The 59,676-nt window shown below is 44.2% G+C and overlaps 1 protein-coding gene and 1 long non-coding RNA gene across 2 annotated transcripts; one reads left to right on the top strand and one right to left on the bottom strand.

The window, feature by feature from the left end:
- The first annotated feature begins 21,918 nt into the window (after window positions 1-21,918).
- On the top strand, window positions 21,919-27,688 carry FZD5 (frizzled class receptor 5). The gene is made up of 3 exons (XM_066346557.1): window positions 21,919-22,145; window positions 22,388-22,704; window positions 22,979-27,688. The coding sequence occupies exon 3, from the start codon at window positions 23,231-23,233 to the stop codon at window positions 24,989-24,991; it is 1,761 nt and encodes a 586-aa protein (XP_066202654.1). The 5' UTR covers window positions 21,919-22,145; window positions 22,388-22,704; window positions 22,979-23,230; the 3' UTR covers window positions 24,992-27,688.
- On the bottom strand, window positions 27,280-29,403 carry LOC136379074 (uncharacterized). Its single transcript, XR_010746662.1, has 2 exons — window positions 27,802-29,403; window positions 27,280-27,700 (listed from the first exon to the last, which is right to left on the bottom strand). It is a non-coding gene; the product is annotated as an uncharacterized lncRNA (long non-coding RNA).
- Between the last annotated feature and the right edge of the window lie 30,273 nt (window positions 29,404-59,676).

Genomic DNA, 59,676 nt, shown 5'->3' with positions numbered 1-59,676 from the left:
AAATAAACTTTTAAGAACCACTTTTACGCTCTAGCCTTTGCTTTCGGGAAGTGGATTTACGTTCATGACTTTTCCGTGGGCACAGCAGACTGGGCACGCCTGAATGTGTTAGAAGCATGGTTCATTGGCCCTGGCCGGTTGGCTCAGTGGTAGAGCGTCGGCCTGGCGTGCAGAAGTCCCGGGTTCGATTCCCGGCCAGGGCACACAGGAGAGGCGCCCATCTGCCTCTCCACCCCTCCCCCTCTCCTTCCTCTCTGTCTCTCTCTTCCCCTCCCGCAGCCGAGGCTCCATTGGAGCAAAGATGGCCCAGGCACTGGGGATGGCTCCTTGGCCTCTGCCCCAGGCGCAACAGAGCAACGCCCTGGAGGGGCAGAGCATCACCCCCTGGTGGGCGTGCCGGGTGGATCTCGGTCGGGCACATGTAGGAGTCTGTCTGACTGTCTCTCCCGGTTTCTACCTTCAGAAAAATACAAAAAAAAAAAAAGAAGCATGGTTCACACCAGTTTTCGGTCTATAGCAGTCTGTGGACAAACAGCCACAGGTTTTGTCCTGTGGCTTTGTTTGTTTGTTTGAACGAGGTTGTCATTTTGGCCCTCATGTCCTTGCACAAATAGCAAGTTATACACCTGTAAAACCCAAGATAGTCATCAGTTGTCTGGACAATGTCAAAGTCGTGTCCAGGCAGGGTAGGCTGAGGAATAAAGTTTTAGTATCTCTCTTCTTCCACTTTTTCCAACCACGGACCTAGCTTGGGTGGGCCTCTTCGTCTCGTCCCCGAACTCTTATTAAAGTCTCCAGGAGTCTGCTAACCTCAGACCTCCTCTGCTACTAACCACCTGGCATAGGCTGACCAGATTACACTTCCCACATCATTGTTTTGTGCTTGTGGCCCCTGGTCAAATACGTAAACAAAATTCCAGATCTTTATCTCGGCGCCCTAGGCCCTCCTCAGTGTCATGCTCTGCTCTGGTTACTACTGAGCGTTCCCTAAGCTCGCCTCCCTGTCTCCAGGCAAAGGGGTTCTCTTTGCCCCGAAGTCACCTGGCTACTTCTAAATGCAGTCTCTGCTCTGAGAGTCCCTGCCTGGCAGGCCCCGCCTGGCTCCCACAATCCTTTTGTTCTATTTAAATCCTTCCCTAACTCAAGTGAAATTCTTCTGAAGACTTCTAAACCCCTCAAGCACAAACTTTTCCCTCATCCCAGCATCAGGTTGATTCCACATTCATTCTCTGATCATGTGATGGCTTTGATTGTCATCTTTATGTTATGTTATCTTTAAAGATTATGTACAATCTCAACTAGACTATAGTGGGTGAAAGACCTTCCCGCATATCATCTTATGCATTCTGTAAAGTGTAAAACATACCTGAGCACCTTCCGTATAGTACATAGTCAATAAGCATGGAAACAAAGTAAAAGGAAACTCACCACCTCTAATCTAGTAAGTTGTGGTGATCTCTTTCTGGACTCCCACATATTCTATCTGCCTTTCTTCCATGGGCATTCTCATACCATCTTCATTTAACAGGACAGCTTGGAAACGCTCCGTGTGAATACATAAAGAGCTACTTCTCCTCCTCCTTATTTTCCTCTTCTTTCTTTTTCTCTTCCTTCTTCATAGTTGCATGCTATTCCATCCAAAGGAGGTACCATAATTTATTTAACTGCTCCTTATTGGTGGTCATTTAAGTTATTTCCAATATCTTGCCAGGAAAAAAAAAAATCCTGCTCTGAATGATTTTTTACATCTCTGCATATTTCTGTAGGCTAAGTTCTTCGTGCTAAAATTGTTAGAACAAAAGGCATTTTCATTTATAGTTTTGAAACATATATTCAAATTGCCTTCCTGGAGGAGCTATAACAATTTATAGTCTTACCTGTCAAGTTTAATAGTCATTATATTTCATGTTTTCAAAGTATTCCATTGAGCAGAACCATACTTGATTAAAACATACCCTTATTTTTGTATATTTAAGCTCAGTCCTTATTCAAAAGAGAAACCTACCTCCAATATCCTAGAAACTAAGAACTAGACATTTGACTTACAAATTACACAGCTTCTCCACGGAGCAACAACAGAAGCTCAAGCACTTAACAGTACTTCACGTACAGGAATGTACTTCAAAGAAACAGTGTAAAAATAACATTTTTAAAATGAAATAAAACAACTAACAAGAAGATACAGCATGGTTCAGTAGAAACAAGACAGATTTTAGGGTCAAAAGGTATAATTTTTTATCTTTCTCTTATAAGCTGTGTGACTTTGGACAAACCACTTAACCTCCCTGAGCTATAATTTTCCTCTCTGAAGAAGAATCTAGTTGTATATGTTTTGACATGAATGATAATGTATGAAAAATCCATCTAGCTGAGTTGTTAGCCAGCTCAGGAGCCATGTCTGAATGGTTTCATCCCAATGTCCAAATAGTTCGTGGAATGTACCATGTAACCAACACATAATGGATACATGAACCATATTTTACCCACTTATCCACAGGATAGGTGACTTGTCCAAGGTCAAGTAGTACACAACCAAGAAAATTTAAAGGCAGATAAAAGAGCCTGACCTGTGGTGGCGCAGTGGATAAAGCGTCGACCTGGAATGCTGAGGTCGTTGGTTCAAAACCCTGGGCTTGCCTGGTCAAGGCACATATGGGAGTTGATGCTTCCTGCTCCTCTCCCCTTTCTCTCTCTCTCTCTCTAAAAATGAATAAATATTAAAAAACAAAACAACCTAAACTAAAAGAGAGCCAGACAGGTGCATTGAACTGCCAGCCTGGACTGTTGTATCTCCATCTGACCAAAGACTTCCTAATTGTCTCTAGCTTTGCCTCATTCCAAGTGAAGAGGTGTAGGAAGGTGTCTGTAAGCCATGTTCAAGGTTTCTCTCGTCCCTTATTCAGGTATCCCACACTTTCAGTTCTCTGAAGAAATGAGACTACATTTGGCCCCCAGTCTACCTCTCAGCCTTCAGCTCAGCCTAGATAGAACGTATCCTTCAAAAGCATCCAATTTCCCACTCCAGGTATCTGTCCCTTTTATGGGTATCACATTTTACTTCTACCCAAACAAAATATCCTCTGACCTCTTTCCCACCTTCCCCATTTCTTTCTTAACTCTCTACCAATGAGTTCCAGCATCCTCTCAAACGGTCATGGTTTTGAGTTTGCAAACCAGCTCTGCCATTTTTTTTGTCTTTTTATTTATTTATTCATTCATTTTAAAGAGGAGAGGGGGAGAGAGAGAGAGAGAGAGAGAGAGAGAGAGAGAGAGGAGAGACAGAGAGAGAGAAGGGGGGGAGGAGCAGGAAGCATCAACTCCCATATGTGCCTTGACCAGGCAAGCCCAGGGTTTCGAACCGGCGACCTCAGCATTTCCAGGTCGACGCTTTATCCCACTGCACCACCACAGGTCAGGCGAGCTCTGCCATTTTTATGGTAAGACCCAGAAATTTTAAGTTACTTGCCCAAGTTTATAAAGTAACTGGGGGCACAAGTGGATTTGAACTCAGGTCTTCAGGTTCCAGGTCCAGAGCTCATTCAAGGGCCCATGCTTTTATGCTTACTCCCCACAATTTGACATTTGCAAAGTGCTTTTGTTTCTAATTGCTCAAATAATCATCACAATAGTTTCAGAAGGCATGACCTCATCGCACTTGCTGGGGAGAAAACCACCTCAAAATTAAGAGCCTTAAAACAACAATCATTTCCTACTCTAGCTCCTGCATCTACGTTCATGTGAAGATTGGATAGACAGACCTGCTGATCTCAGCTGGGTTTGTTGGTGAATCTCTGTCTGGGTCAGCTGGATTGTTCTGTTCTGGGCCGGGCTGGACTGGGGCAGCTTCCTCGGGGCAGCTCTGCCCCACGTTATCTCTTATTCCCATCCTGGGTCCATGGGCTGGCCCAGGCATGCTCTTCTCATGGAAACAGTAAAGACGCAAGAGAAGAAGTACAGTGATACGAGCATGCTTCCCAGCCTCTGCTTGTATCGCATCTGCTAACGTCCAAAGCAGATGTCACAGTCAGAATCTGTGGATCATCTCTTGATAAAAAGAATTGCAAAGTCACGTAGCAGAGGGTAGTGATTCAGAGAAGGATGAAGACCAGGGGCACTTATGCCAATGACCTAGTGTTCAAATATCAATCCATCTTAAATGAAGCTAGTTTTGCTTCTGGCCTCCACGCCCGGGCCAGTGCTTTAAAGCGTAGGTACCCAGAGCACATGGCGAAGCGGGACTGAGCACGAACGTTCCTCCATCGCTTGCTGACTTCACACGGGGCTGCGCTTTGGCTGCCACTGCAGGGTAAACAGAGAACGAGGGTGACAAGCAGGCACTGGCTCAAACCTCCTGGCTCTGTAGCCAGCTGCCCCCACCCTAACAATGTCTTAGATGTGATTCAGCGCTCTAGGGAGAGAAAAGTAATTGAGGGTGTAATTTATATTGGGGAAAATTGCTCTGAAAAAAAAAAAAAATTAGAGGGCAACAGACCAAACACTGGCGCAAAAGGAGTTTCATACTAAAAGACCAGGGAAACTGAATGAAGTCAGGGAAGGGATGTGGGGCCCTGGAGGAGCAGAGACGCCAGCAATGGTGAGAGGCGGGGGCAGCATCTAAAAACAGGGGGACACGAACAATCCCAGAAACTCCAAAACAATCTCAGAGGAGAGAAAGAAAAAGCAGCAAGCCTCACATTTTCTGAGATTTGTTTTGCTCTCTGCAAGTGCTGAAGAAAATAAGACGGACACATGTAACACCAAGTTTTCAACGAAAACTTCTCCGAGACATTTCTCTCATGCTCTGCCCCTTCTGTTGCCAGAACAAATACGCAAGGAGGCTGATCTTATACGACATGAAATCCAAACAACTGAACAAGCTCGGGGAATCCCAAGAGGATCCAGTTTCCAACTCAGACAACTACGTGACCATCAGTTCTCTACATGGTTTAGATTAGAAGCATGCTGTACTGGAAGAGACTTTTCTAAATACACAAATGACAATATTCACATGTGAATATGCTATGAAGGTTAAATTAAATAATAATAGTACCATCACTGGCCACAAGTTGTATTAACAAAGGCCACAAACGTGTGCACCTGAGCTTTAGAGCGCATAGGTCAAAACCTCATCCTGCCCAGCGAAGACCTTACCCAACCTTTCCTCCCCCTGGGGTTTGGGCTTTCTCTAATTTTCTTCATTCAGCTTGTTAAGGCATCCAAAATTTTCTTTCTTGACCTGGCAAGGTAGCTGCGCTGGTTGAAGCATCTTCCCCATACACCAATGCTGCCGATTCGATCCCTGGTCGAGGAACATACAAGAGTCTGCCAATAAGTGCATAAATAAGTGCACAACAAACTGATGTTTCTGTCTCACCCTCTTCCTCTCTCTAAAATCAATCAATAAATTTAAATTCTTTTTTCAATTTTTTTTTTTTGGTCTGTTTCCTTTTCCATAAAAGAAGGAAAACTACATGATTATCAAGGTTCATTCCAGCACACGTAGGTAATTTTGTGACTTTTCTCTACTACCTTCCTAGCTCATTCCCCTGAGGAATGAAGAAAATCAGTGTGGCATTAATCTTTACCCAGATATTTAATAGCAGAGGTCAGCTGGGATAGGCATTTAAAGTACAAAGCATCATGGAGACACAGCAAGAAGACTCTCTCTCTCTCTCTCTCTCTCTCTCTCTCTCTCTCTGAACGTTAAGCTTTGCCAGGTATATATGGTGTGTCCTTGGGCAAGTTACTTTAGTTCTTCATGCCAAGGTTTCCTCATTTGTAAAATGGGGCAATAAGAGAACCCATATTTATTGAGTGCTTGCTGTGAGGATTGAATGAAAGAATGAGTGAAGCATTTGGAAAGGGACTTGGTACATAGAAAGTATCCCACAGATTTATTTATGATTATCTGCAAATGTGATTTTGGCAACTCTGAGGATGTCAGGTTTTCCTTTCTCTAAGTGGTGAATGTTGAGAAAAGTTGTTTGCAAATGAAAGATCTTGTTTAAAAAAATACAAACCTTTATTTAAATCTTTGTTGACTAGCTAATGTGACAGTGTAGCTTGGGGTTCTTATTTGCTTTCATATTGGTTTCCCTGGACCTGGCTTTGGTTTAGTTTGCCATACCTTCATCCACTAAGACAATTGTTGTCAATGGTCGCCGCACATTAGAATCAATTGGGGAGCTTTAAAAATCTTTATGCTCGAACTATCTATCTAAAAGTCTGGATAGTGGTGGGGGGGGTGGAGGTGAGGTAGGGAGGAGGAATGAGTAGAAGGGATCCTGATGCATGCTTCTGGGGTGCCTGTAATGGTCTGATTCTTGAGCTGGGTGGTGGTACCTTCAGTTTGTAAAAATTCATTGCCACGTATACTTACAGCATGAGCAGACTTCTACATGCATCATATACTTCACTAAAAAGTTAAACACAAATCTCTATGCTGAAGTTGCACTGAAAACCAATTGAAAACCAATTGAATCATTTACGGGTGGAACCTGTCAACATTTTTGAAAAGCTTCCCAGGTGATTTCAATGTGCAGTCAAGGTTGAAAGCAGCTGTAGAGGTTCTGTTGGCCACAGCAGGCCAGATCTTGGGACTGGCATTCATGCCAATCACAGAAAGCCCCTTGGAGGAGCCAGGAGTTGGTGGAATTGACCTAGGGTTTGTTTAGGCAGGTCCCAAGTCCAAAGGTCATTGGACAAGACGATGGGAGCAAGAGTCCTGGACCGAGAGTGAGAGTCTTGGCTAGTCATGTAGATCAGTGGTCCCCAACCCCGGGCCACGGACCAGTAGCGGTCCGTGGGCCATTTGGTACCAGTCCTCAGAGAAAGAATAAATAACTTCCATTATTTCCATTTTATTTATATTTAAATCTGAACGATGTTTTATTTTTAAAAAATGACCAGATTCCTTCTGTTACATCCATCTAAGACTCACTCTTGACGCTTGTCTCGGTCACGTGATACATTTATCCGTCCCACCCTAAAGGCCAGTCCATGAAAATATTTTCTGACATTGAACCGGTCCATGGCCCGTAAAAGGTTGGGGACCACTGATGTAGATAACCTTACTCATTTTTTTTCCTTCCTCATTTGTTCACGGTTCCTCCTCAGCCTGTCAGGTGATGTCCCTTCCCAAGGGCTTCATAAATGATCTATTATGATAAGCTGTTGCAAATTCTTTTTCTTCTTCTTTTTTTAAAATTTATTCATTTTAGAGAGGGAAGAGAGAGAGAGCGAGAGAGAGAGCGAGAGAGAGAGAGAGAGAGAGAGAGAGAGAGAAAGGGGGGAGGAGCAGGAAGCATCAACTCCCATATGTGCCTTGACCAGGCAAGCCCAGGGTTTCAAACTGGCGACCTCAGTGTTCCAGGTCAACGCTTTATCCACTGCGCCACCACAGGTCAGGCGCAAATTCTTAAGAGACCTCCCAACCCCCCAAAATGCATTTTGTCCTTGCCTCTGATTTCCAGCAGAAAGGCTAGGCAGCATTTTGACATTTTTCACTGCTATTGCTCCTTCCTACCACTCACTCTCTTGCATCTAGCAGATAAGGAAGAAAGAGGCATTGATTTGAGTTTTCTCTTGCAATCAACGACTTGCTCATTAGACATAAATTTGACCCAAGTGCTCGTGGATGGAAAACTGGCCACCATGTGTCTGCCCAGTCTTCAGCATCTGGGTGTTCGCTTTGGTGGGGATGAATTAAGTCAACCTAGCTTTGTATTCTTTGAGAGATGCAAAAAAGACCCATGGTTTCTTTTGTCCCTGCCTTCTGCTTACTAACTCCACCAAGATTCCAAGAATCCTAAAGTAAAAAAAAAAAAAATTCTTCTTTACATGCTTCCTGAATCTTGATTTTATTTCTCCAGCTGTACCTGCATTTTCTTCTTCTCTTAATCTTTGGGGACGTGAAGAACAACCCTGCCCAACGTAACTCCACACAGTTGAACATCTTTAATATGCTCTTTCTTTTTTCCTCCTTTGTCCTATTTTGAGCATTTTGGGAGTTTTGGGTGGTTTCCCTGGACCTTCTGCATTTCCTCATTTTTATTTTTTTATAAATATGACTCCTCAAAAGTATAGTTATCTTGAACACTCAGTAAGTAATATTATTAGATAAAGATTTAACAAATGAACTCAACAGTATTGAGTTCTTGCTTATTGAGGCTTGCTACATAGAAGGTTCTGGGCTAGGTAGTGAAAACCACTGATTCCTGCCTTAAAGGAGCCCACATTGAGGTAGATTTAAAAATAACATTAGCACAGGAGGGGCTGGCAGGTGTTCTGTAATACAGTTACATACAACCAGCATGGCAGTATGAGATCAAGAAGGTAAATCTTGTAAGTGACAATTACAAAAGTTGCTTGATATAAAAGAACAGGGTGTATAGTTGAACAAGGGTATTATACCCAGACCAGATAGCTTGAGTGGTTGGAGCGTCGTCCCAAAGCTCAGAGGTCCCTGGTCAGTCCCCAGTCAGAGCACATACAGAAACAGCTTAATGTTCCTGTCTCTCTTTATCTCCCTTCCCCTCTCTAAAATCAATAAAATAAACATTTATAACAGAAAAAAGAACGAGAGAACTTGGGAAATTGCCATCTTCTAAATGTCCACAAACAGTTATAACTTGTTTTTCTTTTATTCTTCCTTATAAATGTCATCGCCAATTTGAAGTTTCTTACATTAGAATCAAAGAATTTTTTAAAACATATATATATATATATAACTTAACCATCTTTTAAAAATAAACCAGAGTTGGTTACTTCTGCTTCTGTGTTAGAAAGACTGGATTGGTTGAATAACTTTGTTAGAAAGACTCCAATACTTTAGAAAATTCTTTTATTTAATAAATTCTCAAGGATTAAGGAGCAATAATACATCCAAAAACTAAATCTAAATCCTTCCTTCTCACAAAGGTCAAACTGGTGGAGCCCATGCTGGTGGATTCAAGCCAGGACACAGTCAGCACAGGGCACTGAGACAGAGGCGGGAAGGGTCTGCAGATATTTGGTGCTGGTGGTTTGGGCTGGCGCAGAGCTAGCAGTCACCTTCACACGCTAAAAGTACCACTCATGACATCTTTCCAGGCCTTTTCAAGCTTCTTTCAGGAGTCTATTAATCTCTTCAAGTTTTGTTTCCCAGACATTGAAACACCCTTTTAGACACAACGCAAAAAGCACAATACACGAAAGAAAAACTGGCAAGTTGGACTTCATTAAAATTAAAAATGTCTGCTCTGTGAAAGACAATGTAAGAGAATAAGAAAGCCATAAATTTGGAGAAAATATTTTTAAAACACATATCTGATAAAAGACATGTGCAAATATACAAAATACTCTTATAATTCAGCAATAAAAAATTCAATTGAAAAGTGGTCAAAAGATCTGAATAGACACCTCATCAAAGAAGATATATAGATGGCAAATAAGCATATGGAAAGGTGCTGTACCTCAGATGTCGTTAGGGAACTGGAAATTAAAACGATGAGATACCATATAGGCCTATTAGAATGGCCAAACTCCAAAAGCCTGACAACACCAAATATTGGCAAGCATGTGGAGCAACGGAAACTTTTATTCATTGCTGGTGGGAATGCAAAATAGCACAAGCTCTTTGGAAGAGTCTGACAGTTTCTTACAGAATTTAACACACTCTTTCCATACAACTGGGCAATCATACTTCGTGGTATTTACCCAAAGGAATGAAAACTTACATCCACACAAAAACCTGTACACGGATATTTATAACAGTTTTTAACACTGAATCTATTGGGATGACACTGGTTAACAAAATTATACAGGTTTCAGGTGCACGATTCTACAGTACATCATCTGTATACTGTATTGTGTGTTCAACACCCCAAATCAAGGTTCTGTTTATAGCAGGTTTAATTCACAATTGCCAAAACCTGAAAGCACCAAGATGTCCTTCAGTATGTGAGTGGATAAATAAAATATTTTACATCCAGACAATGGAATATAATTCAGGCTAAAAACAAATGGGCTATGAAGCCACAAAATGAGATGGAGGAACCATAAAATATGTATTATTATGTGAAAGAAGCCAATCTGAAAAGTCTACCTACTATATGATTCCAACTATATTACATTCTGGGAAAAGGCAAAACTATTGAGATAGTAAAAAAGGTCACGTTTGCCTGACTGGTGATGGAGCAGTGGATAGAGCATTGACTTGGGACACTGAGGTCCTAGATTCAAAACCCCAAGGTCGCCAGTTTGAGCACAGGATCATCCCATGATCACTGGCTTAAGCCCAACGGTGGCTGGCGTGAAGCCCAAGGTCGCTGGCGTGAGCAAGGCGTCACTGGCTCGGCTTTGACCTACCCATCCCCTCGAGGAACATATGAGAAGCAAGCAATAAACAACTAAAGTACACAACTATGAGTTGATGCTTCTCATCTCTCTCCCTTCCTGTCTTTCAGTAAAAATAAAAAGACCAGGGTTCCTGGAGGTTGGGGGAGGGAGAGATGAAGAGGGGGAGCACAGCGGGCTTTTAGGGCAGTAAAACTGTTCCGTATGATACATCTCCCTCTACATTTATCCAAACCCATAGAATATAGAACACCAAGAGTGAACTCTGACGTAAACTATGATCTTTGAGTGATAACAATGTGTCCATGTAGGTTCATCTATTGTAACAAATGTACCATTCTGGTGTGGGGTGTTGGTCATAGAAAAGGCTGTGCAAGTGGTGGCGGTGGGAGGGTACATGGGAAATCTGTATTTTCTGTTCATTTTGCTATAAACCTAAAATTGTACTAAAAAATAAATCTTTTTTTTTTTTAAATGTGGTATCAAGCCACAAAAGGACAAGAAGGAACCTTAATTGCATATTGCTAAGTGAAAGAAGCCAGTCTGAAAGGCCACATAGTTGTACGATTCCAACTATATATCATTCTGGAAAAGGCACAATTAGAGAAGAAAAAGATCGGTGATTGCCAGGGGTTGGGGTGAGGGGTGCGGAAGGGATGAGTAAGGGAAGCACAGGAGATTTTTAGGAAACTGAAGCTATTCTGTATAATATGATAATGGTGGATAATGATGGTACTTGTCAAAACCTATAGAACCGTACAACACAAAGAGTAAATGCTAATGTAAAATATGGACTTTTGTTAATGATAACATGGTCATCCATTACAAAAGTGTACCACACTAATGTAAGATGTTACTAATAGGGGAAACTGTGAGTGGGAGAAGGAAGGGGTAGTCTGTGCTATCTGCTCAACTTTCTACAAACCTAAAACTGCCCTATAAACAAAGCCTAGGAATAAAAAAAAAAGGTGAAACTCATTTTTTGACCAATGCATGATGTACTTAAACAGTAAACCACCTTTGCGGAGTGCCTTTGGACAGCAAGCCATGACGTAGCCTAGCCAATATGGGCAGAAGGGTTTTGAAGTCAACAAAAACACCCTCTAGCTCAGTGGTAGTCAACCTGGTCCCTACCGCCCACTAGTGGGCGTTTCAGCTTTCATGGTGGGCGGTAGCGGAGCAACCAAAGTATAAATAAAAAGATAGATTTAACTATAGTAAGTTGTTTTATAAAGATTTATTCTGCCAAACTTAGCAAAAATCCAGCATAAAGTACTTGGTAAGTAATTATTATATGCTTTAACTTGCTGTAACTCTGCTTTATAAATTTTATAAAGTAAAGTTACTTCCCTACTTTATAAATCACCATTACTGTGGAACTGGTGGGCGGTTAGAAAATTTTACTACTAACAGAGATACAAAAGTGGGCGGTAGGTATAAAAAGGTTGACTACCCCTGCCTAGCTAGAGTGTGAGTAGGAATGGCGGAAGGAGAACAGATACGGTGTTTACCACACTGGCTTTCCCTTTGTAGAGACAACCAAGGAATTGTTGAGCACGTGAGGGCAGCTTAGTGAGGGCAACACCACTCTGAGAAACAAACCACACTTGTGACTTGTTTTAACCAAATAGCCTAACTTGTGGTGATGCAGTGGATAAAACGTTGTCCTGGAACACTGAGGTCACAGGTTCAAAACCCAGGCTTGCCTGGTTAAGGCACATAAGGGAGTTGATGCTTCCTGTTCCTCCCTCCCTCCCTTCTCTCTCTCTCTCCCCTCTCTCTCTAAAAATGAATCAATGGAAAAATCTAAAAAGAAATAGGCTAAATAAAAAAAAGAATAACCAAATAATTTACCTGACATGACCTTCAGTTTTCCAATTGGTACAACTGAGTATATTATTTGTTATAAATGTTGCTGTGATGTTTTCAAGCTTAACAAAGACATCAAAACGTTCTTGTATATTATAATGATGAGGAGAAAGCAGAGGTGTGTGATCATATATGGCATGAGATATGGTATTAAGGAAGGTGAAATCGGGGTTTTCTTTCTTTTATTTTTCTTATTTTTTATTTTATTTATTTATTTAAATTTTTTTAGCAATAGAGAGAGAGATGGAGGGACAGACAGGAAGGGAGAGAGATGAGAAGCATCGTTTCTTTATTGTGGCACCTTAGCTGTTCATTAATTGCTTTTTTATATCTGCCTTGACTGGTGAGCTCCAGCTAAGCCAGTGACCCTGGGCTCAAGTTGGAGACCTTGGGCTTCAAGCCAGTACCTTTGGGCTCAAGCCAGCGACCACAGGGTCATGTTTATGATCCCACACTCAAGCTGGCAACCCTGTGCTCAAGCTGATGAGCCTTTGCTCAAGCCAGTGACCTCAGGGTTTTGAACCTGGGTCATCAGCATCCCAGGCCAATGCTGTATCTATCCACTGTGTCACTGCCTGGTTAGGTAAGGAGTTTTCTTGAGAATACTATATATTTTATTATACTATTTTATTAATTTCACTGCTGTTATTCTCCTACTTGTTGTCTGCCATTTCGTCTAAGGTTTTATACACTCCATGAATTATATGAACCTCAAGGCTTTTTTCTTTTTTTTTCTTTTTAACCTCGCAAACAAATTCTGTTGAACAGGGCCTTGTCATACTACTTATTGCTATTGATAGAGTTTGTCAGCCCCCCAGTGAGAAGCAGTCTGTCCTCCTAATACATGGTAGCCTTTCAACAGTGGTGATTCTGTCATGGATCTTAAAATCAGACATGAGAGGCAGATCTCCCACTTGGGATTAGAAAGTGAAAATTCAGCGAGAGAAAATAAGAGGCAGAGCTGAAGAAATGAGTTTGAGTCCACAAAGTTCGAAGAATCACAACTGTGGGAGAAATATTCGGCAGACCAGACATTAAGTGAAGTGAGTCCAGGCTGACAAGACTGCATGCAGCCCTAAGCCACACATGGTGACTGCTTTTTCCTTCTGCTGGGCGAAGAGGGGTGGGAAGACATTTCAGACTGAGATCCACCTGAATAGTTCCTCCTACTGCCTTACTCACTGGGACAATATTCTTTTTCTTCCCGAAGATGCCAATCACTGTCATCTCTCGGTGTGAAACTGTCCCAGCACCAGTGTTCAGCAATGCCGCTGTCAAACGACAGAAAGCAGGACGGAGGGAGCTCGAGGGATGCACCCCAAACAAAAACTCAGGTGCAAGAACTGTCACTTAACAGTGACAGCAGGGATATATTTTTGGTAATTAAAGCCTAATGTGGATTCTGTTTTTTGGAAAAAGATAACATTTGTTTTCTAAAAACTAGAGGATATTTTTTTAGGAGGAGGGTTTTCTCTCCAGCCCCACTCTAGAGCTAAAGGCACTCTTTAGAGCATCAACTATTTCTTCCCAGGAATTCATGTGGTAGGTGTTTCAAAATAACTACCAAAACCACAGAATTCATAGACTGTTACAAGCAAAAAGGTACCACAGGACTCTCCAGTTGAATCCCCTCATTCTATAATTGAGGAGAACGAAGCCCAGAGAGACTGTGTTGTGCCCAAGGGCACCCAGCTGGCTCATATGCTGAGACTTGAATCCAAGATTGTCCATGAACTAGTCAGTGTTCTTCCCACTATACTGTGTTCCACTGAGCAGATACTCATCGCCTCTTGTAGAATTTAGAGACTGTTTTTTTATAAACCTGGAACTAAACTTGTGACTAATTAGAATACTACTGTGCTCCTTCACCTGTAAGTCACCAGCTACAATCCACTGCTCCGTGTCCCAGGGCACCCAAGGCCTTCTGGGCGACCAGCTCAAAGATAGATTATGGTCTCAACTCAGTTCCCGGTGTTGAGGTACCCACAAAATGGAAACCGTTTTACTTGGGGAAGAACAAGAGGACAAGATGAGATGAAAAGGAACCATGTTTAAAATGGATAAAAGGAGATCCTTTTTTCTCCCACTACACACAATTGACCTGGGGAACTCTCTGCAGCAGGATATTAAGATCAATGGTGAAGATTTGTGTTTTAAAAGATGAGACCTTTCTCATGCATATCATCAACAGTGAGACTCAATAGGATGAAAGTGAGATGGATGAAAGTTCTCAAGCTTCAGTGCATAAGTTGATCACCAACTAGGTCAGGTAAAAAGAAAAAAAAAATTCTACTCGGTCCTCTAAAATTTCACAGGAAAGTAGATTTGGGGGTATTCCAGTCATTGCTCCTGTGTGACAAACCACCCCAAAGGCGTGGTGTAAACCACTAGGCATTTCCCGGGGATCATGGAGGCTGGGGATCAGCAGTCTGCAGAGGGCACAGCAGGGATGGCCTGTCTCGGCTTTCAGCTGGGAAGTCTTAAATATCTGGGGGTGACTTGGGGGTGAGGACTGGAATCACTGGCAAGCTTTTTTACTCATAGGTCAGACACCTGGCCTGGGATGAGCTCTCAGGTTCACTCAGCTGGGACTATCCTATCAACTGGTGTATCTGCGTGTGGGTTCCAAGAAGGAGTGTCACAGGAAGGAACAGGCCAAGAAAACATGTTGCTAGAGAACCAGATGCCCATAGCATCACTTCCAACAGATTTTATTGGTCAAAACCACCACAAGTTTACTGAGATTCAAGGGGAGGGGACTTCAGAGTTCCTACCTTCTCTCCCCCATGAGGTATGGCAAGGTTGCAGAACACGCAAGATGGGGGAAACTTTTGCAACTGTGTTTTGAAAATACGGTCTCCCAGGGCAGGGGTGGGAGGTGTGAGATTGCATGAATACACAATCTAGTAGGGAAAAACACCTGATAGATGAACAGAAAATCACATAACGATAAAATAAATTTTGAGGTAGTTATGTCTCCTGCTTTTAAATGCTTCTATAAGAATTCTTTTCTTCCCTTTGATGAGTCACCATATTTATATAAATATTTATATTTTTTCATTTATTTCCTGTCTTCCCACTAGACTGGAATCTCCACGTAGCTAGTTCCCTGTGCCTAAAACATTACTATGCCCATAATAGGTACTCAATACAGTAAATATTTTTTGAAAAAATGGATGAGCTAAATGCTATAACGGAAGAGCGATGGAAGGGCTGTTGGAGTGCAGGCAGTTGCACAAATAACTCAGCTTGACAGAAGGGACATTTAACTGGGTCTTGAATGATTTTGAAGAATTAATAACAATTTTCTGGTGAAAAAGGAAGGAATATGTTTTGTCTTAAATCTCCTCCAGAGATTTCCATTAGCTAAATTCAATTGGACATATCCTCCTCTGAAATGTACAGATTGCACGTAGGGTTACAAGGTTTTTGGTTGCAAGAGACAGAAAACACTGGCTGAGTTGGCTTGGAAACAAGCAGTGTATTGAATCACAGAACAAGAAGTCTTGAGCAGGCAGATCAGTCAGTCTCAACACTGTCCTTCCTCAGTGTCGGCTTTGGTCTTTCGCATTCGGAAGATGGCACGAGGTAAGCATCACATGCAGACAAAACAATACCCAGCGGGGAAGAACACTGATTTTCCTTCTGAGTAGAATCTTTCCCAGAAACCCCTGACACACGTGCCTCTCATTAGCCCACTCCCTATTGGCCAGAACTGTGTCCCATGCACACATGTAACCTACATACTATTAAGAAGGGGAGCAATATGATCATGTGGAGCAGTCACGTGTTACTTCTTGGGAGTTAGCCTGGAGCTCATGCCTCTTCTGAAGCAGACGGCTACGCAGAAAATGGTAGACTCCCGGCAAAACAAAACCCAAAAGTGGGGTTCTGTTAGGAAAGAGAAAGGGGAGATCACTCTTGGGTAGGCAATCAACCATATTTATGACATTAAGCTTGAAGAAGGTTAAGGTTCTGTTTTCTTGGTGGATGAATATCACCTGGCACTTTTGTCTGTTCTCTTTTGTGGTTTATTTTTGTTTTTGTTTTCTGCTCATTTCCTTTCTCCATCTGCACTAGCAGATTTATTAGTTGAATTAACCCAGTACTATAGCAATAAAAAAGTGCAATGTGTTGAGTGTATGTTTGAATCTAGTTAATTTAAAAAATACATTGATTAAACAGAGTGCACTTCCAGGCAAAAGCCTTGAGTCAGTGCTTCTGTTACTCCCCAATAGTCTAGTCATGCCCAGCTGCCCATTACTTGTACTATGCCCTTTCATGGCTGTGAGTCTTGTACTTTTGCTGATTCCTCTGTCTAGGAAATCCTTATTTTTTTCACATGTAGCAGACACGGAGCATTGTCTCTCCAGGCCTCAATTCTATCCTTCCAGTAATCTAGGTGGAGAGATTGAAAACCTTGAAACCACATTTCTCAGATTCCCTTGCAGCTAGGGTCTGGATCTGAAATATATAATATTTGGTCAACCAGGCGCACTTCTGTGAGATTCGGCAGGCAGATGCAAGGAGAAGGCACCATTCTGCTACTATTGCTTCAGGCAAGCCAGGTTTGAGAAGTAATGTTAAAAGGCGTCTAACACTTTAGGACTCAGTTTTCAGTTTCCTGTCTCTGTGTCTAGTCACCAGTTTCATAGGTGCGAGAAGGAGTCGCAGCAGCAGCCCGATCCTGGCTTCTGTAACAGAGCTCCTGTAGTGGGTCCAGAAGCGGCTCTGTGGCTTCGGCCCTCCAGCCTTTCCGACAGTTTGGTGAGCCCCTGCTTGCTTCCTAGTTTGGGATCTTTCCCTGCTTGCAGGACCTAGAGTGGGTTCTGTTTCCCGTACTACACCCTGACTGATAGATCACCTAACATGCACTGAGCCTTCCACGCACAGCCTGGGGCTTCCCCGTGTGCCCACTGTGCCCTCCTGGTCAGTCCATGCTTCATCATGTTTGCGTGCCTGGCACCACAGAGCTTGGCTCGCAGCGTGTACAGCTTCAATATTTACTGTACCGAAATGTCCTCTGCCAAGATACCAGCCTGGTCTGCAAAGCCCAAAGTACAAGTGCTCTAGACTTACACTGGATTCTAGAATAATCCCGAGCCATCAGATTTCCCACACTTTAGCCCCCACAAACACTAAAACTGAAGATTTGACGGGGCCCCCAGGAAAGGGATGTTAAGGAACAAGAAAAGTTGTTCATCTCGAGGTTTACTGTCGGGTGGTTCTCAGGACCCTCGCTGCTGGGATTATAACGTGCCCTGCAATCAGTAATAGCAGAGGTTTCGGAGTCAGGAAAGCCCAAGTTGGAAGGTATGTAACCTTGTGTAACAAGTTAACCTGTCTGAACCTCAGTTTCTTCATCTATAAAATAGGGATAATAACATCAATCTTGCAGGTTGGGGGGAAGAACAGATTCTGTATGTAGCATGCTCAGCACAGTGGACACACATCGGAAATGCTCCATACCTATCCGTTGCTGTCATTACGGTCATCGTTGTTGTTAACTGGACCATCACTGTACTACTGTTTTGTTGCTACATTATTTTTTCCTCAGCACATATTCCCGTGGATTAGATCAGAATGCACTTTCCTAATACTTGCTCCTGAGGTATTCCTCAGTATAGTATACACGGAGGTGACGAACCCTTTTTGCAGAGGATGCAGCCAGCCCAAAGTCTGGGGCTGTACTGAGGACACAACAAAACTGTCTGTGTCAGTGGATCTCAACACTAGATGACAATCAGAATCACCTGGAGAGTTAGAAACAAAACAGCACCAAAAACAAACAAACAAAACCAGAAAGCAATGTTTGGAGCCCTACACCACAGATTCTGATTTAATAGGTCCCAAGCACCAGTGTTTCTTCAAGTTCCCTAGGTGACTGTAATGTACAGCTGAGAGCCATCGCTCAATGTGGGAAAGATTAGCACTTCCATTACCTCTGGGAGAAAAGAAAGAAGCTTTTACTTTCTATAATCTCCACCACAGTGGGGGAAGGAAGAAGACTAAAGATTATAGTTGAATTATTCCACCTCTAATGTGAACAAGACATTCTCATTATGAACCTGGACAAATGACTCATCATGTTAATCCTCTGGTTAATGTGTTGGTTTCCTGTCTCGAGGTGTCTGATTTGAAGAGGACTAATCAGAAATGCTCTAGGACATGTAAGGAGCTAGTCTGAAAATGCCTGCGAGGGACTCATGTTAGCTCGCGGGTGTCTATCCTGTGCCAGCTCCCGGGCTGCTTGGGGATGTCAAGTGTGTGCACTTTGATCCAGGGCAAGTGAAATGATCCCTGCTTTGGCATCAAATGTAGCTGGTATCTAAATGCTAGAGATAGTGAATGATAGCTGGGAGTGTGCTTGGACACAAAATACATCTAAAAAGTGTAACTATGTTTTCATTATTAAACTAATATACAAAAGGAAATATACAAGATTGGAAAACAGAAAAATAGAATGAACCATAATAAAAGCTAATAGTAATAACTAAGACCTATAGCCAGGTGATGGCACAGTGGATACAGCATCAGTCTGGGATGCTGAGGACCCACGTTCAAAACCCTGAGATCCCACTGGCTTGAGCGTGGGATCATAAACATGATCCCATGATCACTGGCTTGAAGCCCAAGGTCACTGGCTTGAGCAAGGGGTTATTGGCTTGGCTGGAGGCCCCCAGTCAAGGCACATATGAGAAAGCAATCAATGAACAACTAAGAGACTGCAATGAAGAATTGATGCTTCTCATCTCTCTCCCTTCCTGTCTGTCTGTCCCTATCTATTCATCTCCCTGTCTCTGTCTCTCTCACTAAAGAACAAAACAAAAACTAAAACCTATAAAGACTTATCAGGTGCTAGACATGGTTCTAAGCCCTTTACCATATCAATTTATTTACCCCTCAATGCAACTCTATGAGGTAGACAACTATTTGTAACCCCATTCATAGACGAGGAAAGAGGACCTGCTGTTAGGTGACTTGCCCAACGCGGCACAACTAGTTAAGGAAGAGCCAAGGTTTGGACTAATGCTACATTTAACAAGGTATGACCAACCTTACAAACAGCTCATAAGGTAAGCTGTATGCCAGTTGCCAAAGTTTAAAAAGTTAATCTCAGTTATCATTCACTCATCCATTTGTTTCATAACTTTATTGAAGGCATCTAATCAAGACTGTTCCAGTGTCTCAACAGAATAATACATGTATAATCAACACAAGTCTAGTAAGAATAAAAATGCTGTCACTATTCCCTGAAGACAGAATCCAAAACCAATACATCAAAACTTTTGGAATGTCATGCACTTACTAAATGGGATAGCCAGTTAGCATCATCATCTGTATTTCATCAATATACCCTGGATAACAATTTAAATTAAATTTCATGAATTTGGCTTTGTAGAAACATGTTTAATATAGCAGTGGTGTCTTCAACTCAGAAATTGTTGTTTATTGGATGGATGGATGGAAAGCTATATGAATAAATTAGTAGACTAGAATGTTTGCCAATGTTCTGAGTGTTTAAAATGCATCTTAAAAATAATCTAGTGTTTTCTAGTTTGTTGGATAACAAATTATGACTCAGGAGAAAATTTTGATATCAATTCTTTTCAATGACTAAATAAGTAACTTCAAGCAAGTCATTACAGTGCCAGTTTTATCTGTTGTGAGAATTAAATGAACTAACATAAACAAATTATTTAACACAGTGCCTAATACCTGTTAAACAGTCGCCGTATTTTAAACTGTCTTTAAATATATGTAAAAAAAAAAAAAAAAAGCAAAACTTCAAATGATACAAAAAACTATACAATGCAAAATAAAAGTTTTGGCAAAGTTTTCTGCTGTTATTACTAATCAAGCAAAAATAACATTTTTCTCTCTTTGCAGAGAGAAGTTTACAAACCAGTAGATAATATTGTTTGAGTCAGAACCATGTGAAATAACACAAGTATTCTGCATAAATTCCAGCGGGAGTGATTAACATTCTCCAACTTCAAATAATTTTTATTATTAGCCAACACTTGTCCATCCCCAATAATACACGCGTTGCATAAAGGGTGCAGAATTAGACAGCCTTCCCCTGGCATGTTCACAGTCTGCACATACTTTCCACTGAGGGTTTCTCTTTCTTTTTGATTGCTACTTCATAGCTTTTTAACTCCCACTACCTTCAACCCTGGGAAGTTTGCCGACCCAAAGTGCCAAGTATTTCCAAAAAACCAAAAGAGGTAAAATATGGACACCTGTAGAATTCCAGGGAATAAAAGACTTAATGTACAGGTAAACCATACTTATTAGTAGTTTTGATTGTGACGCTATTGATATTTATTCCTTTTAACTATGAGGCTGGGGTTAATACACATATTCTTCATTATTTCTCACAATGTGTTGTTGGTAAGAGGGGAGGGAGAGGGTTAGCCTGCCATTTAGCCTTTCTCAATCTGTACAAAATGGAATCCAGGATACGAGAATAATAACCGCGGCCTATCTCGCCCCTTTAGTCCAGTCCTGAATCCTTCAAGTTCCCCCTCCAACCTTTTTTCACCTCCTTCCCAGAAGGAAGAGGTGGGGGAATGGGAAACAATTCAGACCTTCTTTGTAAGCCTGTGAATGAATTTCAAGTATGCTCAACACCTCAGTGTTCCAACCTAATTAGAACACGTAGAAAGAGGCGTTTTTAGGACATTTAAAACTGGCAACAGAAAAACCTATCTGAAGAGCGCCACTGTGTGTCCCCGCAGTCGGGGCGCTCAGCAGGTCTTCCGCAGGCGGTGGTTGCTCATTGTGCCCCCCGGCCCTCCGCGGCTGGCGGCTGTGCCGCTACGCAGCCCGCAGTCCCCAGGGGGCCCAGCGCCCTGCCCATTACAGAGCCCGGAGCCAGCGTTGCTTTTCTCTGCGGGGAACTGCCTAGGATTTTAAAGGATTAACATCTCTCGAGTCTTGCAAGGACAGAAAAAAAATCACTTGCCACAACCATAAGATTTTGTTAGGAAATGCAAAAACAAACAAACAAAACAACAACAACAAAAACGGTTAAAGCCTTGGGAGCGCGGTTAAAATTGTTGATGCTGCGTCCCAACTAACTGGGTTCGAAATCGGATTTGCCATTTGAGCGCCTACTATGTTTCAGGCGCTTGGAATACCGCAGGGAACGAGATAGTCTAGGCTAGGTTGAGGTTTTTTCTCGAGGATCTATCATTAGCTCGGATACCTCGGTTAAGTTCCTAAACCTCTGTTTCTTCTGTAAGGAATACCTGCCTCATAGAATTGTTGCAAGAATCTGAGATCTTACATTAAGATCTACACAATTAACCCGCTGTCCGGTATACAGTAGGGGATCAGTAAGCGTTTGCTGTTCTCTACCTGAGCTCAACTGGTATGAGGACAGCACAGAGAAGAGACAGGTACCACTGTTAAGAATGATTCCTTGAGCAGTTCTTTTAAATAAACGATGGACTCTGTAAGAACGTTTAGCTGCAGACAGGAGACCTGACGGGGACCCTGGGAGCAAAGATTCATAAGCTAGAACATTACAGAAAACTGAGCCCAGCGCCCGCAGGCGCCAGCAGAGAACTCCTTGGGACACGTAGGTAGGATTTCCCGCCCCGGGTCTCAAGGAGGCTGGGTTAAGCATTCGCCCTGCCCTCATGGCTTCCCAGCCCACGATTGGCCAGCGTTGCTCGGCTGCCCGCTCAGGGCGGGACCGGAGGGCGCCAGGAGGAGAGGCTAAGCTCTAGGGGCAGTGGGCGGGGACGCGCGGAGAGCCAGCGGGCTGCCCACCAACCGAGCCCCAGCTCGAGGGGGCGGGGCCTGGGCGGGGCCTCCCGGCGGGCATTAGAAGCAGGTGACCGGGCGGAGCTGGGGAGGCTAGTCCGCCTGCGGCCGTGACTCCTGCGCCGCTCTAGCCACCGCCGCGCGCTGTTCAGCGCCAGCCCGAGGTGGGCGAAAGGGTGCGAGTGCGCGGGGGAGGAGCCGAGCCAGGCGCGTCCCAGGAGCGCCGCCACCGCCCCCAGGAGTTGACTAGAGCAAGGAGCCCCCTGCAGGGGAGTAGGCGAGCGGCGGCCGGGACGCGGCGGCGGGCACGCACCATGCAGTCCCGGCGGGGCCAGCGCCGGCTGTGCGTGGGGCTGTGAGGCGGCGGAGTTTCCCGGTCACAACACACCGTCTTCCTCTCGCCTAGGTGCTGCGGGCGCGTTCGCCCTGCGTGCGGCTTCGGGAGCCCGGAGGAACGCACGGCCTGCCCCTGCCTTGCCCTGCCCGGATCATGCGGGGGGCCCTGGAGGAGGAGAGGGCGAGTGACCGGCCTGTGGCGATCGCGTTCAGACCCCCTCTCTGAGACGCCTCCACCTGCTGCCATGTGCCGCCTCCTCGGATACTCAGTCTATCGCCAAACTTTCCAGCTGCCAGCTTGGCTCTGAGTCGCGTTTCTGAGCGGAGTGTCCCAGGGACGGAGGACCCAGGCTAGCTGCAGAATATCTTCTCTCTGGATCCGCGGAGGTAGGAGCCCGCGCCTTCCCCTTCTCCCCGTTTCCCCTGCCCCACCGTCCTGTTCTGGAAGGGGCTGCTCTCTCTGACCCCGCGGTCCAGCCTGGAGGGCCCAGTGGAAAGGGAGGCGGGGTGGGGCGGGGTATCAGCAGTTTGGTTTCTGGAGGTGGAGGGGAGAGAAGAGTAGGGAGAGCTTAATCTAGAGGTTTGGAGACCGGTTGCGGGGACTGAGACATTGACTCCCCTCTAACTGGGAGAGGTTGTAATTTTTCTTCTTTTTTTAAAGAATACTTTCGCTGGAATCGGAGCCCTAACCGCCCCTCCCCAACCCTGTCCTGCGAAGAGCTCAGCGCGGAGGAAGGCAGCGCCTTCCTGAAACAGTTTATCTTGGGGCGGATTTCTTGAAGAGAAAAAGAACCAACAGGTTGCCAGCCCCAGCGCCACACACAAGTCCGCGCAGAGGGAAGCTCTGGCCCAGATTTCCCCTGTCTGCGTTGGCCCCGCGCGGGCTGTGCGAGGCGAGGGGAGGGAGGAGGCTATGGCTCGGCCTGACCCTTCTGCGCCTCCCTCGCTGCTGCTGCTGCTCCTGGCGCAGCTGGCAGGCCGGGCGGTGGCCGCCTCCAAGGCCCCAGTGTGCCAGGAAATCACGGTACCCATGTGCCGCGGCATAGGCTACAACCTGACGCACATGCCCAACCAGTTCAACCACGACACGCAGGACGAGGCGGGCCTGGAGGTGCACCAGTTCTGGCCTCTGGTGGAGATCCACTGCTCTCCGGACCTGCTCTTCTTCCTATGCTCCATGTACACGCCCATCTGCTTGCCCGACTATCACAAGCCCCTGCCACCCTGCCGCTCCGTATGCGAGCGCGCCAAGGCCGGCTGCTCGCCACTCATGCGGCAGTACGGCTTCGCTTGGCCGGAGCGCATGAGCTGCGACCGCCTCCCCGTGCTGGGGCGCGACGCTGAGGTCCTGTGCATGGATTACAACCGCAGCGAGACCACCACGGTGCCCCCTAGACTCTTCCCGCTCAAGCCCACCCTCCCAGGCCCTCCAGGGGCGCCGTCCTCCGGAGGCGAGTGCGCTGCCGGAGGGCCATCCGTGTGCAAGTGCCGTGAGCCATTCGTGCCCATCCTGAAGGAGTCGCACCCGCTCTACAACAAGGTGCGGACGGGCCAGGTCCCCAACTGCGCGGTGCCCTGCTACCAGCCCTCCTTCAGCCCGGATGAGCGCACGTTCGCCACCTTCTGGATCGGCCTGTGGTCAGTGCTATGCTTTATCTCCACCTCCACCACGGTGGCCACCTTCCTGATAGATATGGAACGCTTCCGCTACCCTGAGCGCCCCATCATCTTCCTGTCAGCTTGCTACTTGTGCGTGTCTTTGGGCTTCCTGGTGCGTTTGGTTGTGGGCCATGCCAGTGTTGCCTGCAGCCGTGAGCACAGCCACATTCACTATGAGACGACGGGCCCTGCGCTGTGCACTGTTGTCTTCCTGCTGGTTTACTTCTTCGGCATGGCCAGTTCCATCTGGTGGGTCATTCTGTCGATCACCTGGTTCTTGGCAGCTGGCATGAAGTGGGGCAATGAGGCCATCGCGGGCTATGCACAGTACTACCACCTAGCTGCGTGGCTCATCCCCAGCGTCAAGTCCATCACCGCACTGGCACTGAGCTCTGTGGACGGGGATCCAGTGGCTGGAATATGCTATGTGGGCAACCAGAACCTGAACTCGTTGCGCGGCTTCGTGCTGGGCCCTCTGGTTCTCTACCTGCTGGTGGGCACACTCTTCCTCCTGGCAGGCTTCGTGTCGCTCTTTCGCATCCGTAGCGTCATCAAGCAGGGTGGCACCAAGACGGACAAGCTGGAGAAGCTCATGATCCGAATTGGCATCTTCACGTTGCTCTACACAGTGCCAGCCAGCATTGTGGTGGCCTGCTACCTGTATGAGCAGCACTATCGCGAGAGCTGGGAGGCTGCGCTCACCTGCGCGTGCCCAGGTCCGGACTCGGGCCAGCCACGGGCCAAGCCGGAGTACTGGGTGCTCATGCTCAAGTACTTCATGTGCCTCGTGGTCGGTATCACGTCTGGCGTCTGGATTTGGTCCAGCAAGACTGTGGAGTCGTGGCGGAGGTTCACCAGCCGCTGTTGCTGTCGCCCGCGAAGAGGCCATAAAAACGGTGGCACCATGGCTGCCCGGGACTATGCCGAGGCAAGCGCAGCGCTCACAGGCAGGACTGGGCCAGCGGGCCCCGCCGCAGCTGCCTACCACAAGCAGGTGTCCCTGTCGCACGTGTAGCAGGCTGCAGCCCTGAGTGAGGGAGGAGGTTGTTTGTTTGGTAGCTTTGCCAAGGTTACTTCCGTTTACCTTTTCGGTGCTGATGACCTCTCCTGGGGCAAATTGGAGAGAGGGAGAAGGGCCCTTTCAAGGGAATAGCTGTCCCAGGACCTCTCAAAGGGGCTCAGCTCACGTGCATTCTATTTTGTGTTTCTGACTGCCTTCTTTAAGGGACCTGTTTTTAATTTATATGTATTTTCTTAATTTTTAACTTGGTTGCATTTTGGCAACAAAACTTACCTTTGCTTTGGGGGCTTTACAATCCTAAGGTTGGCATTATAATGAAGTTCCACTTGGTTCAGATTTCTTTGAACTGTGTGGTCTGAGTTGGAAAAATATATTTCCTATATTTGTGTCTTTAAAAAAATGTGAACAGTGAAAGCTTGGGCTACTCTGACTGAGAAGTTGAGGGGTGTGCTTCTTCAGCTTGTTTGTCCTTCCACTGCTTCAAGTGTCCAAGCTGTTTTAAGGTGAGCTGCTTGTCCCTGTTTATGAAACTCCAAGGATGGGATAATATGGTTAGGGCCTCCCCAAAGTGACACGGTTAGGGTGTTTAGCGATTTTCTGTTCATTCTAGCCTTGTTTAGTGGGCTTCAGTTTCTTTTCTGCAGTAATCATTCTCATTCTTAAAAGGGCCAGCGTTTTGAATAAGTTAGAGGTAGCATTGAGGTGCCCACTATAAATATTTGGAGTAGTGAACACCTAAGGGAGGAAACCTGGTTGAGTTTGAATTCTAGACTGAGAAGATGGCAGCTCTGTGCCAGAGGAGTGGGTGGTTCTTAATAGGCTTCAGTGATCCCTTTTCTTTTTTCTTTCACAAAACAACTTGTGTTATAATTATGGTAAAAGTAAATCCACTCCTTTCTCCTGGAACTACTTAGCTATAGTTGCTAGAAGGGGCTGCTTTGTAGATTTAAGGACTAAAATGGATATACCTCCAGTGATTAAGTAAATTTCCAACACTTACCTGTTCCACCCCCACCCCACCTCCTTTATCATGTTAAACAGTCTTTTTGCTTTTCTTATTCTTCCTCTCCTGGAGAGTTGTGATTAGAGACCACACCCAACCTTGAATGAGGTCCTTGAACTGGGGGAGGGAGGCTGGCTACCTGTGAACAAACATTGGCAGCAATGAGAGAAAATACCTGTCCCTGGACTTTGGACTAGTGAATAGCCAGATATTCCAAAAGCAGCAAGACATTGCTCCCTGCACTCTCCGAAAACAAATGGGGCCCATAATATGCTTGCACTAGTTTTTAAAATGTGGATCAATGTACCGCTATAGCAGAAGGAAAGCTGTTTCCGCCACCCCTGCCTCAGTATATTTTTCTTCCCTCTTTTTCTGAGAAAGCCTATGTATTTATTGATGACCGTGCACACGTGCTTACACACACACACACACTCAGATTTTGCTGTGGGAAGGTCCTGTTTGTTCTTCTAATCTAACCATATATGAAAGCCTATATATTGATGAAGACACACAGGCAGGTTTCTTTACTATTAGAAAATTGTTTGCTTTCCTAATCTGCTTAACCATTCATTCATGAAGAGTGTGAGGCCATGGCTGGGGGAGGGGGTGACAGTGCATTGGCTGGCAAAATACCAATGAGCAGGGTTGAGTGGGGACTAAATTTAGGAAGCTAAAATGGCAAAGGCAATTAAAATTTAAGAAAGCGCTCCCCCCCCCCCCGGAAACAAGTCAAGGGAATTTGTGCTTCATTGAACAAAGCTGGAAAAGTAAGAATTAAGCCCAGTTCAGTTTTTACTTCATGTATGTCAAGTAAACAAATTAATAGTTCCCATAGTGAATTTAAACACTTTGTTGGGGCGCAGTGGGGGGAGGCTGGTATTGCAGTTTTAATGACTCAAAAGCTGTTCACAGTTATAAAAAGCACTGCTCTCACCCACTCATCCTCTGAATCAAGTAAAATTCCAGTGATTTGACAAAACCTAGTACACAGAGCCTAGAGAACCTTTGCACATCTTATTCCTCTGCTTATTCCAGAAGCATCTTAGAACCTTGAGTAATTCCCCTGTCTGAGGGTCAGTTCCTTTCCTATTTTTCAAATGAGGACCTTGTCTGATCCCTCGACCTCTTCCCTCACTTAGTATATCTTTCCAGAAAGTACGTGGTTAGTTCTGCTGCCTTCAGTCATTGTGTCTAATTTAGATTGACCCCCCTCCCCAAAAAAGTTGTGGAATGAGTGGATGAAAATAATTCTTTAAGAAATTACTTTTTCACACTGGCAACATGCCAAACCAAAAAAAAGGGAACAACCAATTTACTTGAAAACATTTACTTTGTGGTACACCACACAGCATACCAGGCCGAGGAGAGGCAGCATGGGCATCTTTTTGGGGTCTGCTTTCCGAGCTGCCTCTTCGTTTTCACCGTTGCTCTCCTCCTTCCCCTCCAGGACAAAGCGACCTGCTTCCCTGCAGTCTCACCAATACCCACGTGCCACCCCTGCTCAGGGGAGCGAAGCTGGAGCTATGTAGGGTCACCTCCTATTTCCGCCCACACACTGTCCCCTCCCCATCTGCATTTTCATTGTGCAGACAGTCCATACTCATGGAAACAACTATAAAATGACAGGTGAGGTGGTTGAGCAACTTCTTCCCAGCCAGCCCTGTGACCCGGAGAGGACCTGGGGCTCCGTCTGGTCTCACCTGTGCAGCGGCTTCAGGGTGGGGGGGGGACCTGGGGCTCCGTCTGGTCTCACCTGTGCACCCGGGGGGGGGGGGGGACCTGGGGCTCCGTCTGGTCTCACCTGTGCAGCAGCTTCAGGGTTGTTCCTTCCACAGTTCAGTTTTAAGCAGTGTCTTACTTCATAGATTGGGGGGGGGGGAGATTTAGAAGGTTGTCTACACCACAGGAACTCATGTGACCTCTCAGTGAATCGATTGACATGACCTAAAGAAGTACTTTTAATTTATATTATCTCCCTCCTCACATTTTGAAGTTCTCTAAATTGGCTGAAAATAACTTCTTGGTGCCTTATTGGTTTATCCTTGCAAACTTTTGTCATATTTTCACCTGACCACTTCTAATGACAGGCCTGTGCATGTATGTGTGTTGTGTGTAATTGTGCGCGTGTACAAGCTTAAATAATGTGCCGACAGCACTGTTTTCAAGTTGGTATTCATTAGGCTGTTTCCTCCTGGGCCGGGGCTGCACTATCCTGACACTGGCTGCTAGGAGAAAACCTCGCGGATCCCACACCGAACCTTAATAACCGCATCCGTGACCTCACTGCCAAGTACAGAATGGGACCCCCAGAGCTAGGAGATGTAGTTGTGTATTTTAATGAACTGCTACCCCTGCTAAAGATGCTTCTTTCAGTTTTGTGCTCTGCAGAAAGACCAAGGGGGGTAGAAGGGACAAAGCTTTGAATAACTGCTTTCTAACACCAACGTGGCAAACAGGACAGAGCACATCACAAATCTAGGCAGGTGTGAGGTACCAGGGGCTGAGATTTGCCCGCTCCCTCTGCGTGCCCTTTCTTGACGCCAAAGTCCAATCAAGTGATCTTGGGAAAGAAATACGCCTCAGTTGAGGGTGATTCTGAAAGAAAAAGTTACCAAGACATTAAGGCAGAGTGAGGGGTAGGCAGGATGTAAGTCACTAAGTAACCGAACTCAGAACTGCTAAAGCTTCTAGCAGCTTGATGACAATTACAGGATTGATTTAAGCCAGGATAATGTCTGTGGTACATCATTTTATGACAATATTATGTCATGTTGTTACAAACTGTATGTATAGTATGTATGTGATGTGGGTGTGTATATACATAATATATATTATATATATATGAGAGATTTAGTGACTTTTGATACGGGTTTGGTGCAGGTGAATTTGTTACTGAGCCAAATGAGGCACATACCAAGTCAGTAGTTCGAGTCCAGGGCATTTAACGTTTTTATGATTTCCGTGTGTGTATAGCGCCTGCCCCATTCATGAAGATATCTCCCGAACTCATGAATCAGAGCCAGCGACATTTTATTTGTAGACAATCAACTTGAATCTGTAAATTATTACTGGCAGATGGTTATAATTCTGAATCCATACTAACAAGTGGAAACCCAGAGCATCTTGAGAAGTTTTTCTTTATTTGTTCCTGGAAGTCAGTAGAACAGCTGTGTATGTGGTTATGTTAGTCTCATGATAATTTGCTGACATTATTTCAGAAAAATTTTGTATGTATTATATTTGTGGGAAGGTAAAATAATGCTTTCAGATTTTTATCAAATATGGAGAGTAGTTATTTATGAAAAACAAAGAAATGTCTATTTTTGTTTCTTTGTTCCCAACTAATGTAGGTAAATTTCAAAGTGCATTAAAACAATGATGAAGAAAATGAGATGCTGTTCAAGTTTGTTTCACCTCGTGGTTTTATGGAGACACACTGCTTTCTGAGAGTGTCTGAGGAGATGATGTGGTCCTAACCTCATGCTATTTCTCAGATGTACTTGAAGCACAAAGGGTAATGTTTTTTATTAATAAGAAAAGCAAATTCCAATCACCAGAAACGGAACTAATGAAAACTTGTTTTACTTGAATATACTTCATAGGTTTCTCCTGCTGATCCTGTTATTGTTTCATGATTCACTTGCAGAAATGAAGGGAAATTACACATAAGAACAGAGGCATTGCCCGAGACTCTGTTGTGTTTTATCAACCCTCTGTCTATACCAGCAGTTTTCAAACTTTTTCATTTCATAGCACACATAAACTAATTATAAAAATTCTGCAACACACAGAACATATTTTTTGCCCATCTGACAGAAAAAAAAAGTATAGTTTTGATTGAGTTACCCAGAAAAATACCAATAGTAATTACTTTTTTGCTCAAGTGACTTTTTAAAAGACCAAGTGCCTATTCCTGTCTATAAGGATTTCTGATAATAAGAATTAACCAATCAGACACAACCTTATTATGCCACATGACCTATAAGATGCAACTCTGTTATATGACCTGTACATTTATGGTTCGAAACAGGGCATTCACACCGGATGGCTATTGTGTCGGCTGTTGTCATTATTTGACAATCTAAGGAAAAAGAGGTCAGTGCCCCTGACTGAACAGTCAGGTACTGAATGTGTTAAACATTGTTGTGGCACACCAGTTGAAAATTGCTGCTATCAAACCTATTGGAGTATCAAACCTCTTTCTAATATCAATTAAAAAAAAATTTAAGTCTGTTGTTCACAAATTACACAAATAAATGTATGTGTCTAGTTGGGGAGCAAGAACTCTCCAAACTACTTCTTCACCAGCGAGGCTGTAAATACAAGTCAGGGAATCCAGATAAGATGATATAAATTGATTTAGAGGTGGCACCTCCCTTATCTGTCTGGACAGATGCTTAGTAAACATGAGAATACTTTCTTACTGGCTGCTGCTTGGGTGAGATGCAGACTAGCTACCAATCCACAACCACCACCTCATATGAATGCCTGGTATATCTGTTTTCCAGCAACGGGCTGAGGCATAAGTATGGGAGAAGATAGGTAATTAGGAGCTTACAGCGTTGTTTGAGGGAGATCAGACAAATCCAGTATGAGAGTATACAATTCAATGGCAAAGTGAGTGCTGGGAACATGAGATTGGTGTGTAAGTCAGGGCAATTGGGAGAAGAGGAGAGCATACAGTAGTTGAGCTGGATCCTGGCAGAGCACCTGTACCTTACCTGTACAGGACTCTAGTCGGCACATATTCCCAGTGCTTTCTCATTGCTCATTTCCCCCCAAGGGCAAAGTCACAAGCTGGAACAAAGGGACCGTTGGGTCTTAGACTGTTGGAGAAATAGGTGGGCCCAGAGTATTACTGGTAATAATGCTTTAGTGATTTACAGAGCTCTTTAGTTTGTCACGGATGGAAACATGATCGAGAGGCAGTAGAATGGTTATGTGCATAGACTTGGGAGCTGGACTGACAGGAGTCTAATTCCAGCTCCACCATTTATGGGCTGTGTGATTCTGGACAGATTAACGTGTTAATACCTCAGGTTTCTCATCTGTGAAAAGGCGGTAATAGTCATGCCCATATCTCAGGGTTCAGAGATCTAACGGGTTAAATCAGGCTAAGGCAAGGTCAAGGTAAAGCAAAGAGGAGCAGCTGTTCAGGCATGGAATGGAAAGGGAATGGAAACACTAGGTTTTCACATTTGAGTCTGCATAAGAATCCTTTGGGGCTGTAGGTTTCAAAAAAAAAAGAAAAATCGAGGGAAGGAGGAAGGGAGGGAGGAAGGAAGGAAGGATGAAAGGAAGGAAGGAAGGAAGGAAGGAAGGAAGGAAGGAAGAAAGGAAGGAAGGAAGGAAGGAAGGAAGGAAGGGGAGAAGGAAGGAAGGGGGGAAGGAGGGAGGGAGAGAGGAAAGGAGGAAAGGAAGGAGGGAAGGAAGGAAGGGAGGGAGGGAGGGAGGGAAGGAAGGAAGGAAGGAAGGAAGGAAGGAAGGAAGGAAGGAAGGAAGGAAGGAAGGGGAGAAGGAAGGAAGGGAGGAAGGAGGGAGGGAGGGAGGGAAGGAGGAAAGGAAGGAGGGAGGGAAGGGAGGGAGGGAAGGAAGGAAGGAAGGAAGAAGGGAGGGAGGGAAGGAAGGAGGGAGGGAGGGAAGGAAGGAAGGAAGGAAGGAAGAAGGGAGGGAGGGAAGGAAGGAAGGAGGGAGGGAGGGAAGGAAGGAAGGAAGGAAGGAAGGAGGGAAGGAAGGAGGGAAGGAAGGAAGGAAGGAAGGAGAGAGGGAGGGAGGGAGGGAGGGAGGGAGGGAGGGAGGGAGAGATTGAGATTTATTATAGGTCTGGAGCCCAAGAAACTGCTGATTGCTATTTTTTGTTTTTCTGGGTTACAAGAAAGTTGCAAAGATAGTTCAGAGTTCCTGTATACCCCTTCCATACCCATTCCTCCCCCCCCAATGTTAACATACTATAGTACATTTTTCAAAACTAACACGTCAACATTGGTTTATTACTGTTAACTCTAGACTTCATTTGGATTTCACCAGATTTTCCACTACTATTCTTTACCTGTTCCAGGATCCAATCCAGGATTCCACATTACATTTACAGCAACTTTGTTCTTCATAGCCACTTTCAGCTGACAGACGTGGCCTGGGGACATGTTGAGAAACACTAGATGTACAGGACTGAGCAAAGTCAAGTTGCCCCATCGCAACATTGAGATGAGTACATCTTTAAGGCAGAAAGGGATAAGTTGATGGACGGGTGGATATAGGTGGTTGATTTTAAAATTAGGATGGAATCCCCTTGGTTAGGTGAGAGGGGATACCTTGAGAAGCAAGACAATCTATTCCTAATGCCAGGTGAAATGAGTTTTGGAGTTTGGAATGTGGGGATGCTGCCTGTACTGAGGAGATTACATCTAGGGTTGTGGGCAGGTCAGGGGAGTCAGCAAGTGCAGTAAGCTAGGAACAGCTGCTTTGGGGAACACAGGAGGGCTCAAATAGGGGACTAAAGGGGATTGCAAGGGGCAGTTAACCTGCGAGCCAAGTTATAAAACCTGTATTTCCTGGAGCCTTGTGATACTGTTTTGGAAACGGGTCATGGTAGTAAACACCATTAAGCATTGCCCGGTGGGCATTAGCAGAGGTCAAAGGGTGAAGGCTGAGATGATCCTGTTGAGGGCCAGCCCTAAACGGCAGTGGGCAGGGGACAGAACCTTGAGGCTCTGCCTTTGAAAGAGTCACTTTCAGTGAGGATGTGAAGGAGCCACTGTTGGGGGCTAAAAGTCAAGGTTAGTAGACTTGAGAAGAATAAGATGAAGTAATAGATGTTTCAAGAAAATGCTAGCGGAATCTTTTGAGGTCTTGAATACTGTTGATAGCTTCTGATGCTATCACTGAATTTCTCTCGCCATTCAAATTACGTAGCTCCCTTCACCGCAGTTAATAGTCACAAAACTTAATCCTTTTTAAAAGGTTGTTAACCTTTTTTTTGACTCTGGATTCCTCTTCATTTCTAAACAATTTCACTTTCTTAGTTCTTTCTGCACCCTCGAGATCCTAAGCCACAAATTGCTGGTATTCCTAAGAATTTATTTTACATTACATGGTCTCTCAGCTGGCAAACCGATTCAAAGTAGTTGAGTGGAAATTGCCTCAGAACTAAAACAGGTTGCACCTGTGCTCCGGGGAACTGGCTTTGCTAAAGGGCTCCAAGATGTTTTGTATTGCTTGCTGTCAGTGTCAGGCTAACCAGGTCAGAAAGGGGCTAAATTAAGGCCATAGGTAATCTAACCCTTATTTCGTTGATAGATGCTGAGTATAATCTGCGAATTCTGCATTCAAACTAACATTTACCTGGGATATTTTTCTGCCAGCTGTCAAGTGCTTCTCCAAGTAGCTTTGTGCTTAGGAATGCAGCTCTGGGTGAGGGAATGGTCTAGTCATTTTAGATGTGGTTAGGGAAAAGGCCTGGGTGATGAAAGATTTTAGCTAACCTACATGCCATAGCTAAACATTTCCAAAAACACTGCATAACCTGAATACAGAGTGAATTCTTTTCTGGTAAATACCGGTTTCAGCACTTTTTAAAAAAAAAATCAAGGAATAGTATATTTATAGATACAGGAAAACTAAACCAAGAAGTGAACCATGAGCTGTTATAAAACCAGGATTCAGTGCTGCTGGATTTCAGTAAGTGTAGGCATATGGGACATAGTATGAAGGACAGGGCCATGCTGGACTCTGATACAGTGTGGGAGAACTTTCTCATTGTTTTAGAATGAACCATATAAAACTGCTGATGGGCAACCATTTTTGACATACAAAACTGGCAATTTTATTTGGTTCAGACATTTTAGACACTTTGTCTTTTCCTTGTAATAAAGACTTAAGGATTTGGGTAACAATATACCAGTGTTAAAATTTTATTGAGGTCAGTATTCCAATGGGGGCGGGTGGAACTGAAAGAAAATAAATTGGAGTCAAGGTAATCAGGTATTCTTTTAGTCTTATCACTGTAGGGCACAAACATTTCCCAAGTATAAAACCCAGAAAACTGCCTGTTATCACCCTACTAGTAACTAGTTTCCATGCCCCATAACCTCTGTCAGAGAACCTACTGACTTTCAGTGATGTTTATACTCCCACCCGAAGTTAATTAAATTTCTCGTTTCTCAAAGTGGCCGTATCACCTTCTAGAATTGAAGCCAAAGGGGAAAGAGCAATATTTAGTGATTCTAGTTATTCCACCAATTTGTTCTTGAAACCAGATTCATGTCCAACATCCCTTCTCCAAACTCTTTTATCCTTTTGACCACTCATAAATGTCAGCATTTCTGCTTAGTAGCTGGCATATTACTATGGGGTGCAAACTGTCTTGCAGACAGTGACACGTGGTATTTTTTTGTCCTAAACTAAATCAGATCATTTCTCCCAATCAGCAATTTATCAAGAACAAGTGATAAGATTTGTCCTTAGTGAAATAAGGTACATGAAATTATAGTAAAACTATCAGGATTTACTGAATATACTCAGGCTGAGTGGCTAGGGTCTTAGTTATAAAGAAATCTTTGAGAATTTGGTATATTTCTCCCATCCAAGTACTAACCAGGCCCAACCCTGCTTAGCTTCTAACATCAGAAGAGATTGGGTACATTCTGGGTGGTATGGCTGTAGACAGAATTCGGTATATTTCTAACGAAATTTAAGTCTGAAAATAGCATTTTAAAGTCAAAGTATGTGGCTTGTTTAAAGTCAGCTTTAGACAGTTCCCATGCTTCCATTTTCTGACCTGTTTAACTGCTTGAAATCCTCAAATAGCTTACATTCTGATCTAGTTTTCCTGTATCTCCTTTCTCTCTGTTTTACCTATTTTTTTCTTCCAATATGTTTTTCCCCTTCTAGGCACAATAATGAACTATTTATTCAAAGATGCCATCTAATGCATCATGCCACTGAGTACTGTGGCCTCTGATGTTAAGTGTAATAAATTATCTTTAGGTTGAAAAGAGCTTAAGACAAATAAATGAGTGCATCTTACAGGCAAAGGTCAAAACCAATTTATGGTCAGGTTAAAAATGCTTCAAGACCTCACTATCAGAGCTGGTGGAAAACATCTAAAGTTAGGGAGAGACATAAATGCTATGTGAAGAGACACATTACAAAACACTCTAGCCATGTTTTAATTAAAATAGACTTTATTAGCTTCTCTTTTAATATAAACATGAGGAAGAAAAACCACATAAGGTGCAGCATTCATTTCAAAATTTGGCTGGATTCTGAGATGGTATTTCTCCTTCTTTATAGATTGTCGCAGTCCAGCCGCAACAAGTCTATTATGGGGTCTCAAACGAGAAAAGGTATGAAATTGAATAAATGATAGAGACTTAAAGATATATGCATAGATGGGTTCGGGAGGATGGCACTGGGAACAGTCTCTACTGCTCCTGAGCCGTAACATTGCTGCTTACAAAAGCGCATTCGCTTTATTCATGGAAAAAACGTGGTCCATTAGCAATTCAGTTGTTTCCAAGACAGTTAACTCAAAGATAACCCCCACCATACCATTCAAATCTAACTTTACACCAATAAGAAACTAGCTTCTAGCCTCTTCCAGAGAACATGGGTGGGACAAGCGAGAATCAGCTATAGCTCTTTGTTACCTAGGCAGGTGAGGTGAGGGTTGTGCCCAGCACCTCTGCCCCCTAGACATATCCAAATTGCAAAAATACCCTGCTTATATTTCGGTCTCCAACAGATCCCCCTTTTGTATTTTTTAAAACTTCAGTTCGTGTGCTGTGATTCATACTCATCTGAATTCCCATATTCCAATTTGGAGGCAGACTGGAAAAATATAAAATAAACAACAAAATTAAAATAGCCAATGCTAACAGATACTGTAACAAGTGTCCTAATACAATTAAGTGATTAAAGCCTATTAGATTATCAAGCAAAGTCTTAACTAATACAATAAGATCTAAAATAAAATTCTTACAGTCTTAAATGTCCTTAACATGTTAATACAATTTCACCAAGTCTACATTGACACCATCACCACTTCATATTATTTGTAAATGTAACCCAGCCCCACTTCAGTCTGAAAACTGTTCCAAGGAGCAGGAGTCACACACAGTCAGGAAAAGTCCACAAGGCACTGGAGTTGTGGTCACATTTCCACACTTTGCAGCTAGAGTCCAAGTCCCAATGACCACTGCTTCTAGCTGGCAATGATTCAGATAGACTGGAAAAGCCATCTGCAGCACGTATGAAGATGGAGCTTCCATTTTCTTTAAACTGGAGAGATGAACCCAGGGTGCCCAGGAGCTCTGCAGCTGTGGTGTGGTGAGGAGAACCTTGGGATACACTATGCTGGTTGGCAAAGGTAAATTTGTCTAAATTAGGAGCAGGTCCCAGCCTAAAATAGGCATGGGGCATTGAGGCAAGAGGAATAAAGGAGACACTGTATATTAAACAAAGCAACAGAAAATAAGGCTATCAATACCCACAACAGAGATCTTTGAGGAATGAATAAAAACCCAAATATTCAGGCAAGGCATTTCTTGTGTCCATAAAAAATGAGATCAGTTTACCTGCTACTTGGAAGAAATATCCTAGGTTTTTCCACAGTGACATGAGATGGGGCCAATGGCCCTGGGCACCGTTAGCCTTCAGTGGCAAGTCCCAGCAGACTGGGCAAGGTTAGGTCACAGGTGGCTGAAGCAGGGCTGGAAGAGACTGAACCCTCCCTTAGCAAAGGCATGGTCCTGGTGGGGATCAAGAAGCCTGGCAGGCTTTAGCTCAATGACCTTCCTTTCTACTCTTAAAGCAGGTCCCTGATGGACTCCTATGAGGCCCCTTCAGGGCATTGGAGCCTTTAAAGGTGTATGCCAAGAGCTGGTATTTTGCCTGATCTCTTTTGGGCTCTGTCTGCCTTTTCTGTTCCTCTTGGTCATTATAGACTTTAAAAGCCATGCTCAGAAGATCTCGCGGAGGGGTTTGAGGGTCCTCATCTGCCTATGTAAACTTTTCTGTTTATCTGGAACTATTTAGAAAAAGACAAAACAGTGTTATTAGCTGGATCAAATAAAAGAGGGTAGAAGTTTGCAGGAGAAAGAGGTTTGGCATCTCCTGTACATCAGCATTCAAAAGAAATTTTTTAAAATAAAAAGCATGATAAAATAGATTTGCAGGAGTTCCAGGATATGACTCCCCCTTTTTTGATATTATTTACAATTGAGCTTTAAGTATTTGTTGAGCACACTTTATAATACCTTTACTTCAAAGATTGTAAAAAATAGTTGTCTTTATGTTAACTTCTAACAAAATATAGTAAATGTATTTCCAAGCAACATTCCCATATTTATCAAAATATTTCTACCCTATTAATTAACAGGCAAATGAAAGAGCACATTAAAGCTGGAAAATTTCAGTGTGACATTCATTATTTTCCTATATTAAGCAAATCCACCCTGCTTCAAGCTTTGCAGTTTGCAGCAGTTTGGCCAAATTAGCAAGTCTCTAGGATCCACATTCCATTTTATTTAAATTTAAATGTGTGGTTATTCCAATTAAAATTAAAAATTTGTAGGGATAATATTTTATTTTTTCAATATTAGAGCCAGCATTTTCAATTTTTTGCATGCAAGAACTTAATTCAAGCCTTAAAAATCACATTTAGACAACATTAAACAAAGACTAAACAGAAACAAGAATTACACAAATCAAGAGTGAAACCCAGGATTTTAGAGATTAGAACATGGCTTGCTTGATCTTTACGCAGGGCTATTTTAATAGGAACATAATAAAGGATAAAAACTAAACAGAGCTCTCTCTTGAAAAGTCTCATATGAGATCTCTGTTTAGCCATATCCAAACAGGCATTCCCTTCACCATCTTTTCAGGCAAAGAATAGGAAAGAAATAAAATGATAGAGAAAGTTAAAGAATAACGGGAAAAAGCTGTAATTTTCCCAAACTCTTGAGTCTTTTTATTTATTAAAGAAAAATCAGATAATAATACAACTTTAAAAAAGCATCTGAGTCTTCTAAACATTCTTAAATTCTAATAGCCGCAGCTGTAAGTAGCCAAGGATAAGCTGGTTCAGCTAAGCCACTAAGAATATCAAAAAGTGGCTTCAGTTCCCCGGTAGTTAATTTCAAGGAAGGTCTAAGCCAATTAATATCTCTTAATAATTTCTGGAAATCATTTAAAGTTTGCAAATGATCCATCCTGATTTCTAATTTTTGTGGACGAATTTGTTGTCCCTCAATAATCGGTCCCAAATAAGAAAAAGGCAAAGATTGCTGTATTTTTTCAGGATCTGTATAAAGTCCTGATTCTTTCAAAGAATATTCTAGTTGTTGCAAAATGGTCAGCACAGTGTCTTTATCTGGATGAGCAATAAGAATGTCATCCATATAATGAATTATGTATGCCTTAGGGTGCTGCCTTTGTACTGGAGAGACAGCGTGAGCAACATATTTTTGGCACAAGTAGGACTGTTAGCCATACCTTGAGGCAAAACTCGCTACTGGTATCACTCCATGGGAGCCTGGAAATTAAGTGAAGGAACACTGAATTTAAAACACCTGCAATCATGAGGGCTTAAAGGAATAGTAAAAAAGCAACCCTTCAAGTCAATAACTACAAGGTGATAATTCCATGGAATGGCAGTAGGAGAAGGGAGTCCTAGCTAGAGAGGACTCATAATTTCCATAGTCTTATTTATTGCTCTCAAATCTTGTAATAGCCTCCAGTTTCCTGATTTCTTCTTAATAACAAATATAGGCGTATTCCATCAGCTATTAGAAGGTTCAATGTGCCCAAATTTTGACTGCTCTTATACCAATTGAGCAGCTGCCTTAAGTTTCTCCTGAGAAAGGGGCCATTGGTCTACCCATACAGGATTATCTGATTTTTAAGTAATTGGGTCTGCGTAATGCATTATTGGGGTAGCAGGAGCTACTAAGGCCCCTATGCTAAATTTTGATATCCTAATCCACACCTTCTGGTATTGGGTGCCACTTCCATGGGGGTGAGAATTCCCCGTTGTTCTTTCCCTAGTCCGTTAGTGGGCAAAAATCCCTGATCAAGCATTTGAGTACTGACTAAACCATTAGGACTGAAAACCAACGCTCCCATATTTCTCAAAACATCTCTATCCCACAAATTAACTGGCCATCCAGGGAGCACATAAAGCTGAAAAAGTCCAGAATGACCTTCTTAATCTTCCCAATGTAGAAAACTAGAACTTTGTTGAGGGGATTTACTCTGCCCTATAGCTTGGCTGCTGTGTGAGTGGGCCAGGGAGGAGGCCACTGTAGCTTAGCAATAATAGATACATCAGTTCCGATATCTAAAAGTCCTTTCAATTTAAGCCCTTGTATTGTTAGTTCCATTACAGGGCGTTCCTGACCTGTTTTGAATCCAATAGGCAGCATCAGTGGAGCCAAATTTTTGATTCTCTCAGGGTCCCTTTTGCAGGGTTTGGCCTTGTCTTAAAAGAGGTGAAAGGATTAATTGAGCAATTTTCATGTCAGGGGAGATAGTGACTGTAATCCTCAGAGTGTGAGCCATTACTTTAATTTCCCCTGTATAATCCGCATCTATTACTCCAGGGAGAACAAAAAATTCTCTCATAGTTAAACTACTTCTGCCTAATAAGAGTCCTACTGTGTTACTGGGGAGTGGCCCAAAAATTCCAGTGTGTATAGCTTGAGGTCTCTTCTCTGGAGTTAATAGGAACTGGGAGGTGGGACTGAGGTCCAGTCCTGCACAGCCTGTTGTTGCCAGGATAGCTGGGCAATGTTTGCCCTGCTGGAATCAGAATTTGCTGAGGAAACGCCGACATCGCCACTATTGTTTGATGGGGCCGGGGAGGGCCCCGTTGTTCATTTCCCTGAATACCTGCCCTTCGGCAGTATATTTAGACTTACACTCATTCGCCCAATGTTTCCCTCTCCTACAACACGGGCAGAGGTCCGGAGTTTTAGGAGCTGGCTGCCCCTGAAGAGGAGGCTGAGACTGATATCCAGGGGCAGTAGGGCAACTTTTAGCAAAATGTCCCACACCCCCGCATTGGAAACAAAGTCCATAAGCAGCAATACTTTCCTGACCTTCCTTTTTTCGTTTGTTCTGCCTTTTATCAAAATACTCTGGAATTCTTGCCTTAACGTCTGTGGTAAAAGCAAGACCTTGCATGTATGAAGTCCCAGCATCTGCGCATGTTCTGATCTAGTCCTCTCCATCTCCCTTCTTGCGGTGAGGCCGAAGTGCAGCCTGACAAACCGAATTAGCATTTTCATACGCTAACTGCTTTATTAAAGTCCTTCCTACATTTTTATCCTCTACTATTCTTTTGACTGCCTGAATTAGCCGTGAAACAAATTCTTGATATTGCTCATCAGGACCTTGCCTAATCTTGCTGAATTCCTCCATTTTTTCCCCTCTTGAGCTTGATTCAAAGCTTGTTGGAACAGGGATCTCCAAGGGTCTGAGACAAAGACCTTGGGAGCAGAGGGTGGCGGAGGTGCAAAGTTTAAAATGGCCATAGCCATGATATTCTCATCTCCCAAATTATTCTCAGACTCCAAGTTCTTTTCATATTTACATTCTTCCTCTGTTTCTCCATCATTCTGATCAAACAACTTATGCTCAAATAAAAACATTTGTAATAACTTTGTATATAAGAGGAGACAAAAACATTTGTAATAACTGTATAACTTTGTAAGTTAATGTAAATAAGAACATCTTAAAAAGTGTTTTTGATGTAAACATTTCAGTAGATTAACATAAGGGGATTCCCTGGGAGGAACTCCCCAAAAGGTGGTTTGAGGTGATAATCCTGTACATTGACACCTGTTAGAAGGCGTTGGCCAGAAAAGGTACTAAAGCTGAGGGCCCGTGCTGCAGTAGTTGCCCAGACTCCAACGTTGATGTGGACTGTCTCCACGCCACTCTGAGCTCTCTGACCAAAGCCAGCCGAGAGGAGCACGCCGACGGGGCGCCCTTAAGCTGTACCCAGGCAGGCCAAAAGGATTTGTGAGTAATAAATTACCTGTGTGATTATTGCAACTAATTTGTGGGTCAGTCCTGTCTTTCCTCCGGTGGCATTTAACAGTAGCATCCTCATAGCCGCCTCGAGAGGAGTCTCGAAGAGGCTCCCAGCCCTGCTGATAAGCAGGAGTGTCCCACTGCATGGGGGGAGTTGAATCAGGGACGCCTGATCCACGTAGAGCTTGGGCTCTACTGGGACAGTCCCCAACAATAGATGAGGTACTAATTTTGCTAATTTTTTAGAACAGGAGAGATATTTCTCCAGTTCTTAGAGATGAGGGGCACGTGATGTTTCAGCCCCTCATTTCTTCCTTAAGGGAGGACGGCTCGAGAGCGCTGAGTACCAGTAAGGTTATCAGCGCTGACAGACCTTCTCAGAACATTTCTGTGCAGGTCTTCATCGCCACACAATCTGGAAAAGGTCTAGGAAGGGCAATCAACAGAACACAGGTACAATAAAAATAAATAAAAATACAAGGGTTCCAACCTTTTAAAAAAGTGTCTCTGATAGTACACACATTCATACTCCTTTATATGGTTGAGAGTTACTCCCGCCCTCGGTAGCTGACACTGCCAGGATATGGTGATGCTACTTCCTGCTAATTCACCAAGGTGAGTCCTTTAGGGGCTACGATTAGATTGCCGGAGCCAAAGGGAACTAGTACTATGTATATTTTAAAATTGGGTTCAAGATGTCGAGGTCATGACAGGCTCCCAACAGCAATATCATCAGCTGCTTGTTCCTTAAACATAGTGAACATACACTTGGGCAAAATCAGTGTTTACTCAGCTATTCAAATTCTACCCAACCTTCATTAGTTGTTATGCACTCTGAGCATGTTTTAATGAGGCACCCACGTGTCGGGAGGCCCGAAAGCTCCAGTGACTGAAGCACATTAATTATGGTAGAAAAACATCTGATTCTAAAGAACTACCAGGGTACCAGAGACAGTGTCCATTTTACAAGTGTCTATTTCAGTTGTGAAGGCTCTGCTGTATACTCACCGGAAGTCAAAACCATACACATTACTTTGTCCCGTGTCCTTTACCATTTCCATTAAAAACCCCTGCACTTTCTACACCCAGTGCTTGACACACAGCACACATTTTCTCTCTCAGGTTAGTCACTAATGCTTTGTCTGCTAAACTCATGGGACTGAACCCTGATATATAGAAAAGACATGAATTTTCGAACTGAATTAAGAGTAGCAAGTACATTATGTACATAGATATCTTTTGTGATACATTTGTAAAAATTATTCATGCATGGTTATAAAGAAGGGAAGAGGTTCAAATGGAAAACCATTCACAGATTAAATTTGATTTAAAATATTCTGAGTTAGCTTGACCTGTGGTGGCACAGTGGATACAGTGCTGACCTGGAATGGTGAGGTCGCCGGTTCAAGACCCTGAGCTGTCCAGTCAAGGCACATATGGGAAGCAAGTTGATGCTTCACATCCCCCTCCCCTCCCCCATCCTTTTTCTCTCTCCTCTCTCTAAAATCAATAAATGAAATCTTTAGAATATTCTGAGTTACGGTCACAAAATAAATCTATAATTTTTTTAATAATGTGGTATCTTTGTAGAAACCATTAAAGACCCCATATATATGATGCAGAAGGGTTAATAAACTCTTCTTCAATGTGTTAATTTAAAAAAACTTTCCATTTTTATAATCACTGCTTGATATGACTTGTCCCCATGTGTTGGCTGCGCTGACTGACAGAAACCCCACTCAGTGAGTCCACAGCCTTACCTCTAGCTTCTATGTTCTTTCTTTGCTCAGAGGACGTTCAATTGACAGGTTTTCATACAAATACATTGAAATGGAGCTCAAAGTAGCACGTGATATAAACTTCGTTAGGAGTCTTAATATTATATTGAAGCAAATATACCAGCTCTGCTACCATCTCCTTCCTGGGGAAGGAAGAAGAGACAAAACCAACACAGGACAATTTTAGTCAGCTGGGCTATCTTCAAAAATACCACTCTAAGCTACGAGGATGGCTCTAAATTTTGTTCTGAAACAAAGGCTACTCAGTTGTGTCAATAACACTAAATTCAAACAAGGTACAGTTGTGTGTGGTCCTGTCTGCATCCCAGCACTCTGAGTTTGGGACGAGGGCAGGAGGCTATGGCCCTCTTGTGCGCTGTGCTGCTGACTCGGGCACATTCTCCAGACTTCCATTAGTGCAGCTGTACAATTCACGCTCCCCACTCGCTTGCAAGGCCTCACTATAGAGATCAGATGAAAGGAATGATGTATGCTGTTTATCAGCTCTGAAGAACTTGCAGACATTTTCAGCAGGCCGATAACAGGAAGGGGCTTATTGAAGTAGAGATGCACCAACAAAGGGAGTGGGCACATCACCACAGCAACAAATGGATGCATCAAGAGCCATGGCTATTATCCCTGAGGGGGAAACTCTTGAGGCAGCAAGGATTCAGCTCAAATAAATAAATAAGTAAACAAGCCACATTCAATGGGAAAGGGAACCCTTCCCGCTGCCCCAGTGCACAGGGCTCACGTCAGGGCATATGCTAGTTTCTGTTCACCTTCATCTTACTGGGGTGGGAAACTGTCACTGACAGGAAAGGGTACACTTTTTAAACTGGAAGGCAGAAAGATTAATGAGAGATGTCTTGGCTGGACTAACCCCACTTTATGATACAACCTCTGATACAGCACTGGACTCAAAATCCAACAGTGTTTCTACCACGTTGGGAATATTCTGTGCTCTTTCTTTGCTCAGAGGATGTTCAATTGACAGGTTTTCATACATCGAAACGGAGCTCAAAGTAGCACGCGATATAAACTTCGTTAGGAATCTTAACGTTATATTGAACTAAAAATCCTGACATGCTCACATCCACCACCCCTTGACGACAGAACAGGAACACGGCCACCGGGGGTGAGTTCAATAAAGTGGGAAAGGAAAGTTGGGAGCAGGCCTTTGCAATGTGACCATACTGCTGTCACCTGCCAAGTATTTACATGTAAAATTAGAGTAAAGCACATTACTTTCACATTAATCCCTTGATAGAGTGAATTATATAAAAATGATATATACCTGAACAAACATGAGAGGCTTATTTCTTAACATATTTGGTTTTTTAGTTTTAATATTTTATCCATTGGATAGGTCAACAAAGGCTCAATATTCTCCTGTCTGGATAGCAGTGAGAATATGAGTGGAAAAGATATTTCTTTTTCACTTGTTAAACTTTAATCCTAACTGAACCTACTTCCAAAATTAATTTCCTATTCATATGGCCATAAATCTATAGAAATGTAAATCAGATAATGTTTTGATAATCAGCTAATCAGGACTTAATTTACTACAGGAATAATTGCACTTCACTATCCCTTTTATATTTTCTCCACTAATACATTTTAATTATGTAGAAATACAGTACTTCATAGGATTAACATGCCTATTAATAGAGGTTTAATCATGGAAGAAAATCTTTATGTCTGCACAATGTGCACCTTCTGGGTTTTTTGTTGTTTTTTCAATGGCTAGATGGCTGAATAGCATACCATTTACAGGTACAGCAAATTTTCTGAATCGCAGCTGCTCAGTTTAACTTACTCTTTTGAAGGGAAATATATTCTAATGTTGGAAAGTTTTAAGAAAAAGCAGACACCAATTTTTCAATTTAGATTCAAAATGAGACCATTACAAATGGTCAACAGCAGAGAGATGAGACCAGTGTACACTAAACATTGTTGTAATCCCTTCCGATGTCCAAAGGTCATAAACAAAAGCAGCCTGTTACAAACATCGCTCCTGGAGGTTTTCTGTTCATTCGTAAAAGGCATTGTTTACAACCAATCTTCCTATACTAGACACGGCCCCCACTGCCCCTGGAGCTCACACCTGTGAAAACCCACACATTTCCCTGCCTGTTCTCTGATGTTATAACTAGAGCCAGAGCCCCAGCCAGCTCAGCTGCAGGTTTTGAGGAAATGTCAGCTGCCACCATGGCAGGGCTAGTATTCATGGTTACAAATTTTCCTTCCTTTTTTTTTACAGAGACGGAGAGAGGGATAGATAGGGACAGACAGACAGGAATGGAGAGAGATGAGAAGCATCAATTATCAGTTTTTCATTGTGGCACTTTAGTTGTTCATTGATTGCTTTCTCATATGTGCCTTGACTGGGAGGCTACAGTAGACCAAGTAATCCCTTGCTCAAGCCAGCGACCTTGGGTCCAAGCTGGTGAGCTTTGCTCAAACCAGATGAGCCAGCGCTCAAGCTGGTGACCTTGGGGTCTCGAACCTGGGTCCTCCGCATCCCAGTCTGACGCTGTATCCACTGCGCCACCATCTGGTAAGGCCAAATTTTCCTTCTTTCAGGGACCAGTTTGAAGACTCACCACAGTGGTAATCAGTCATGTTAGCTTCTGCGTCTTACTTTTGGAAGTGTACAAATGCACTTTGGTACTTCGGAATGAGTTTGACTAGAGTAACGAGCAAAGGAAACAAACTCTTGGCCCTGCTGCCAGGATCCTGCTCTTCCTATGCTGTTCAGTATTATCAAGAGGTGTTCTTTCACACTTTCCTAAATGCCGCCACAAAGACATTCTCCCTGTCACGTGGGCAGTTTGAAAGTCTGCTGGAAATACCTCTTTGGCTCATCCTGCCGGCCACCCTCGGCCCTCACAGTAGATCAAATGCCCATATTTAGTGCTTCTCTCACGTGTGCCAGCTATGCGAGTGCCCTCGGGGTTGACCTACAGCCCCCACAGTGCACTGCTGTGGTTGCCAAGAGCCCCGGAGACTCTCAAATGAGATGAGCGCTAGTGAAGGCCAGTGCTGTTTCCCCCTCCAACTGCCTGGGAGGGAGGAGCTTTCTAACTCAGGAGACCTGCTTTTAAACACATGCAATTCTCTTAAAGAGACAGGAGAGAGCACAGGGATGAAACCTTTATATGTGGTTAATTTTCTATTATGGCGAGTTTAACAACAGAACTTCAGATAGAAAGGAGGGAAAGACCAGTAAAAGCAAATATACAATATGTGACCCAGGTTTAAGCTATAACCTCTCAATAGTCTCGTGGCCCTAAGACCTGTGCAACAGTGGCCAAACAGCTATTTCAAGGGCCAAATGTAGGCCCCCTTACAGAAGTATTCAGAATTAAAGAACCACAAAAACCTAAAAGGAATTCTGATAGCCAGTGAAAAAACAATGGTGACTTTTAATTTGGGATAAGAACATTTAATGTTAAAATTCCTTAATTAGAAAATGACATCCTGATTAAGTTATAAGAAAGTATACCATCTGAATTCCATAGGGAAGTACAACACATCCATTTTTTTTAAAATCTATGTTCCAAGTATAAAGCATAATGGGATTATGTGCAGTTTCACTTTAAAAGACGGCCAACCACAAAGGATGGATGAATGAATGATGCTCCAACCATTTGATGATACACTGAACAGTTACTAATGGCATATAGTACAGCTAGTGCTTGACTTACGACCACGATTGGTTCCGACAGACCGGTCATAACATGATTTGGTCATAAGTTGAGTAGGCTATATGTACAGTACTGTGAAATGATGTTATAAAAACCTTTTTTTTTTTTTTGCATTTTCTTTTGTATTTTTCTGAAGCTGGAAACAGGGAGAGACAGTCAGACAGACTCCCGCATGCGCCCTACCGGGATCCACCCGGCATGCCCACCATGGGGCGATGCTCTGCCCATCCTGGGCGTCGCCATGTTGCGACCAGAGCCACTCTAGCGCCTGAGGCAGAGACCACAGAGCCATCCCCAGCGCCCGGGCCATTTTTGCTCCAATGGAGCCTTGGCTGCGGGAGAGGAAGAGAGAGACAGAGAGGAAGGTGCGGCGGAGGGGTGGAGAAGCAAATGGGCGCTTCTCCTGTGTGCCCTGGCCAGGAATCGAACCCGAGTCCTCCACACGCTAGGCTGACGCTCTACCGCTGAGCCAACCAGCCAGGGCCATAAAAATCTTTAAGTCATATTTTATCATAATTTTTTTCCTCCTTCGTACTGCTTAATTACCTTCATTTTCATGTCGAGATAGATGACCTTTTTTTCCTTCTTGGCAGGCTGAGGTGTAGACAAAGACAATTTCCTCTTGGTAGACATCTTGGGAGGGATTTGATGAAAAATATCCAAGACACAAAACACAAACTGCTGTACCGAGTCTGGGATAACAGTTGAAATGGTGCACGCGGAGATGGTAGTGCTGCCGGAAGCTGGTCCGCATTGTCGTATGCCCAGCTGGGCAATGCTTGCGCTGCCAGATGCGGAGCACTTGTGGCTAGCGATTGTGGTCGTAAATTCGAATGGTCGTAAGTTGCACAGGTCATAAGTCAATCAATACCTGTAGAGCTCCATGCAGTTGCATGAAGATACTTCCTGGAGCGCTCTGTAGGTGCCAAGCACAGTTCCAGGTGCTTTACGTTCTTACTTTTCTCCATAACGAAAAGCTAAAAGAAGCATATAAAGAATAACCTGATTTTCACAGAATAAACAAAATGTTATGGTTAGATGCATACAAAAGGTTCAGGAAGAATCAACGTCAAAAGATCAATAAAAGTTACAAATGTTCTTAGCCTAAGTGAATGACTTTTCTGGACTTTCTAAATCTTTTACATCAAATGCTAATTAATACTGTCACCAAAAAAAAGAAAGGAAAAGAAAAAGAGGATTTAAAATAGCTACTGGAAAGAGGAAAGATCTGTTGCTCAGAGGTTTTTCCACATAATATTGCCAATTCCTTCCCTACTCACTCCTCGGGGAGGGGAAGAAGTGGTCACGTGAGAGAGCACCTTGAGCCAGCAAATTAGCTAAGCTTGTAAGGTCAGAACATAAGAAGCTGTACAAAAAGTTGATGAGTAATAATAAAACTGGATAACAGAAACTTAGTGTCTTGTCTTCTCTTTGTGTTACCGATACCAGAATCAGTTATATTAGATAGACTGTTAGACAAAGAAAGGTAGTAGAAAAATTCTTTTAAGTCTATCTGAAATCTGTACTAGGTTCTTAGGAATATCCCTTTAAAACGGCATGAGAAAAATCACGTTCTTCTATTTCAGAGCATCAGTTTATGATTTTGTGTAAGTAACCAAATAATTCAATTCTCCAATGTAGAAAAGCTGAAATGTTTTACATCTAAACAGGTATTTCTTAGTTTCCAAAGAAACTGATATAAAAAATTTCAAAATAAAGACATTAAAAGCAAACCTTCAATGTGCTTGTACTTTGTATTTGGTGTTCTAATCTTGTTTCCATGGAAACTTAATACCAAATGCTGAAACTGAGGTTTCTTGTATCACTTTATTGAATCCCCCCAAAAAAGTTTAAAACAAATTGAAATAAAATTTCAACTCGCATATTAAACATAAAAAGGTAAATTCTGTACTCATGAACTCTATTTTTCAACTCTTCTGATTTGACACTCCTTTTCACAGCCGTGTTTTCATCCTCATTACCTTACCTGCCCTCTTACCACCTTCTCCAAAAGTCCCCTCTGTCCAGCGCATTCTCGGCTTCAATTTTGAAGTCACCAGAACAGATTTTTAAGATATATCAACTCATTTACCTGGTAAATTCATTCTATTTCATGACTTCTACTTTTATTCTTATTCATCGAAACAAATTTAGAAATACAGAGTGGGGAGGTAAATGTTACTTCTGCGTATGTACAATAATTTTGATTGAAAATAATCAAGACTGGAATAAGTTAAGATAGGCCTACTTCATGGAGAAACTATCAAATATAAGCTACATTCTCAAGAGGTTATTTTTAAAGCACCACAGGACCTGAATTTGGTATATCTATCACCTCCTTGTCAGCCTCTTCTGCCCAGCAGCTGTTAACACAATCATTCCAGATCTTTAATTCTCCATTTCTTCACCAGAAGTGTAGGGCAAGTATACACGGGCCTTCTTCGTAGTTAGAGACATACATGAAAATGTGTTGTAATCTTAAAAGAATATATAAAGGTTCTATTTTGGTTTCTCATTCAGCAGTACCCGTCCACCAACTGGTTTGTAAAATCACTGAGGATCACCTTACAGCAGTGGTCCCCAACCTTTTTTGGGCCACGGACCGGTTTAATGTCAGAAAATATTTTCATGGACCGGCCTTTACGGTGGGATGGATAAATGTATCACGTGACCTAGACAAGCATCAAGAGTGAGTCTTAGACGGCTGTAACAGAGGGAATCTGGTCACTTTTTAAAAATAAAATATCGTTCAGACTTAAATATAAATAAAACGGAAATAATGTAAGTTATTTATTCTTTCTCTGCGGACCAGTACCAAATGGCCCGGGGGTTGGGGACCACTGCCTTACAGCACCAAGCAGATCAGTTTCCACAAGTTCTTATTTTGTGTTTAAAAGTACAATTAATTCACATAATTTGTTCCCGTTTTTATTTCCACAATATTGAATATTCTGAAAAGGGAGTAGTACTTCCCACTTACAAAGCCAAGTCCATTATCTGGGTGAATCCACAGGCTTAACTTTTAAGGAAATTAAGAGCTCAACTCAAGTTTAATAAGACATTTCATAGAAATAAGAAAATAAACTCTGGCATTTAAATGAAACAAATGGGTCAATGGGCCTTGACCATCTTTATGATACGTTGTTTTCTATTTCAAAGAACATCTTCATTAGCCAAGCTGCTCCCCAGAATTATTTTAAATCAAACATTTCCTCTCTTCTCCGCCCCCCCCCCCCAGCTCTTTGGTCTTTAGAACATTTCCCAACATTCTAAGAGTTGAACAGGATTCTACCCGCAGGAGAGGAGAACAAGAAGTAGCCGTGGAGACAGTCTTGTGCAGGATCGGACATCTCAACTCCCAAACTTTTATATCACAAAGTCAAGTCTCAATTTCAGTTTATCCCCCTCTCTTCTGAAACTTGTGACCAAGAGTCTCATGAGTCACTCCACGTCTCCTTTAGAAGAGGCAGGTGATGTGACAGTGAAGTCTGTTAAGTCACTGAAGATGACATATTTGGGTCCCGGGAGAATTTTAAAATAATCAGTACTCCATAGTAGGTTCTCCTCTGGACAAAACTAAACTATTCTCTGCAGCGCTGGCAGTAACATTTCACATTGTTCAGTTATTTTAAGTTCCCTCTCCCACCATTTTCTTTCCTTCCGTGCTCGAATTATAGTCGGAAGGAATAAAGCAGCTTCCATCCCACTGAAAACTGCCTACTTCACAACGCTATATAGGCTCTCCTATGCCGGTCGCTAGTTTGAACTTAAATAACAAACACTAAAACGTTTGTGTCTGAATTGTCCTGAGTATCAGCATTACGGGTGGGAGGCAAGGGTACCACCAGGCCCTTGCCGGGTTCTTTCCCTTCAGCACCATCTGGATAGGAAAAGATGGGAGATCAGATGAATACTCTGAAGTGGGGTATTTAAGTTTTCATTGAGAAAAGGGAGTAGAGTCTTTGTAAAGTCCCACTGGACCTTAAAGAGAACCCCAGGCAGGCAGGGCGGAGGGCTGGAGGGTCTCAGGCTGGGCTGAGAAATGGGGACAGGGACAAGAATGGGACGTTTGATAGAGAAGAGAGAAAGAAACTGTTGGGTCAGGACCGGGAAAGAATAAGGGGTGGGGACGCCAGGCAGAGCCAGCCTTCCTGCCCGCTGCCCAGCCCTGGGACAGCCTGCTCCGGGCAGGAAAGAGAGGAGCCCAGGTGGTGCGCCCTCCCCGGGCCCGCGGGGCCTGCGAGGCCACAGGTACCCCAAGAACGCCCACCACCTGCCGTCTTCTTACCGTCCGGCGTTCTTCTGCCTTAGCATTTCTCGGCAGAATTTGCGGGCATCAAAAATCTCTGGCCTGACCTGTGGTGGCGCAGTGGATAAAGCATCAACCTGGAAATGCTGAGGTCGCCGGTTCGAAACCCTGGGCTTGCCTGGTCAAGGCACTTATGGGAGTTGATGCTTCCAGCTCCTCCCCCTTCTCTCTCTCTGTCTCTCCTCTCTAAAATGAGTAAGTAAAAAAAAAAAAAAAAAATTAAAAAAAAAAATCTCTGTAGGCTCTGAGGCAGTGGGCTCCAAGGCAGTGGACTTTGGCTCAGCTGGTCCCTGGACAGCAGTCTTTGGGGCAGCGGGCTTGGGGCAGTCGGTTTAGGCGTTACTGCCACCGCCTGATAGATCCCAGACTCTGGCTCTGATGGTAAATGCCGGTCCCCCTTAGGGCTGACTTGAGGCTTTCAGCAACAGAACAGGATTTTATCCATGGGGCTGAAGTCTTAAACTCACTGCCCTCTTCCTGGCTTCACCCGCCCTAGGTGCTGTGATGTCAAGCCTGCTAGTGTGGCTACGGGGATGGGGATGACACTGTGGCTGTTCGCCCTGCAGCAGGGCCGCCATTTCACCGACCAGCGCGGCTACTAACTCTGGGTCTTGAGGGAGAACGGTGCAGAATTAAGAAAATAGACTCATCGAGAAAAGAGAATGGGATTGGGAGGCCTCTTCATTGCTGATGGCAATATAGGAGAGAGGAATAGCCCCCAGTTTGCTTTATTGTATAGCCATATGCAAATAAGAAAGTCTTTGATACAAAGTCACACATTTGAGGCAAAAACAGGAACTCTCTTAAGGGATAAACAGGAGTCCCCCCACCACGTATAAGTGAAATAAACTATCTGAACAAACAAAGTGTGATAGGAAGGCCATGTAAATTGCTTCCAGCAACTTAAGCAAGCAAGTGAAGCGGGGCTATGGAATGAGTGCAAATACTCAGCTTTATAGCCAATATGGAGGTGGTGGGAGAAATCCTTTTGCTAAGGCTCACAAAGGCTTTTTCCACTTGCAGTCTACCACACCGCTGGTCGGGGCGGTTCACAATCCCCCCCCCCCCCACGCCCCTTGCAGCTGCTGCCGCAGCTCTGCAATTAGGAGATGGCTACTGGGATTTAAAAGGGGTGGGACTAGCGTGGCGCAGTGGATAGAGCGTGGGACTGGGATGCTGAGGACCTAGGTCCGAGACCTCGCTCGAGCTTGCCAATCAATGAACAACTAAGGTGTCGCAATGCGCAACAAAAAACTAATGATTGATGCTTCTCATCTCTCCGTTCCTGTCTGTCCCTGTCTATCCCTCTCTCTGACTCTCTCTCTGCCTCTGTAAAAAAAGGGGCGGGGGGGGGGGAGTGGGACTAGACAAACTTACAAAAATGCAAGCATTGGCCAAGGAAAGCGCAGCCGATGAATACTTTGAAGTGGGGTATTAAAGGTTTCATTGAGAAAAAAGAGTAGAGTCTTTATATAAAGTTTCACTTGACCTTATTGAGAACCCCAGACAGGCAGGGCAGAGAACTGGAGGGTCTCAGGCTGGGCTGAGAAATGGGGACAGGGGTGAGAATGGGACGTTTGGTAGAGAAGAGAGAAAGAAACTGTCAGATCAGGACTGGGAAAGAATAAGGTGTGAGGAGGCCACGCAGAGCCAGCCTTTTTGCCCGCTGCCCAGTCCTGGGACAGCCTGCTTTGGTGCTGGAATGAGCCAAGCAGGTGCGCCCTCCCTGGGGACAGCGGGGTCCGGCGCAGCGGGCTCCGGGACAACGGGCTCTGGGGCACCGGGCTTAGGTTTACTGCCACCGCCTGAAAGATCTCAGACTCCGGCTCTGATGCTGAATGCCGGTCCCTCTTGGGGCTGACTTGAGGCTTCCAGCAGCAGGACAGGGCTTTACGCATGGGGCTTAACTGAAACTGACTGCCCCGTCCCTGCCATCGCTCGCCCTGGGGGCTGCGATGTCGAACCGGAAAAGGGATGACACCGTCCGCTGTTCGCCCTGCCACGCTGGGTGGCCACACCCCCCTCACTCCCCACCCCCTCCCGCAGCAGCCGCCGCCGCCGCCGCTCTGCTACTAGGAGATGGCTACTGGGATTTAAAAGGGGTGGGGACTAGACAAATTAACAAAATTATAAGCACTGGCCAAGGAAAGCGCAGCCAAAGCTCCTCCTCCTTCCGCAGCCGCCTCTAAAGTGAAGGCGGTCGTCCTAGCTGGCACCAGCCAACCGAAACGCGTTCTACAGTCACTTGGTTACGAGGGACCAATCACGGCCAGAGTTCTCTCCACGCGGCCCGCCTCCCAGTGAAAGTAGGTGATCACAAGGACCCACCCCGCCCCTCAGCGGCTCCGCCCCCTACCGCGGGTGCTCCGGCCTCAGGTTTCCATTTTTCCGTGGGCTTGGAGCTTTCGGGTCCTGCGGAAGGCGATCGGGACTTTTGTTAGTAAGTCCTCTGTTGGTGAGTTCTATAGAAAGTCTCCGTTAGTGAAGAACAAGTTGGTTAGCAACTTGGTTTCACCGAGTCTGACAGCTGACTAATTTGGTGTATTATTGCTCAGGGAGTGAACTCAGTTACACCCTAATTTGTTGGCCGTTTTTTGTAATTAACTGCTCCTACTGCCTTCCAAAAGTGTTTTGTTGTTTTTTTTTCCGCCTACCACCTGGGAGCTCTCCATTGGACGAATGCATTCGTGAACAAACGCATGGGGAGGACTATCGTCCTAAAAGAAAACTTCTTTTATTTTCAAGTCTCATGTCTTTGTTTTCAGCCCATTTCTTAAGTGGACTGTCATATTTTCTAAATGGATGAATCCGTGATAAAGAAATAAAAAGACCACCACCCTAAAATCAAGTCTTCTCCATTTCCCAGCCTATGTCTTGAATTTGTTCACACAACCTTTCCGCTCTCCTTTTACTGTGCAACGGGGGAGCCGACACTAGTTGGTTCTAAGTTACTAACAATCGCAGCAGGGAGGTGCAGTAGATGTCATATGTTGACCAAGCTTTCCTAGCGATCAGGACACAACGGTACAAGTACAACGACAGGTGAACTAACGGACACTAAGGGCAACTGGGGGGGGGGGGTAGCGCGCTGGGAGGCGGCCACGCCCTCCACTCTCCGGAGCAGGGCCTGCGGAAGCCGCCAACGGATGGAGAGGCACCACGGGGTAACAGGGGGTCTATCACTCTTCTGTACCCCCCTCCCCGTCAAGGCACATATGAGAAAGCAATCACTAAGTAGCTAAGGTGCCGCAACGAAGAATTGATGCTTTTTATCTCTGTCCCTTCCTGTCTGTCCCTCTCTCTGAGTCTCTCTCTGTCCCTGTCAAAAAAAGAAAAAAAAAAAAAAAAAAAAAAAAAAGAAGAAATAAACATAGGACATTTAAAGAAAAGCAGCAAATGACTTAAAAATTCTGTTTACTAGAAATGCCAAATGAAATCGAAGAACGTGTTTATCACATTTTAAAGACAACTGAGAAAGATGTAGACAACAAATTTTAAAAAATGAGAATAGTGTTTACTAGGAGTAGGTTAAAATGATCATAAAAGGGCGAGAACCGCTCTGCCTGAGTGGCATTAGGCAGGCAGGGCAAGCAACTGCTTTATACTGTGGGCTCTGTGAGTCCCGGCTGACCAAAAATATTTTGTCATCCTTCACCAGATGTTACAGTGTCTGAAATTACACCAATAGGCCTACTCTTCAGTTTTAAGGTTAAATATTGTTATAAAAGTTTTCTTATTTAAACAGGGTTCAGGGTTTTATTTCTTAAAATCACATTGGCAGTGAGAGCAGAAAGAATGAGTTCAACAAAGAGAAGGGGACTCACACTCTTCATATTGTTCCAAAAAGATTTCTTTCCAGGAAAGTCATTTTCTGCAATACTACACATTAACATTTCAGACTACATTAAAAGTTTACCCTAATTTTGTAAAACCATGTCTTTTGAGGTTTTTTCTCTTTTGAGTTTTAAGAGGATACAAACCATACATATCTAAAATATTTATTAAAATATACATTTTCTTGTCCATGTTATTTACAAAAAATTTGTTCAGATCTTTGTAACAATGAATAATGTTACAAAAAAATTTTTTTTTACAGATTTTATTTATTTATTTTAGGGAGGAGAGAGAGAGACAGGGGTGGGGGCAGGGAGCAGGAAGCATCAACTCCCATATGTGCCTTGACCAGGCAAGCCCAGGGTTTTGAACCCGCAACCTCAGCGTTTCCAGGTTGATACTTTATCCACTGCACCACCACAGGTCATGGCCATGTTATAAAATTTTTAACAGAGAACAGTTGCATTTTAAATATATTTTCTGAAATAAAGAACTCATATTCCTTAGAAAAGATATAGGATACTTAATTACCTAGATATTAACAAAATATTCTTAACCTAAATGGGTTATAATCTTTACCACTGAGACACCAAATCTGCATCTAATCAGGAGTCAAGGAAACCAGCTCTGGTTTAGAAAACAACCATTTGCTACAGCATTTCACTTTATATACAACAGCGGCCTCTGCTGGAGAAAAGTATGCTTGTATTACAAAGGATTAGTTCAAACCTATGGAACTGGAAGAACTCAGATTCATTTCCCGATTAACCAAAAAACTAAGTTAAAATAATTTTCAAGGTCTTAGAGCTGCACGAGGCTTATCAAGTATATCCTTCCTGATTTTTGGATAATCTGGATGTACTTGTAGAACCTGTAAAAATAGAGAGCAAATAATAACAAAAGAAGCACAAGAACTTCTAATTATCAAGAACTAGAGAACTACACGAGTTACATGTAATGGAAATTACAGTTGAGATTTCATTGTAGTAATATTGCAAATATAATCACAATTTTTAAATGTGACATCTGAAATGTGACACAGTGACTCAATCATATTACTAGTAATTAGATGAAAACAGTAGTATATGAATACTACATATGTAATATACAACAAATACAATTACTTCCTTAATAGGTCAGTTGCAGAAAACAATTATGTATCAATAATTTAAAGTATTTTTTAAATTTAGCTCTTTATGTATGATATGCAATGAATCTTATTTTTATTTTTCTGCAGTGAGAAGCTGGGAGGCAGAGAGATGCAATGAATCTTTATTTATTTATTTTTTGTGTGTGTATTTTTCTGAAGCTGGAAACGGGGAGAGACAGTCAGACAGACTCCCGCATGCACCCGACCGGGATCCACCCGGCACGCCCACCAGGGGCTACGCTCTGCCCACCAGGGGGCGATGCTCTGCCCCTCCAGGGGGTCGCTCTGTTGCGACCAGAGCCACTCTAGCGCCTGGGGCAGAGGCCAAGGAGCCATCCCCAGCGCCCGGGCCATCTTTGCTCCAATGGAGCCTTGGCTGCGGGAGGGGAAGAGAGAGAAAGAGAGGAAGGAGAGGGGGAGGGGTGGAGAAGCAGATGGGCGCCTCTCCCGTGTGCCCTGGCCGGGAATCGAACCCGGGACTTCTGCACACCAGGCCGACGCTCTACCACTGAGCAAACCGGCCAGGGCCATGAATCTTTAGTTATTTTTAAGCAGGAGCACACAGCAGATTTACTGGGAGTGATTTTGAAACATACAAATTTCTAAAACTACTGTGTATAGTAATGGGGAGATTCTCATTTAAAAAAAAGACAAGACTCCACAACTGATTCTAATATATAACTTTACATTAATGTACAGCTTTAACCTTAATGTAAAACACTGGCTTGCAGAGAAACTCAATAAGCAATAGCATCACTGAGATTTGAGCCTAACTGCTGAGGATTGTACTAGTTTCTCTTAAGTGTTGAGCTAAATTGGCTCAGGGGTCCTTAATATGGGCTGGCACGCCAGCACAACTATTAGTAGCTAATGATTTGTTGTAAATACAGAATTAATTTTTCAGAAGGACTGACAAAGAAAGTGGGCTCTTAATGTGTATATTTTTCTTAAAAAGTCAAATGTATTGAAATGAAGATTTATAAAAAATCCGGTTTCCTGTGAAACCTAGTGTCTGATTTGTTAAACTGACCCACTGCTGTATTTGCCTGACTGCTAGGGATCCGTGCCGTCTCGTAGTTTAAGGCAGCATCTATATATGCTTGTTCTTTTCCCATAATATAACCCATATATTCATAAGCTTTGTAGCAAGACTGATGAAAAGCAGACGTATCAACAGATTAAGGAATCTATAGAATAAGAAAATAAACTCTGGCATTTAAATGAAACAAATGGGCCAATGGGCCTTGACCATCTTTATGATACATTGTTTTCTACTTCAAAGAACAGTCTTCATTAGCCAAGCTGCTCCCCAGAATTATTTTAAATCAAACATTTCCTCTCTTCTCCACCCCCCTCCAGCTCCCTGCCATCTCCAGCTCCTTGGTCTTAAGAACATGTACTCAACATTCTGAAAGTTTAGCCTGACCAGGCGGTGGTGTGCAATGGATAGCTCGTCGGATTGGGATGTGGAGGACCCAAGTTTGAGACCCTAAGGTCGTCACCTTGAGCGCGGGCTCATCTGGTTTGAGCAAAAGCTCACCAGCTTGGACCCAAGGTCGCTGGCTCGAGCAAGAGGTCACTCGGTCTGCTGTAGCCCATGGTCAAGGCACATATGAGAAAGCAATCAATGAACAACTAAGGTGTCAATGAAAAACTAATGATTGATGCTTCTAATCTCTCTCCTTTCCTGTCTGTCCCTCTCTGTGACTCTCTCTGTAAAAAAAAAAAAAAAAAAAAAAAAAAAATCTGAAAATTTAAAAAGATCCTACCCGCAGGAGGGGTGAACAAAGGGAAGGAGCATGGAGCAAACATTCCCATGCAGGTTCTTAACTCCCAAACTTTTATATCACAAAGTCAAGTCTCAATTTCAGTTTACCCCCTCTCTTCTGAAACTTGTGACCAACAGTCTCATGAGTCACTCCACGTCTCCTTTAAAAGAGGCAGGTGATGTTGACAGTGATGTCCGTTAAGTCACTGAAGGCAAGATATATTTGGGTCCCAGGGGAAATTTTAAAGTAATCAGGACTCCATAGTAGGTTCTCCTCTGGACAAAACTAAACTATTCTCTGCAGCGCTGGCAGTAACATTTCACATTGTTCAGTTATTTTAAGTTCCCTCTCCCACCATTTTCTTTCATTCTGTGCTCGAATTATAGTCGGAAGGAATAAAGCAGCTTCCATCCCTCTGAAAACTGCCTACTTCAGAACGCTATATAGACTCTCCTATGCCGGTCGCTAGTTTGAACTTAAATAACAAACACTAAACGTTTGTGTCTGAATTGTCCCGAGTATCAGCAGCATTACAAGTGGGAGGCAAGGGTACCACCAGGCCCTTGCCGGGTTCTTTCCCTTCAGCACCATCTGGTTAGGAAAAGATGGGGAGATCAGATGAATACTCTGAAGTGGGGTACTCAAGTTTTCATTGAGAAAAGAGAGGAAAGAGTCAAGTCCCACCGGACCTTAAAGAGAACCCCAGGCAGGCAGGGCAGAGAACTGGAGGGTCTCAGGCTGGGCTGAGAAATGGGGTCAGGGGAGAGAATGGGACGTTTGGTAGAGAAGAGAGAAAGAAACTGGCGGGTCAGGACCGGGAAAGAATAAGGGGTGGGGACGCCAGGCAGAGCCAGCCTTCCTGCCCGCTGCCCAGCCCTGGGACAGCCTGCTCCGGGCAGGAAGGAGCCCAAGGGTGCGCCCTCCCCGGGGCCCGCGAAGCCAGAGGTACGCCCGAGAGCGCCCACCGCCGCCGTCTTCTTATCGTCCGGCGTTCTTCCGCCTCTTACCATTTGCTGGTAGAACTTGCAGGCATCGAAAATCTCTGCGGGCTCCGGGGCAGCGGGCTGACATATTACTGGTTCCTCTCATAGATCTCAGACTCGGCCAGTGATGCTGAATGCCGGCCCCCTTCGGGCTGACCTGGGGCTTCCAGCAGCAGGACAGAGATTTACGCATGGGGCTTAACTTAAACTGACTGCCCCGCCCCTGCCATCGCTCGCCCTGGGGGCTGCGATGTCCAGCCGGGGACGGGATGACACCGCCCGCTGTCCGCTGGAACCGCCCCCCGCAGCTGCCGCCGCCGCCGCCGCTCTGCTACTAGGTGATGGCTACTAGGATTGAAAAGGGGTGGGGACTAGACAAATTAACAAAACTACAATCCTGAAACAGACTGCTCCGGCGCTGGAAGGAGCCCAGGAGGAGCGCCCTGCACCGGGACCATAGAGGGGCCAGCGAGGCCGGAGGTGCGCCCGAGAGCGCCCGCCGCCTGCCGTCGTCTTACCCTCCGGCGTTCTTCTGCCTCTTGCCGTTTCTTGGTAGAATTTAAGGGCATTGAAAATCTCTGTGGGCTCCGAGGCAGCGGGCTCCAGGGCAGTGGGCTCCGAGGCAGCGGGCTCCGGGGCAGCGGGCTCCGGGGCAGAGGGCTCCGAGGCAGAGGGCTCCGAGGCAGAGGGCTCCGGGGCAGAGGGCTCCGGGGCAGCGGGCTCCGAGGCAGAGGGCTCCGAGGCAGCGGGCTCCGGGGCAGAGGGCTCCGAGGCAGAGGGCTCCGTGGTAGCCGGCTCTGAGGCAGCGGGCTCCGGGGCAGAGGGCTCCGAGGCAGCGGGCTCCGGGGCAGCGGGCTCCGGGGCAGAGGGCTCCGAGGCAGAGGGCTCCGTGGTAGCCGGCTCTGAGGCAGCGGGCTCCGGGGCAGAGGGCTCCGAGGCAGAGGGCTCCGTGGTAGCCGGCTCTGAGGCAGCGGGCTCCGGGGCAGAAGGCTCCGGGGCAGAGGGCTCCGAGGCAGAGGGCTCCGTGGTAGCCGGCTCTGAGGCAGCGGGCTCCGGGGCAGCGGGCTCCGAGGCAGAGGGCTCCGTGGTAGCCGGCTCTGAGGCAGC

This window comes from Saccopteryx leptura, chromosome 7 (genome assembly GCF_036850995.1).
Source record: "Saccopteryx leptura isolate mSacLep1 chromosome 7, mSacLep1_pri_phased_curated, whole genome shotgun sequence".
Taxonomy (NCBI): Eukaryota; Metazoa; Chordata; class Mammalia; order Chiroptera; family Emballonuridae; genus Saccopteryx; species Saccopteryx leptura.
The sequence above is the reverse complement of the archived record's forward strand: the minus strand, read 5'-3'. Positions and strand labels throughout refer to the sequence as shown.

Coding starts and splice junctions, on each gene's coding strand:
- FZD5 (XM_066346557.1), top strand. CDS start 23,231: ATGGCTCGGCCTGACCCTTCTGCGCCTCCCTCGCTGCTGCTGCTGCTC.